Here is a 72089-nt window from a genome sequence, read left to right on the forward strand (position 1 = left end):
CTCAAAAGATGGTGCCCTAACCTCGGGCTGAGTTGGAGCTACCGGCTGCATTGGTACAATCTCTGGAACCTGGTCAACCTGAACCCGCTGCTCTGGAGTACCGGCGACGAGAGTCTGTGCTCCTCCCCCGGCCTGAGATGTGGCAGGAGCAAGTGGAATCAAACTAGCCTGAGCTAAGGTGCTGAACATGCTCAGAAACTGGGGTAGAGTCTCCTGGAAGGCTGGTGCAGGAACAAGTGCCTCAGGTGTGTGCCCTCCAGCTGGAGCTACTGGGGGCTCCTCTGTAGCAGCTCGGTTACTCTGGCTGCATCACGTGGACGTCATCGGCCTCTACCGCGGCCCCGGCCTCTCGCGGCTCTAGTAGGGGGCACGGATGCCTGGTCATCAAATCTATTTGTACGTGTCCTCACCATCTGTGAGAGAATAGAATACAAAAGTTTAGAATTTTTGAAGTCAGCAATTTTTGCACGACAAGGAATCAAAGTAGTGAAATTTTCCTAATAGTTCCATAGCCTCCCGAAGATAAGTACAGACGTCTCCGTACCGATCCGTGAGACTCTAATAAATCGGATTGTGACTCACGACAACTATGAACCTAGAGCTCCGATATCAACTTGTCACGGCCTAATTTTCCCTCCGTATGACGTCGTGACGGCACCTAGTCTCTATGACTAGGTAAGTCTAACATTTGCGGAATAATAAAATGAAAACATGAATAAAACAACTAACTGTTCAAAATACAAAGTAATCCCAAAATCCGGAACATCGTAAGTCACAAGCTACAGAAGGAAACTAGTATCTCTATACACCAGAGTCTAATAACAGAAGTAAGGAAGGTAAATGACATAGGAGGGAATAGAGAGGGACTCCGAGGTCTGCAGACGCGGCACATATACCTCAAAGTCTCCGTACAACAGCAAGCACTTTCAGCTAATAGCGGGTCTAATAAGAAGTATTTGAATCTGCACACAAAATATATGCAGAAGAGTAGCATGAGTACACCACAATCGGTACACAGTAAGTGTCAAGCCTAACCTCGGTAGAGTAGTGATGAGGTCAGGTCCGGACCCTACTAGAATATGATAATAAAGCAAGGCAAAAATGAAATATCATAGTAAAATAAAGACTGAAATTTAACAAGAAAGAATTTATAGAAGGTAACAACTCAATACACATAAATACAACAGGGGATCTCCCGAGATACCGTCCCATAGTCCCAAACGTTAATGTGCAGGGGGATCTCCCGAAATACCGTTCCGTAATCCCAAAGTAAATATGCAAGATAGGGGGATCTCCCGGAATACCGTTCAGTAGTCCCACGGTAAATATGCAGTAGAGGAGGATCTCCCGGGCATTTCCTCACCTGCAGAGCCTGGGCTCGCACCTGCTCGCCCGCTGGTGCAAAAATGTGGGCGCACCTGCGAAAACGACTAACCTTGGCTGCCTCCGCTTCTGCGACCACTGGTTCGCATATGCACTATCGCAGGTGCGGAGAAACCATCGTACCTGCGACCTCTGCTGATCTCCACCCCTTCCGCACCCGCGCTCAACCTTCCGCACATGCGGCTAATACCCTCGCAGGTGCGATCATACCAGCAAAAGACCAAACTTTAGAAATTTGTCAACTTCCATTCCAAGTCTGTTAACCACCCGAAACTCACCCGAGGCCTCCGGGACCTCAACCAAACATATCAACCAATCCTAAAATACCATACGAACTTAGTCGAGCCCTCAAACCACATCAAACAACGCTAAAATCACAAATCATCCTCCGATTCAAACTTAAAGAACTTGAAACTTCTAAATTCGACAACCGATATCGAAACCAACCAAACCACGTCCGATTGACCCCAAATTTTGTACACACGTCATATTCAATATTACGAACCTACTCCAACTTCCAAAATCGGAATGTGACCCCGATATCAAAAAGTCCACTACCGGTCAAAAATCTCTAAAAATTCGACTTTCGTCATTTCAAGCCCAAATAAGCTACGGACCTCCAAAACACAATACAGACACGCCCCTAAGTCCAAAAATATCTAACGGAGCTAACGAAATCGACGGAATTCTATTCCAGAGTCGTCTTCACACAGTTCCGATTACGATCCAAATCCTAAGGCTTAAACCTCCATTTAGGGACTAAGTGTCCCAAAATATTCCAAAAACCAAAATGAAACCTCCCGGCAAGTCACAATAGCAGAAATAGATATGGGAGAAGAAGTAAATAGGGGATTGGGGCTATTACTCTCAAAACGATCGGACGAGTCGTTATAATTATTTTATTATTTTACCAATTTGTATATATAGATTTTAATTCTTCTTTCCTTTATATGCAGGGGCTGATTGATTCAATCTCATGAGTTATTCCTGAGGCCCACCACAGATTCTGTGTAAGACACATATAAGCAAACTGGTGCAAGAGATGAGGGTCTGGGGAATACAAGAAATATCTTTGGTGGGCAGCTTGGAGTACATATGAAGAGGACTTCCAAGATCAGTTAAAGAATATGAGTGAAGTGGATGATGATGGTAAGGATGCTGTTGAAGATCTGTTAAAGTATCCACCTACTTGCTAGAGCAGGAAATTCTTTGATACTACCTGCAAGAACCAGTCAGTGGATAATAACCTGACTGAGTCCTTCAATGCATGGATATTGCAGTCAGACACAAGCCAATTATAAAGATGTTAGAGGAGATGAGAATCAAGGTTATGGATATGTTGACTGATAATAAAGCTGAAGTGGTGGGGTGGGGAAGTGAATACAGTCCAAGACTATAAATTTGTATAATCAATTCATGAGGATTGCACAAAAGTGTCATGTGAATGGCAGTGCTGACCAAGGTTATGAAGTGATAGAAGGTAATGCTAGGCACATTGTGAATCTGGGGGCAAAACAATGCACTTGTAGGACATGGGACCTTTGTGGAATCCCATGTCCTCATGTAATCTGTGCCCTGTTGTACAAAAAGGTTGACCCTTTAAGTGAGATTCACTAGTACCTTTACAAATAGGCATATCTACAAACTTATTCTCATAAGTTACAACCTGTAAGAGGAGAAAAGTTCTGGAAGATAGACCCCTCGCAGAATATGGAATGACATGAGTTTGTAAGAATGGCTGGCAGGCCAAAAGTAAAAAGAACAAGAGAGATAAATGAGTCCCTTAATAGGCAAGGAAAATGGTCTCAGTCCAGGGAAGGGAGAGTAATGACATGTAATAGCTGTGGAGAACCTGGACATAATGCTAGGAGATGTGCCAAGGTAATATATCTTTTGAACAATAAATTTAAGCTTCTATTTTATTCTACCTTGTTCTAACATATAATTATGTATTCTGATAATAGCACTCTAAAGGAAAACAACCAATGGGTGGCAAAATAGAAACAAAAACAAAGAACTTTGGTTGATGAACCTGATGATGAACAACCTATATCCCCAGCTGCTGCAGATATCCCAACTGAAGATGACTTCCATTTATCAGCACCCCAGCCAAGTCAAAACAGTTAAGCTAGTGAATCAAGCAACTTTGTATTTATGCAAACCCCTGCAATTCAAAGGCAGCTTCCAACTAGCAATAAATGTCTAGATGTTGAGATCCCTAACTTTGAACCTGAGCATGACATAACTATAAGACCAAAGAGTATCTTATAAGCAAGGACAAGACTCCAGCTGAGGCAGCAAAGTGTACCAGTTGCAACCATGCAAATTGGATTTGTTGGTGATTCAAGCGGTGTAAGTCAACCATCGAAGCTTACTTTCTTAGCAAAAGGCATAACATGGCTGGAAAATTCTGCCATCACTGAAAATCAGTTAAACAAACAAAGGTTGACCAAGTTGCAAGCAAGAAAGGGTAGTGGTAAGGAGTAGAAGTGATGGAAATTTGCTTCTAGTGAACTTTTATGATGTAAATTTTTTGGAAGTGTTGTAATTATTGCCATGACAATAAACTTTATATTTTGGTTGTGGTTCTTTGGTTGTGACAGTTGGTTGCCATATTATAACTAGGTGTTGATATCTTTTTGGGGTTATAATATGATATTCAGTTGTCTTATTAAACGCACTTTATGAATGTTGATAGTTGGTACATTATGAATCAAGGTGAATATTTGTTGATGAATGTTCAGTTCATTGTTGTCCATTTTGTTCCCTTTTTAATTTCAGTTTTTCAGTTATCCATTTTTACGATTGGAATGTAAGTTTTTCATTTTTACATTTGCTGCTGTCTTTTATGTCAAATGAATTGGATTGAAAGGAATTAAATGACTTAGTTATTCAACATGCCATTTAGAAGAATCAAATATGCATAACATATACTAGTAAGGGAAAGCAACAAATACTACTACACCAACATCATCATATACTAAGGGCAAAAACTGACCAATAAATACTACTACACCAACATCATCAAATCTGCAAAATATGGCTGGAAAGCAACAAATACTACTATAGCAACAAATACTACTACAATATGGCTTAATTGACCTAAAAGTCAACCATACATATATAACTCAAATTCAGCAACCTTGTATTTGCAAAAAAGTCACTTCATCATCGAGGCTGCAAAAAAACAAGAAATAGTCCCCAAGAAATCATAAGCAGCATCCTTGTCTTTGCAAGTTTATCTTCCAACTTGATGACTTTATTCACTTCATATTGGTATATAATCTTCATGGCAATTACTTCTTCCTTCAATTTGTCCCTTTCCATTTTAATCTCATCCATCGACGATGTTACATCTTTAATATTAGTCCAATTACTTTGCGGGAAAATTTCATCTTCACATTCCCAAAATCCACATGAAGTAGGCTGTCAAACATAATTCAAAAAGATTATTTAGCTAATCATTACAAAACTCTAAACTTGTAGATTTCATAATTACAGTAAACTTAAAAAAAGAAGAAGAGAAAACTGAAATTAAACAACCTTAGGCCTTGGACATTTGTAGAATTTTCTTCCGGGGTTATATGGAGTAGACAAAGTGAAGTGGTTGGCTATAATGCCACATCGACACCTAATCTGTGATGAACAACTACCTTGCGATATTTATCAACCAAAGATACGTCGAGAATAAAGAAAAGAGAAGTATTGGGAAGATTTAAGTCGAACCCTAAGTTCTTAGCAATGGAATATCTTTTGGGGGAGAAGAAGAAGACGTTGGGTTACAGGTCAAAATTTTGGGAGTGAAATTAGGTCAATCTAATTTGGGAGTCGAATTTGGGCTTTCAACTTAATGGAAAGCTGACTTGGCAGTTGACGTGGAAAAAAAGGATTGGGTCAGCTGCCACATTGACCATCCGTTAGGATTAGGGGCAATTACATCAACTTTGTTAATGGTATGGTAGGTTTTGGACGTAAAGTAAAATAGAGGACAAACGTGAGCAATAATGACATTTTTCCCTTTATTTTGTTGGTGGATACTATTAGTTAAGCTCCTGAAATTCTATGATTTCCATTTTATGCACAACTTATGTGGTTTGTCTTCATTTTTTTTTCCTTTCTATTTTCTACCACATTTTTAAAACTAAATTTTAGAGTCGTCTTTTTCATCAATATAATTCTGTTCTTTCAATAGTTATCCCAAAGGGGATAACCTAGTAGCCAAGAAATAGAAATTTGATAACAATATTAGGGGTCATTTGGTTGGGAAACAAATTGCTCCATGATTAATTATCTTACCATTCCACAAGAATAAAAGTAACATTACAATTCAGGCATAACTAATTTTGAAATTAATTATACTGTAAATTTATTTAGTTGAATTAATTATTCTTTATCCCTTATACAAAATGAGTCTTAGAGTTTTACCGCAAAGTATATACCTAATAGCCCTTCCATTTAAATTTTGATATCAATTAAAGTGTTATCCTCAAATGATCTCATCATAAAAAAAATGAACGGTTATAATAAAGCATTTCTTCAAATGCATTTCAACGCAATAATTTTTAGCAGTTGACAACATTTATAACGTCAGCGGACAGTAAAATCAATTCCAAAAGTGAACATCTCGGGCTCGACACGCCAACTTTCAACAACGTAAACATCTGGCAATTTACAAATATTTGGCACAACCTGTTTGCTTCTTTGTCGTTGTACCTTCTTTATATTCCCTTTTGGGGTCTTTCCTTCTTTCCTTTGTTCTTTTGGCGATCCCCATCCTAAATTAATGGCGTCTTCCAGTTCCGGCAACTCCGTTCCTGCCGCCGGTAACCCCTTTTTACTACATAGCAATTCAAATTCGAATTTCATTTTCTTTTGGCTTTCGATTTATTAATTTTTCTTTAAATTTAAATTGGTGTTTTGTTTATAGAGGCAGTTCAAGTTCTGGTATCTTCATTGGCGGATGATTCTCCTATTGTACGTGAAGCATCAATGGCTGCTCTCAAGGACATCACTTCCTTGTATGTCTCTTTCGTATAGATTGGAGCCATGATTTCAATGTTATGGGTTCTAAATTTTAGAACAATTACTTAAAGTGCTAATAACTGGGTTCTAAATTTAATATTTGTTCATATTTAATTAACCTTTTAACACAAAAACAATGTTTGAGCAAAAGCTACCAGGTTCGTATTAGGCCTTGTAGCTCCGCCTTTTGTGTGTATGTGTGTGTGTTTGCCTTGCTTGATTGTTGCCTATGTATATATATTACTACCTCTGTTTCAATTTATGTATCTTAGTTTGGATGGGCAGGAAGTTTAAGAAAATAAGGAAGCCTTTTGAAATTTGTGTCTTAAACTAAAAATGTGTATAATGTACCAAACTGCTCTTCGAATCTTATGGTCTTAATCATGCAATGTAAGATGTTAGAGTTGAAGAGTTACTAAATATAGAAAGTCGCAATCTTTTTGAAATAGACTAAAAAGGAAAGTAAGACACATAAGCTGAAATGGAGGGAGTAATATTTATGTGTGTGCGTATGTGTATTTTGCCTTGCTTGAAAGGTTTCAAGAACTTGTTTTTAACTGTTCTGGGTTTACTTTTGAGTTTATTATTTTTTGTTCTTTCAGAAACCCACTTTTGGTTCTTGATTGTTGCCTAACAGTATCGAGAGGTGGACGACGGGTACTGTTCTGAAACTATGGTTTTTGCTTGTTCATTAATTTGATATTATATGAACAATTGGGTTTGCGTGTAGTGTTCTTAATTTGGGATTTTATGAAATTTCTCAGAGGTTTGGGAATATAGCTGGTTTATTTCAAGTGATGTCAGTGGCAATTCAGGCTCTGGATAAGGGAGATATTGATCCTAATTATCTGGCAAAGTTGGCCAAGATTGCCACTTCTGAGGTGATCTCAACCAAGGTAAAGGAAACCCCACTATATTACTCCCTCCGTCCTGATTTATGTGAGGGAGTTCGTCTGGGCACAAATTTTTTAAAAAAGAAAAAAAGACTTTTGAAACTTGTGGTATAAACAAGCTACAGACATTTCTATAGCTTTATATCTTTTTATCAAAAAGGGTAATATGGGAAGTTTAAATTAAATTGTTTCTGAATGACTAAAAAGGAAAGAGTGTCACATAAATCGAGATAGAGAGAGTACTAAATTTATGCTACAAATTGATATAACATTTCGGGCAGTAGCTATGTTACCATGCTCACAAACCAATTGTGGATCCATAATTTTAAGTTTTGTTTTTGAAATGGGTGCAAAATTAGCATACATATGTATTTCCTTTTTTAAATTCAAACTATTTATATAGAGGCTGAGTAGAAAGAGGTGGGTTTGGACGAACCTGCTGTTGGACCCTTGCATCCGTTTGTCACTAACCAATGTCCTAGGAATCAAAATGTGGCAGTTTAGAGTTGGAGATTGATTATTTGGTATACCGTCAAGTTATAATGTTACAACATGGGAATATCGGATGTGATGTTTTGTACACTGGTTTGTTTGTTTCCGAGGATTGGCTGGATTTGTAATGATAATAAGTACTAGTTTCCTGTTTCCTTATTGTGGATTTATTGGTTTTGTCCACCATGATTTAGATTGGTGTGGTAGTCGGTACTTTGTTCATGTTGTTGGTGTGGGAATCAGTACTTTGTTATTTGCATAATGGGAGTCAACTTTACTTCCTTTATGTCCTGCGCAATGCTGGTAGTATTCATATTACTGTAACAGCTAGTTCGATCTCATGATAGGAACTTAACGCTGACTGGCAAAGAGCTGCAGCAGGTGTACTTGTATCAATTGGTTCACATATGCCTGATCTGGTGAGTGTCTGCCTTTTTTCCCCCCTTATGAAAATAGATTTTAGAAGAGGGAATGTAATCTGTGCTTTCTAATTTATATCTTCTTTTGTTTGGTTAGTTTCTAAGTTACATCTTCTTTCAGTTGTTTTTGTAAACATATCTTTTATCATTCCTGTTTCTTATTTGTATGACTGTCAATAGCATCTCTGAAAGTATTGAGAAATTGTGAGCCTTGTGGAGGAGTTGATTTTGTCATAGCTTGCAAGCAGTAAGTTGAGGAATTTTCAGTTTAACTACCAAAAAGGTGTCATGAAGCTCCTGAATTGCTCAATGCTTTTCATATTAGCTCTGTTGAGTTATGTGCATCACCTCGTGTTAAAGTTTAATGTGTTAAGAGAGGGGTCACTTTTTTAATTATTTTAGATCTACAACTTGGCCTATCACGTCCAGACCTGATTCCTTTTGTTGAGCTAAACGTGTGAAAATATTTTGTGATGGGTGGCGATGAAACTCGAACGTAGTACCTCTATGTACTTTAATACCATGGAGAGTTGTAGAACCACTTCATCTAAAAGTTTAAAATGTTAGAGATGGGATACTTCCATTTATACATAAAGGGGATTACAAAAAAACAGTCCTAAGGTTTTGGGTAGGATGCTCAACTTCTTTCACAAGCTCGAGTGACATAACTGGATATAGATATGTAATTTACCCCCCTATATAAAGAAAATGAATCACACTATTATAGTTGGATGGAAATTGGGAGGGGATGAACCATTCTAAATGGAAAAAGAGCAAAGTGCATAATTTGGATAGCGACAGGCTTTCCATGAACATAAGTCGGTAGCAGTTGGTTTGTTTAGATAAGTAGCTGAAGACTATTGCTGTAACGACTCCACGTAAGTGGATTTATTTGATGGTTGAACTAGTTTGCTCTTATAGTGATATCATGGGTTGACTTTGACTAGAGGAAATAAATGGGGAGGCTGTGACCAGACTACATATATTTTCATTTGCAAAACTATTTTTCAAAAATCTCATAATTGGAGTTTTCCAGACCCCACTTGTGATTTTACACTTTTTTTTTTTTTTTTGTTGTTGTCATAATTGGAGTTTTGCATGTTTGTTCCTTTATGGTAACTAAAACATTGAATCGCTTACAATCGATGAGACCATATGAAGTTCCTTTCTGGCTGGTTCATTACACTTGGCAATCATAAAAAATCCAACTGTCATTTGTTTATGCATTACTCTCTGAGTAGACTGCTGTGGTAGAAGTTATTTTTCTTTAGCTGGGGAGTGTTTTGTTCTTTTCATCACAAGATGATATATACTAGGTTGTACATTCTGTGGTAATTGAAAATTCAAAGATGAATGCTTCTTTTCCTTGATAGATAATTGTGTGTCCAACACTCTTTCTTTCTTCTTGGTCTTTGATACTCTGAAGCTTCCCCATTCTTGGTTTTTAATTCATCAATTATCCGTGGCAGATGATGGAAGAAATATTCCTCCATCTCTCAGGGTCAAATTCAGCTCTTCCAGCCATGGTTCAAATTCTTGCAGACTTTGCATCATCTGATGGTTCGTTTTCGATTTGTTTGCAAATACTTTGTGGGTCGCTTTAACGTTATTACTCAAATTACTTATCTGATCTATGTCTACAATATTTGAAGCTTTGCAGTTTACTCCTCACCTTAAGGGTGTACTGGCACAAGTGGTGCCCATTCTTGGAAATGTGAGGGACATACACCGGCCTATATTTGCAAATGGTAATAGACCTCAGAACTTTTTATGCTCTAACAGATCAAAAAGAGCTTTCTCTTGCTCATTATTAGCAAAATAATCCTTCTAAAAAGATTAGCAAAATATGTCATTCTCCTAACAGAAGAAATAGGAGAATTTACTACGCGGAAGCTATAACTTCTAAATTTTCAGTTTGGGAATACATCTGGTTGAAGATTATTTTTATGTAAATTGTTAGTCATTCCTTTTGTCATTGAAGTTGGTAAAGTTTGCTTGGCTGGCAATTCCTGAAGAGAAGGAACAGTATGAGCCAGTGATGGCGCCGATGGGGACGAGAGAGAGTTGTCTTTTCTTTAATTTTTTCTGATGACATTCTCCTAATTGCAATTGTCTGAGATTGTGGTAGCCATGAGATAACACCTATGTGCTCTGAGAAGGTGGAGCCTACAAAAGGTGAGGCGCTAAGGGGAAAGGGAGTGAAGCTGGACTGAAAATGGCTCTTGATGAAGAAAGGGTTCGTAGAAAAAGGGGATAACAGCTATCCCTTTAATCTGTTGACAAACAATTTGTGAGCCATTGATGGGATTGGGGGTTCTTCCGGTTTCTTTGGTTTCTGTAGAGGAGACTACAAATTTAAGGGGGTTTCTTTCTATGTTGGTTGGACTCTCCGAAAATGTCGCCAGGTGAGTGTCGAATCCTCCAAAAGTAGTGTGTATTTTTGGAGGATTCGACACGGGTGCAGCAGTACTTTGGAGAGTCCGTGCAACATAGTTTTCTTTTGATTTTCTGTAGTGGAGACTAAAAAATTTAGGTGGGCAGTGGCAAAGAAAATCTGTAGAAAATTTGTGATGGCATGAGAGGCTAACATTGGGGAGAGAATTTTCTTTGGATTTGCTCCATTCAAGGATGTTCTTTACTGTGTTTACCAACATTCTTTTTTTTTGGTTGCTTCGTTTTTTATGAGCATGAAAATATTTTTATATTGCCCAACACTAGACTGGATGCATGCAATGGGAGTCGAACTAGTTACCTGCTCTAATACCAGTTTTTAGGTCCAAGGTGTTGACCTCTAAGCCAGTAGTTTGGGCTGTTAAATACCGCTATCGAATACTCCCTCCGTTTCATTTTGGGGCAAAATTTGAATTGGCACGCATTTAAGAAAGAAAGGAAGACCTCTAAAACTGTAGTCTAAAACAAGCCATAAATATTTGTGTGGCTACAAAAGCTTCTCATTACGGGTAAAATGGGAAGTATGAGTTAAATTGTTTCCAAATTTAGAAAGCTGCCATTCTTTTTGAAACAAACTAAAAAGGAAATGTTGCCACATAAATTGGAACAAAGGGAGTATAGTTTTATGATTGCGAAATCAATCTGTGAGGTTTGCACCACTTTTTCCTTTTAAAAAGGTTTATTCATAAAGCAAGAGGAAAGTAATGGCACAGTGTTGTGAAAACTGCCCCTAAATATTTTTTGAGTAAAAGCCATAAACATTGTTCTTCTCTACATTTGAAATTCTTGTGTGTAGCTTCTGTTCATCTCAAAGTTCACATCAGTGCACATGATTGGTAAAGAGGGATATAACTCACGAACTCAGTTTATCCATGAGAAAAGTTGTTCTAGTAAAATGTTTTGCTTTATGATTAGACTTTACTGCTCAAGTATTTCCTTTGTTTTCGTTGAAGGGTCTAAAGTTTTTATTTTTTCCAGCATTCAAATATTGGTGCCAATCTTGTTGGCAGTGCAGTATCGACTTCCCTTTGTCTTCAGTTCTAGATGCTGATATCATGTGAGACCAATTTGCTGCTTCTGGTTGGTTTTGATTTTCTTCAAGGATTTTCATTTAGCTGTTCATTATGATTTAAATGTGTCAATTGTGCAGGTCTTTCTTGAATTCGGCATTTGAACTATTATTGAGAGTTTGGGCAATTTCACGGGATCTGAAGGTTTGCCTATTCAGTTCCTCTTAGTACTTTTTAAAGAATGTTCTCTTTTTTTTTTGAGGGGGTTGGAGGGGCTTTGGGGGGGGGGGTAACCCAGAAATTTCCATGGCGAATGGAACACGGTTTGAAGCTCAATGGATAATGAGCCCACCCCTCTACTCTTCTCCACTTAAATACCAGGCTATTATCTGCAGCAAGCTTCGAATATGTGACGTGCACCTAACCTCTACTAATCACGAGTTGTGCTCTTATCACTAGACCTAAAAGAATGTTCTCTTTATGTGTGGTTAGCTGCCTTCATCCATATTTTTCTTTTTTTTACTTGTTAGAAGTATAGCTAAGTTCCTTCTAAAAAAAATTTAAACCTTCTAAATTCTACGTAAGTTTCATCGTGATGGCAGATCAAGTGTTATGACCATCTTCGCTTCCATTTTAAAGCACTTTTAGCTGAGGTCAATTTCTTTTGTTTGAGGAAAACTACCTTCCTTGTTAGGTGAATTTTCTGAATTTTGCGAAAACCTTGGTGCTAACTTTTTAGTAAATACCAACAGAGGGCTAATATCAATAAGGACTTTAAGGTATGTTCTTGTATTTTCATGGAGATGACTGTAGTCAAAGTCAACATTCAGTGCGGTGCAATAAATGTATCACCCTCCATTTTTTTTGAGTTGGATTGATATACATTTATGTATTTACTATTGTGTATTTTACAAATATAAATAAGTGTATCTCATATTTTATCAATAAATCGATAGCATTTCAATTCAATAAAAGTAAATATTATCTCCCAAAGTTTCTCCTTTCGTTCCAATTTGAAACATGGTGTCGAAGCCACTATGACATTGGTAATGTGAAATAAGGGGAGAAAGGTAGTCTCAAAAGTCATCTCATCGAGATATTGTGACAGTTCCAGAAGGGCGAGAATGCTTAGAAGAAGAGGGAGAGGAGGACCAAGGTGAAAATGCTAAGGGATGATTGGGGGAGAAGAGACAGTGGAGAATAGTTAATCTTTGGCAGTTGCGTATAAGGAGAAATGGGTAATGGAATGAGTGGGAGGACAAACTCTGGGGTTCGGGTAATTGTCAGGGGTTTTCCCATGAGGGTTTTTAGGATTAAATCATAAAGTGCTTACAGATAGTAAACAAAGAGCTAGTAGAGCAAGTGTGATGAAATGATGGCAAGAGGGAGGGTAGGAAGAGAGTAGGTGGAAGAAAGAAGATAACGAGAAGATTGTGGTGTATGAGATGAAATGAGAAATGAAGGTGAAGCAGGGGCAGAATGGGTGAAGGGGTTGAAGGGAACAGAATAAACATTATTCCTGGATGCTAAGATCTTTTTGTGATAAGGTAATAAATTTTCTTTTGTTAAGGTGGTGTAACAAGTTGAATTCGTGAGTGGCCATTTTCACCTTGTGCCGCAAATGCACTGTGGATGAAGTTCAGAGGCCATGGGATATTGAAGGCAGCTTGCCTGATGGTCGTCTTTAATTTAATTTCCTTCCATTTCATGCTTTTGTACAAGTTTGATGTAAAATCACATTGAAACTAGTCGAACAATTAATAGCTAAGGGTGCTTCATCTCAGCATGTAATATATAGCTGCTTTCAGCCTTTCACTTATTAATATATTCAAGAAATTTATATTAATAAGTGAAAGCAGCTATATATTACTGAGATGAAGCACACTTACTAATATATTCAAGAAATTTATGTTAGATACCAGCTCTGTTTTTTGGGTGCTGAAGAATATAATTGTTGCCTTCTTGAAAAAATATATTCAAGAAGTTTCACACTCCTTTTTTCTTTCCTTCCATTCCATACATTACATTTATTGCTCATTTTGAATTGGCAAGGGGAGAGGAAGTTTTGTTTCCTGACATACTATTTTCTCAGGTTCGCTTATCTTCTGTGGAAGCATTAGGGCAGATGGTTGGTCTTATTACTAGAACGCAGCTGAAGGCAGCTTTGCCAAGACTTATTCCAACTATATTGGAACTGTAAGACATACGATAGACTGCTATGTTTTGAGAAAATCTATAATTGCAAATGACGTGAATACCTCTGATATCAAATGGCCAGCTCCTTGCTTGTGCTAATTCTCTATTTTCTAGTTAGAAATGCGAGTGACAATCTTTCTGTGGAGCAATTGTTTCTTGTATCTTCTTGGGCATTGTGGGCTCTGTAATAGCGAAAGCTTACAATTTTTCAGGTACAAGAGGGATCACGATGTGGCCTTTGTAGCAACTTGTAGCCTCCATAATGTATTAAACGCCTCATTACTGTCAGAAAGTGGTCCACCATTACTTGATCTTGAGGTAGGAAACACGTCATGTTGCTGTTTAAGTTGATATTCTTTCTTGCACACCTTGTAATTTGTACTTATGGTACGTCCTGTAGAATAGCTTGCTATTCTGCTAATTCTTCTCTAATTACTGCTAATTTCCTGTGATAACTTGTCTTGCCATGGATTAAGGAATTGGAATCAGTTACTAGAAGACTTAATCTTGGTAAAGTCATCGTGCCTGGTCATTATTAATTGTAAACAGTATGCTGTATGTTAGAGGCACCTCTTAGTCAGTTTTCGTATAACTTTTACAAAGGCAATCGTTTGTTTCTTGCAGACATACTAACCTTGCTCCTCACTCGCTCAACATCACCTTTATGGTGGCCCTTTCGCTGGGTTCCTTTCCCTCAATTCTTGTTTTAGTCTCTATAAGAAACTCTCCCTACTTTGTCTCCCGTTCTACTCATGTGAATCTTAATCGGTAGAGCTTTGCAAATTTTTTAACTCCATTACCTTTTTTATTTTTATCTTCGTCAAACCCCTCATCTCCTTTTCAACAAATCACCTTTTGCCATTGTTGTTCTATCTCAGATAAAGTTATATCGCTATCTCCTCAAATCCTTGAAGAGACATTCGGACTCTGATGTTCCCCCACAACACAAAGTCTCTGTTTCTTTTTTAAATTTTCTATAGCACTACCACCTTAGTGCTATAAATCAATAAAATCTTACCTTGTAAAAAAAAAAAAAAAAAAAAAGGGAAAAAGAAGGCAGTCACAATTTGGACCACATACATGATCCAGTTGTTTGCTTTGTCAGCAGTCAGCACTTCCACTTTGAACAACATCAACTGGTGACTTGCCATTACTGCTGCTCAGATTGCCTCCTCTCAAGTCTGTTATTCCAATGGCATGTGTCACCTTCTTCTGGTCCAACCTGGAAATTTCCCCCTTTCCCCTTCCTCAACAACAACAACAACAACAGCGACATACCCAGTGTATTCCCACAAGTGAGGGTAGTATGTAGGCAGACCTTACCCCTACCTTGTGAAGGTAGAGTGGCTGTTTCCGGTAAACCCTCGGCTCTAGAAAAGTATAATCACAGCATTAATGACAAAGAACTACGGAAGAGAAGCAATAACAACCAGAAAAAATAATAGAACCGGAGCTTCCTTTTTCCATTCCTCCTTGTGTTTAAAAGAGTCATCCTTCAACTTCCTATGAACAAAGAGGCCACCCCTCCATCATCACCAGTTTCCTGTTCAGTTCCAATCTCTCTCTCTCTCTCTCTCTCTCTCTCTCTCTCTCTCTCTCTCTCTCTCTCTCTCTCTCTCTCTCGAGCAACTTGCGTCACAGGGCAGGACATCGGTATTGATATTGTATCCGGATATATCAAAATATACACAGCCTTATAAAAAAATCAAAACATATACGTTACTTGGAAGAATAGAAATATACTTGTGTTGTCAAACTGGGCGCCTAGCACTCTAATGGAAGAATTCGGAAGGTAGTCAGGAAGGAGGATAGACAAGTAGTTTAGGTTGATCTAGAACATGTCCGCATACATTTTTATTTGTTGTTTGGAAAGAGAAATGACAGATGTGCACTCTTAAATACAAGTGTTGTATCTATTAGCTATTCTGCAAAATGAAAAGATGTATACAAGGTAACCATGCTACTCGAACTCCTCAACTCCTTAGAGGAACTTTATGCCGTGGTGCTACTATTGATGATTGCTAAAATCTGACTTATCGAAAGAATATAGAAATGTTTGATAACCAAGTTCATGTGACATAACTTGTTAACCACCTTACTTATTTCACCCTTACGCCTTTACCACATGGAAAAAAGGTCTGAAGAAAAGGGCATAGAATTCAGTCCAAGGGGTTTATCTTTGACCAAAGTGCAGGCAAATATTCCTTATGTGGTCCTTTGACCAAAAAAACTTTGTTGAACCCACTCATTTTATTAATGGTAACTTGAGGTTCTATTCTATGTTCTTCTGGATATAGTCTGCCTCAAATTGTATTTCTGTTGGGATGCCGCTTGTAACTTATCTTGAGAGCCGTTTAGGTTTCACCCATTAGAGTGATGTATGACTGATGTTATATGCAATCATTTCATTGTTTACATGTTGCTAGATCATTTCCATTTGTAGCATCATTCTGATAAAGAGAGGTAGCTGACTATCTGTAATGTGTGCAGGATCTTACTGTCATATTATCAACACTTCTTCCTGTGGTTTGTAGAAGCAATGACAAAAAAGAGCATTCAGATTTCTCAGTTGGGCTGAAGGTCTTGTTTTATTGATTCATTTATTCATTTTTTTCGTTAAGAGTGAAATCAATTGATTTACCAGCTCATGGTCTTTTCATGCTGGAAATAGTTTAGATTTTATTAACAAAAGGGGAAAATGAGTCAGATTCTAGGAATCCCATTCAATCATCTACACGGGGATTTTCTTTGCCCTTCAAAAATATTCAAGAGATAACAAAATGTCCTTAATTCATGACCAGTGAATTTTCCTCCTTAAAAATCTCTTCTGTTGTTTCTTGCCATACTGTCCAAAAAATGGCACGTGGAAGGATCTCCCTAACCTTAACTGATTGTCCTCCTCGTTCTCCTTCTCCAACTTTTAAGGTTCTCCCGCTCCAGCTTCTAAAGGAGATCACATTACTTTTCGGCATCTCCCATTTAACACACATCAGACTAGATGAAAAATTACACAATTTTGAAGAAAGATCAGTACAAGAGTAGATGTGCAACCTGTATGACCTTCTCCAGACTATGCATGAAGCACCAACACACATTTTTCCTCTCTCCTATGATTTTCAGTAGTGAGAATCACACTACTAGCAGCTGGCCACTAAGAAAAGGGAACTTTTTCGGTGCCGTTATTTTGCAGATAGCTACCTGTGTGAGGGAAGCCTTTGGATTCTCTCTTCAACAGAGCATTGTAGAAAGATCTTACATTAAAAAAAGTCCGATGATACTCCTTCCACTCCCAGGTTGCATTGTGGCCTTAGTCTGTTCATCCACACGTCTGAATAGATAGTTTGGGTACTTGCGTGCTGTCCTTTTGAAGAAGATTGCTGCTATTATTTCCTCAATTTGGAAGAAAGAAGCTCTGTTGATAATAAAGTGGTAATGTACGGCCTGTAAAAAATGAAACTTTCTGGGTGTCTTGGTAAAGACATCTAAAGCTTTAGAATATCGAGAGGCTAACAACACTGACCACCCTAAATACCATTCTTAAAATTAATAGCTTCTCTGAAGGTAGTATAGAGTTGATTTTCTTTCTTCCCCAAGTCCTTGGCCATATTAACATACCAGGGCTTTCTTGTTGCCATGTGACAAAGATCTGCTTCATCTCTTAAAATTGTTCTAATGTATCTTCACGGTGTTATATTTGACTAATATATAGTTCTTTTGGTTTTATGCGAATGGCAGACTTATAATGAAGTTCAGCATTGTTTCCTAACAATTGGTTTGGTGTACCCGGCGGATCTGTTTGTCTTCCTTCTCAATGTGGGTATTTTCTCTTTCATGCATTCCAATGCGTGAACTGTTTTTGTGATATTATGCTCAGTGTATCACCTACCAAGGAGGCAATTGAAAGGAAATCAAAAGTTTGCAATAGGGAATAAAACAACCTTTTTTCATTTTCCTCTTCTTGATTTTGAACTCTAGAATTCAACCCTTTCTTTAAAAAAATGAAATGGCGAACTTAGTTGTGAGACAGTGAGACTTGATTATTTACTAAGTAATTCTTCCACTAAATGTTGTGTATTTGCTCTTTGCCGCTGCCAGAAATGCAAGCTGAAAGAAGAACCACAGGCTGTTGGTGCACTTTGTGTATTAAAGCATTTGTTACCCAGGTTTTTTTTCCACCTTAATTTGTAAATGTTAATTTTATCTTCTCTTTCCCCATGTGACTGTCATCAGCTACTTTTATAGATTGTCCGAGGCTTGGCATAATAAGAGGCCTTTACTAATTGAAGTTGTGAAGCTGTTATTGGATGAGCTTAATTTAGGGGTCTGTAAGGCTCTTGCAGAGGTATTTAATATTTGCAAGTTTGCCTTAGTGACCAATTTATGCAGACACTTACTCTACTTATAGATTCTATGTGATTATGTTGCTGGCTTTGTAGCTAATTGTGGTTATGGCTTCCCACTGTTACTTGGTTGGTCCTTCTGGAGAGTTGTTCATTGAATATCTTGTTCGCCATTCTGCAATGTTTGGTTTGCACAGAGATGATACTGAGAGATCCAGGGAATTGAACTCGTCAAATGATGGTTATTACCCTTTTGTGTACAAGAAAACGGAGGTATGCATCCTTTGTAAAATATTCTGGAACTTGCAATGAGTGGTCTGTTCCTTGTCTCTGTTTCAACATTGCTACCAATTTCATTTCTTATTCATGGTTATGTTTCGTTGCTTGCCCTTCTCTTCATGTGTGATCGAGAGAGGAGTGCTCCCTATGGCTTTTTTTAGGGTGGGGAGGGGGGGAGGGTTGGAGAGTTCAGTCATTATCTTTGTGGTCTGATGAGGTAGTTCCTATTCCCCATCAATGGGGAATTTTCAACTTGAAATGACTCCCATATGTTTCAATTAGTGTGTCAGAATTTCTTTCCGTCGAATGCCATACCTGTTGCACAGACTTAGTCCTTTATATTCTAAACTATAAGATGCTTGAGTTCTCTCAGACGAAGATGGAGGTTGGTACACTGTCAGAATTGAGGGCAATCTGTGAAACGGGTCTTCTTCTAATAACTGTTACTGTCCCTGAGATGGAGGTATGGGAGTTTCCCTCCTTTGTTAAGAAATTTCAGTTTTGCACCCTTGTTTGAACAAATTTTAGTTATTTACTTTTTACCCCCTCTTCTTATGCTTATTATCATTTGTGGGACTAACTGAATTCAGTTTGTGCTGATTGTAGCATGTTTTATGGCCATTTTTGTTGAAGATGATCATCCCACGAGTTTACACGGGTGCGGTTGCCACGGTATGAGATATTTTCTGTCTACTTTTGACTTTCCCTTTTTGACATGGTTCACTACCTGTTTTTCCTGCTGAAAATTTCTTCTCTTTAAGTCAAGCTTACATGCTCTATTTGCTATCGATAATGGGTCTCACATCTACTTTTTATATCATAATAACTCCTTCAAGTACCTTCTATGTAGGTCTGCAAATGCATATCAGAATTGTGCAGGCGTAGATCTTCTCAAAGTGGTGCAGGGGTTTTGGAATGTAAAGCTCGTGCTGATATTCCGCATCCTGAGGTAATCAACTTTAGTTTCACTGAGCAGCGGAGAATTTGTATATTAATGTATATAGCTACCTAACCTCATTTTTGGTCTCTTAGGAGCTTTTTGCACGCCTGGTTGTACTTCTCCATAATCCTCTGGCTAGGGAGCAGTTGGCAACCCAGATTCTAACCGTAAGTCCTGTGTATCTTAGACTATAATAATTGTTGTAGTTTTCAAAATGTTTCTCTTGGGTATTAATTAAGGTATATTATTGATGGTAAAAGAACAAAAGCTGAATATTAGGAGTAATCAATGGGCCCCTCAGGCTTTGATTCAATGGTAAGAGCACAATGCGTGATGTCTGGGTTAGGCAAACATCATCACGAGGTCTTGTACTGTGTGCCATTTGGTCTTCGAGGATTCCTCGCATATTAAAAAAGAAAAAAACAAGGAGTTTACATCAATGGACTTTAGAGGCGTATATTCTTTTGACACAATCCATCCACTCATATGTGCATGTGTGAATCTTATTTGTGCTTCAAAAATACGAAAGATATGACAGAATCTGATTGAAGGTCTACTCCTTCCGTCGAAAGCCCTAATGATCCTGTCCCTCCAAACAGTCTGCATCATGGCTTGCAGTGTAACATCCCATGATCTTCTCTGATCTCTCCTTATAAATTTTTACCGTCCAACATTAAAGAGGCTCCTTTTGGACAGCATTATTCAGCTAAATCCAGACGACTTGATTTGGGTTATTTCATCTTGGGTTGGTCTTTCTAGAAAGTTGTTTGGAGCTGTTAACTCAATGATGAAGCAATCAGTTTGAGAATACACTTGCTTCTCATTGGTTGTGTAAGGGTTTCCAAAGGGGTTTGTAATGTCTTGGGCCACTCCACCTATTGCCTTAAGGTTTTGGGCTGAATGCTCTGATTCTTTCACATGGTATGAGAGTCAAACTAAGTTCGTTTTCATGACCGTTTCTCTCTCTGTCTATTCTATCACTTTGGGCTTGTCTCATTTATCTCTCAATTTATCATCCAAGCCATAAATTTGCTTTAGGATACTCCATCCTGTTGAGCCTACTCTCCCTTTCTACTCTAGGCCCCCTCTTGAGCCAGCTCCCTCTCCCTCCCTCCCTCCCTCTCTCTCTCTCTCTCTCTCTCTCTCTCTCTCTCTCTCTCTCTCTCTCTCTCTCTCCCCCTTCAAATCTACCTTCAGGCTTCTTAAAAAAAGGAGAAATATGAAAAAAAGAAGTCTTATGTCCATGCATAAACCCTAGAATTGGGTTACATGTGTGGAAGGGTGTTAGAGAATACACTTGTCCTTTATTGGTTGTGTAAAGGATGTTTTAATGTCTTGGGACACTCCACCCATTGTCCTAAGATTTTCGGTTGGATGCTCAATTTTTTTTACACAATCTATTATTAAAATTAAAAGGCTAATGACGAGAAGTAGTGTATAGGAAAGTTTGTTACCATCCACGACCTGAAAGAAAGTTTACGAGGAAAAAGGTGCTATATATTTACCGATTATCGTCCTTAATAATTGAAACTGTACTTGCTGACTATTACAGGATGTGTGATTAAAGTTAGTGAATTGACTTTGGATGTCAATTGGTTGAAGAAGAATTTTTGAATAGTTATCCAGTGGTATAGAAGGGGTGCTTTAGATGTATGTGAGTCTTACCTGTTTGGAGGGATTATTGTCATGTTCTGAGTAGTAGTCTGTTGCTGTGGTTTTCGAACAAGGCAACAAAGTGGAAGAAACACTTCTAGGACTCTGCAAATGGAGTTCTGAGACTGACAATTCTCCAAACTTGTGTTTTTTTCTGTGGACAGCAGTGACTCACTTGCATGACTTTCCATCTTTGATTTTGTAGAGCGAATTTTGTACTTCACGCAGAGACTACTATTTTTTTTGGGTAGAATGTAAATGATTTCTTATTCACTAAGTTTTTGGGGTGTGGATGCTGAAGTAAAGATTACACGGTGCCATATAAACCTGCTATGAGTGGCTACTCTGTGGTTTTTAGTGTGCTTGGATTGGATGGCATTGCTCAGATCTTTTATGACATATTCATGCTCAAAGTGTGAGGCTAAAAGAGTAGTTTTCTTGCTTTCATTCTAGAATAGAAGTTTAGCATTATTTCATGAAAATAATTTGGCCCATCAGCATGTAGCCACATACTTGGTGCTAGAGGTGGGAGATTAGCCAGTTTCATTACAGCTGAGTTCTTAGTTAACTTGATAATTATGTGTCAAGCTTATGGAAAGGCCATTGTTTGTCGTGTCTGGTATGCCCCTCTGCCAATATTTGAATAGTAGATGGCATCTGTCTTTCTTTTTCCAATGCACTTACCAAAAGTTCAGGATGAAGCACATTCCACTTGTAGAACAAATTTATCTACATGTCGAATTCGCTTCATCCTGAACTTTTTGACCTAATTTATGTACATGTCGAATGTGCTTCATCCTGAACTTTCTGACCTATTCCCCAATGATCTGTCTTGTCGACATCAAGATGAAAATTTTAAGTACTTTTTTTCTTGAAACGGTAAAGGACTGAAGGTATTATTGAAAAGGTACCAAGATGGTATAGAAAAGCACAGAACTCTAGAAAGACCCGGAGAAATTTCTATGTACCTTTGTTTTCGTCATCCACTTGCGCCTCTAAAAGAAATTCTTATGGTTATTGGAATGAACAGAGTAAGTGAGACGTGGCTTTTGTATTGGGTATTTTGGAAGTAGGACATTTAAACTTGGATAACATTGTGATTTAGATGCCAAAGCAGTTGGTCATAGGTATGATGAACTGCTTGAGAGAGTCAAAGTAGACTAATGTCATTCAGGCTCTATATTCTTATAGTGATTTTACAGATTCCTGAAGCAACCTACATGGGGGGGGGGGGGGTATTATTAGATTATTAGGAAACCTAAGTAGATATCATAAAAATTTTTTCTCCCGGAAATCCTTTTTTTTCACTTGACTGTCTTCTATCGTCACATAGAAGGCATTCACTCCACCAATTTGAACTGTAGAAATATTATATAGTTTTCATATATTTATAAGCATATAAAATTCCTCTAAATGCAAAGGGTGTAAGGAAGGCAGGGGAGAAGAACTTCTGCATGATAAGTCTTCAGCATCCGGAATAGTTTCTATGACTTCTTCATGGCCTTTTCATAAATTCATCCCACTATTATGTCAATGATTCTTAGGCTATCTGGATGTATTCTTTTTAGTTGTCTCCTTTTGCTGTTAACTCCTAAATGATAGTGACCCTCATTTTATTCTGACAAAGTGATGTTCCCCTTTTTCTGCATCAGTTTATCGGGAAGGGTCCTCTATTTGTATATGAAGGTCAAATGAATCTGAAATCTAATAATAATTTGATTTGTCGTTTTGACACGTTTCACTTTTGTTTTTTCAGGTCTTGTGTTATCTGGCGCCGCTCTTTCCAAAGAACGTTAACTTGTTTTGGCAAGATGAGGTATAAAATAGATTCAATATGTTAACAAAGAGACTTTCTACTTTTGCAATTTTTTTACTGGTTTTATGCATTGAAATTATTCGCTATATGAACAACCCGACAATTGAAGGTTGATGTTGAAGGTCTAATTATTTTACTAATTAGCTAAAATTGAATTATCACTATAAATATTTTGATAACTATTAGCTACATTATTAAGGTGCCTAGTATATTTCAACCTAAATTATGGGGTTATAGTGTATGTTTCATCATTCATGGTTTGATCATCTTATTTATATTGGAACTTCTAAAAGTAACACTTTTTAATTTGAACTTACTGCTACCACATTTTGGCTAAGTTATCATTTTCTAGTTTGTTTACCCCTCACAAGACTAAACTATTGGCGTACTTTCGAGAGTTGAGACCAGATCTTTGAAGTTCCTCGACTGATGTCTTGCGACTAGGTTCATTTTAGGATTTGCTTTGACTTATTTTTCCAGTTAAATTAGCAGATGTTGAGAGCAGTTTACGCAATTCATTCCTTATCTGCTTTCTCTGCCTTTGCCTACTCTCCACACTGTCGCTTCACTCTTCTTTCTAAGCCCCTATCAACCATCGCATCACACTGCCGCTCCACCTTTTACAGCCCCCATAACCCCTTTCATGGAGGTGGACGGAATAGGTTCGGGTAAAATGGGTAGTGGAGGGGTAGTCGACAACAGCACATAGGCTTGCAGGGAAAGGTGCAACAAGGGTGCATGGAAGGGGGAAGGTATAGTGTAGGAGCTACGGGAGGGTTAGAGCGTGAGGCAAAGGGGCAAAGAGAAGGTAGGCAAAATGCCATGAACTTATATTGCTAACATGTCCTAAAATTTATATTGGTTTTAGCAAAAGGTAAATAAACGGAAAAGAAAAATGATAGTTCGGGACGAAAGGGGACACTAAAATGCAGATCTGAACTCTAGAATTTGTAATATAAATAGGATAGAAACTCTGTTTATTCCAAAGAAATATTGGATACTTTGCTTTTGTATTTAGTTCGGAGACAAGTTTCGTCTCTGTCTTAATGGGCTATCTTGTTTGCTAAGTTCTAGATTCCGAAGATGAAGGCATACGTGAGTGATACAGAAGACTTAAAGCAGGATCCTTCATATCAAGAGTCTTGGGATGACATGATTATCAATGTAAGCATTAGTAACTTTATCCACATGTTTGAAACATTGAAATTTGTGTCCTCTATCTTTATGATCAAATTATTGTTCAAGACTAGATAGATCAACGTGTAGGGGATTTGTTGATCCTTGATATGTTGCTTTATATTATAAATAACATTGCCGCAGAGAATAAGCATGAAAAAACTACAAAAAAGCAATGAGTAATTTTCACTACTTGGAACAATAAACATTTCTCAATCTCTGAAAGCATGTCGTCTCTGTAGGAAACAATGACTTATCAGCTCCCGATTATGCGAGTTCTTTGATTGCATCTCATGTTTTAACTTTTTTTTAGCTGTAAAAAGGGTAATTTCATTAATAACTCAGCACTAAGATGGTGCATCTCATGTTTAACTTTCAGCAACTTGAAGTAAGTGTCACCCTGCCTCTATGTATTGGACCTAAATTTGTCTATCGACAGTTTATTGCAGAATCTTTGGATGTAATTCAGGATGTTGACTGGATTATATCACTTGGAAATGCATTTGAAAAGCAATATGAACTTTATAGTCCTGATGACGAGCACTCTGCATTGCTTCATCGGTAATGTCAGCTATCTTCAATTTGATAACATCACCTGGAACTGCAAATTCTTTTTATTCTACTCTTACTACTCTCACTTAATTTGCTTATTTGTGTTATGTACGCTGTTGTGCATGCCTAATTAATGAAAGTCTACGATTAAATCAATTTTTCTTAATCTCACTTGGCTAATTCAACATATGGATTGTCATAAAAGCTGCATATCTTGTCTTTATCAAAAAGCTGGATATCTTATCTTGGAAGTCTTTTAATTTATTTTATTTTCTTAAAAGCATAGTGATTAGATTTGCTTGGTTTATTAACACTCAAAAAAGATTTCCTTTGTTTATTTGTTTTTGACAGAAGTCTAACAATTGTAACTAACTCCAGATATCAAACACTTATTTTCTGGGGAATAAAGAATTTTATTATTGATGTAGGAAGAATTCCAATTATTTGTCAGAGAGACTTTTTATTAGAATAATTTGGTACACTACATCGCAGGCCCTTGAAGTCTGCTTAGTAAGGATCAAGGAGACCCTCCACCTCTTTTCTTCATTCTTCTTCAGTTTGAGAGTTACTAATCGTTCTTTATTCTCATATAGCACTTTTTCTTTTTTACTTGTTGCCATTGAATCTTTAACTCCGCAGATCCTGACTACAAATTTTGCAAACCAACCTGCACATTATGCTGGCCTTGTTTAGTCTGCAGCTGATGCTTCGATGCTTGATGATTTTAATCGCTCATTATTCTTGTCTGCTCGACCATTTTTCAAATGAAATGAGAGGAAGAGAAACCCCTGAATTGTGAAAATGATATCGTCAAATGTGGAAAAGGTTCCTGATTTTTCTGCATTGCGTGCCCGTGGAAATAAGCTTTTGTTGGGATAGAGCATAATTGAAAATACACTTAATATTTGCTAATTGTTGTTGTTGATAAATAAAGTTATTGTATTGATTCCAAAAAGGTGATGCAACCCAGTGTACAGGTATATACAATTGATAGTTTTAGGACAATGTATTATTGTCTGCATAGCGAGTAGTCATCTGTTTTAATAGGAATCCCAGAGGTGCTTTAACTTTCAAGAAACAAAAAGACCCATCAAAGTTGTATAAGGGGAATTCCTGCCCTACAAAAACTCTCCAATTTCTTTCTTTGTAGATTGTTCGCAATAGTGCACTAGGGTCACAGACTAACAGTCCTGCTCTATTTTCTTCTTCTAGTTCTTTTGATCTTCCACGTAGGAATCAATTCATCAGTATCTTAATAGTTACCAATTATTGACTTTCTAATCCCTAAGGATGGGACATAACTACCTTCAATAGCCATATCTCATTGAAATAGGTGCAAATAGAAAAGGAAGACCTTATAGCTTTAAATTACCACCTCCCTCCCCCTGGGGGGGGGGGGGTTGACAATAGCCATGACATGGTTAATTTTAAGATATTTTACTTGTTGAATTTTTTTGTTCGGTCTAGGATGGGTTGTCTTCGTGACTAATTGCAGGCTCATCCTAGCTTTCTTCCTCGATTCTTTTGGAGGGTTTTTTGAATTCCCAAATCTCACCTTCTACCAGCTCCTCTTCACTCTAAACTGAATAAAGGCTTTTAATTTTGAGGCCATAAAACTATTTGAGCCTCTTTGAAAAATATGTTTCCTTCATCAGCATTGAAGACCCAAAAAAAAAGGAAGAATCTCTAGAAGAGAAAATTATCAGCTTTATGGTTGAGGTACCGCATATTGCTCTTCTCACAGAACAACCATTAAAATGTGCAAGTTAAACTTCCTCGCTGCTCACTGTTCAGTTACGCTTTAAGTGCAATTGTCGATTAAATAGCTTCCTGCCTCTGCAATAGTACAGAATTATGTGGTTTGATGCTTAGCCAGCAATTTCCATCCTTTGTAAGAAAGATTTTTTTGAAACCTCGTCATTTCTTTTCAGGTGTCTTGGAATTTTGCTGCAGAAGGTTCATGACAGAGCCTATGTTCACGCTAAGATTTATCTGATGTACAAACAAGCTAATATTACGATTCCAACAAATAGACTTGGCTTAGCAAAAGCCATGGGATTGGTAATTAATTTGAAATCAGACAATTGCTTTTCCTAGTTGGCAAATTTGTTAGAAATAGAATCCTAATGGACTTTGAGTCATTGGAGTTATCTTGCTTACAGTGTGCTGATTCAATGTTGCATAGGTGGCTGCATCACACCTAGACACAGTTCTGGATAAGTTGAAAGACATCCTCGACAATGTTGGGAAAAGTATCTTCCAAAGGTGATGTTTGAGCCATGAATTAATTGAGTTCTTTGCATCTTCTTGTCGTCTGAAGTTTCTTTAGACTTGGTAATTCAGATAAAGTAATTATTTTATTAATGTGGCAGGAAAGTTCCTGTTAACAAGTAGTACTTTAGACTTGGTAACTAAGTTCATTAACTTGAAGGCTGGAATTTCGTAACCTTTATCATTTGGAACTTTCTAACTGTGTGGGTACTTTGAGAATTGGATTAGATGTGATTGGTCTTATGGACTTAATTAGGATTTCTGTCTCAATCCAATTATCAAAGTTATCTATGTTACAAATATCTTAAGTAATAACTTCAAATAAAGCCTAGTTGCATATGGTAATTGTTATTTAGTATTGTTTTGCTTATTTCATTGTTTTATACATGCTTTTATGTTATGTGCTATAAAATAAAATTTTCCATGCAAAAGTAGGATCATAAAACACTTGATTCCCCCCAATTCTCATCTAACTATTTCCCTAGTAGAAACTGGTTCATGATGTCTGTCCGATGCTTCGGGTTTCAGGTTGTAAGATGTTACCAACTACGGTAAACTAGGAAATCAAAATAAATGAACTGACATGTCCATCTAACTTAAAAGAATAGAAAACGGAAAAAAGTAGCAGCATGGCAACCCTATAAAAAGTATATCATCCTCCTTATAATTAAGAAGTTGGAACAGCTTCTGCCGTGTCATGCAATTCTCTTAGAGAGTAACAACTCATTTAGTGTCAGTTTGGTAATAGATAGCAACAGTCACTTTGACATACGAGTTTGTGGCAACTGTGTACTACAATTCTTATTTTCTCGGTACTGCATCTAGAGTATTGTAAGCATTGTGAAGATTTGATTGCTGCAGAATTCTATCATTTTTCTCGGATAGAGGTAAAATGGAAGAATCTGATGATATCCATGCTGCTTTGGCGCTAATGTATGGATATGCTGCAAAATATGCTCCCTCAACTGTTATTGAAGCCAGAATAGATGCGCTAGTGGTATGTAATACTCGTTTCCCCAAATCCTCTATTTTCATCCTTTATTAGAATATGAACTTTTTGATCTTTTGGGTTCCATGTATTATAAGCCTATTCTTGTCAATAGGTGCAAGTTTTTTTCTTAAGTTCATTTTTTAGCGCATTGCATAATCAGCTCTGGAATATAATTTTTCGAACTATATGGCTGCTGTATTCCTTACAGGGGACTAATATGCTGTCACGACTTCTTCATGTCCGCCATCCTACAGCTAAGCAGGCTGTCATCACAGCGATTGATTTATTAGGTTTGTATGGATACCAATTTTGCTGCGGTGATGGAATATGTTTTCCATATCAACAACTTTTCAGTTTCTTATATATATACTAGCTTGCGTGCAGTGCACGTGGTTGTAAAACTTAGAACAATGAATAGATATTGGGTCATCTTACCCAAAAGTTTGATAACACCAGGTATTATATTAAAATAAATTAGTGTCAAAGTGTTAAGATATAAAATATTGGAAGTATGTTTTGAGTTCTGTTCTGTTATCATAGATTTCATTTTGTTCACCTTCTATTAATATACTTTATTTTAAAAAACAAGTTGTAAAATAGTTTTAACAATTGAAAAAAATGAAGTTGTAAAACCTAGTTTTATTTTTCCCAGTAAGAAATGAGGAAGGCTTAAATAATTCTATTTATGCTTACAAAATTAACTTCAAAATTTATTTGCTTATTCTTGATTAAGTTTTTTCCTTTATTCAACGTTAGTTTTCTAAAATGAAATGCAAAAGTAGTTTTGTTGCATATATCACAAATTTAAAATATATGATAAATCAATTCTTTTATTAAAAAGTAAATTAGGCAACTTCATTCTGGTGTTTCTTTCTGTTTGTGTATATTCTTTTTCTAATTGTGGCACTGATTACTGGATAGTGAAAAGTGTTTCTTTTTCTCTAAACGCCGGTTGACCTGAAAATTTAAGTTGCTAGAGAGGGGGCATTTGTATTTATTTATTTATTAGGTTTGCAACATAGTTTCTCACATTGATAACATCTGATAAGTTCCCTTCTTTAGTTAGACTATGAAGTCTTAAATATGAGGGTGAAATGATGCCGGGTAGCATTCTCTCTCTCTCTCTCTCTCTCTCTCTCTCTCTCTCTCTCTCTCTCTCTCCACATGATTCTTTAGCATTTACCATTGCTAGAGTCTGTCACATCCACTAGATTATAAGTCCTATACGGGAGTGAATATTGGGCCATTAAGGGCCAATACATCCACTAGATGAGTGTTGCAAAGATAAATGCAGCTGAAAGTGGTGTTTATGTGTGTATCATTGTGCTTTAGGTCAAGCAGTGATAAATGCAGCTGAAAGCGGTATATCATTCCCCCTGAAAAGAAGAGACCAGTTACTTGATTATATATTAACATTAATGGGCAGCGATGAGGAAGATGGATTTTCTGAATCCAACACTGAGCATCTGCGCACTCAGGTTTGTGTATTGCCTATGATTTCTCTGCTCAATGCCATTTCATATCTTCATCAGGATTAATAGTTTGTTTGGCCAAGCTTTTTTCTTGGCCAAAAGTGCTTTTTTTTTTTTGGGTGTCAAAAGTGCTTTTTTCCCCCCCAAAGTTAAGGTGTTTGGCCAAGCTATTTGAAGGAAAAAAAGTGCTTTTGAGTAGAAGCAGAAGCAGTTTCTGAGAAGGAAAAAAAAGTAGCTTCTCCCCCGAAGCACTTTTTTGAAAAGTACTTTTGAGAAAAATACACTTAGAAGCACTTTTTAAAAGCTTGGCCAAACACTAATTGGCAATTGCTGCTCAAAAGTGCTATTCAAATTGATTAGCCAAACACAAACTGAGTTTCACCAAAAGTACGTTTTTGAAAAGCACTTTTGAAAAAAGCACTTTTCAAATTAAGCAAATTTTAGAAGCTTGGCCAAACATGCTATAAACCACTTTTATGATATCAAGAGATCGCATTGATGTAATAAAACCAGACACCAAGATGGTGAATAGAATGTAAATTACTCTAATTTCCTCTTCTTGTTTTGGAAATTGGTTTTTGAATTGCAGTCGTTTGCTTTAAGTGCCTGCACTACTCTGGTTTCCGTAGAGCCAAAACTGACTACTGAAACAAGAAACCTTGTTATGAAGGTGATAGTGTTGAGCTTCTTCATCAGTGGGGTGGTCTTGGTTTGTTTGTCCTCTTAACATCTTTTTTCACTTGGCAGGCCACAGTTGGATTTTTTGGCTTGCCTAATGAGCCTGCTGATGTTATCGACCCCCTTATTGGCAACCTGATTACTCTTCTATGTACAATACTCATTACAAGGTACTTCCTCTCTGGTTAACTTGTCTTTTTCTTTTTTAAATAGTTTGTTAAATTAAGCTATATTCTTAATGTGTAGCAGCAGCTTAATGTATTTTCAAGCCAATCAGATTAATTCATGGTGCATATTCAATAAACGAAACTAGCTATAGTTGAATTACCCCAAGAAAGTAACTGTTCTTACGAAATGTTGCAAAAGTCATAAAAATGATTCTGAAGTCTAATTTAGCCAATGCATTGAGCTATTGACAAATAAAGAATTACGGGGCTGTTTCTAAAGGCAAAAAAGTGAATCATGCACAACGTACATAAATTTATTTTCGTTGTCTGTGCTGAAGACAATGACGTGCATGTGGGCGCTCACGCATACATATCCTCGATAATATACTTGGCAACAGTACTTTATGAGATTAAAGTTACAACTTTTTGATGGTTGATATTTTTGATACGCGTGATGACCGTCCGATATTTGACTAGTACAATCTAATTGATCCAATTAATAGAATATGGTATACCGGTCATACAATTAAGATATGTTTGTATGTTCAGAGAGGCCATACTGAATCCGAGTTCTGATCCCTGCCACTTTGTAGCCTATGTGTAGGTCTCTATCTGCTTAGAGATTACACATGCTAAATCTGTTGTATCCTGAAAGCTGCACAATTGATGGGTTTTTTCACCCTCCAGTCTCTGGGGAATGGGGAAGGTTGCCACAGCAATGTTTCTACCTGCTACCTTGACATTTTTGTCAAAGGAGTACTACAGTTTCTTTTTGTTATAGCCAAAATTGAATCCTGCAGCTTTATTGTGAAATAAAACTGGTTTTCTTAGCTTATGGTGCTTTGGTTAGCCATGAGATTCTGGAAATTTGGCAAAAATTGGTGTGAAGCTTAGGTGAGGCAAAAATTCTCTTGTTCCTAGTGGAATGCAGATATTTCTTATGAGCTTGATACACATAATTGAAGAAATCTACATCCTATGCTTCTTTGTCATTTACGTGTAAAGTTCCTTTAAGCCCAGATCTTAAATACATCCTCTGTCTCAATTTATGTAATGCGCTTTTCTTTTTAGTCTCTTCCAAAAAGAATGATATCTTTCTATATTTAGAAACAGTTTAACTTTAAACTTCTCATTTTACCCTAGTGATGATTTAAAGCCACAAACTTGTTTTAGACCATAAGTTTCAAAAGTCTTTCTTTCTTTCTTAATTAAACTCCGTTCTCAGTCAAAGTGCATCACATAAAATGAGACAGAGGGAGTACTTTTTAGGATATCAGAATCATGAGTATATGTTCCCAGAATGAAAAATGGCTTGAGGCTTTGGGAAAGGACAAACTTGCTGGTCGTGTCTGTCAAGTTGTCTAAACTGCCCATCAGTATTTTAAAATCTAACAACTTTTCAGTTTCGATTGAAAATTGTGCTCATCAAAATGCAGAAGAATGTTTGGAAAACTTTTAGAAAGCAGAGCTGCATGCTGTTATTCTGTAGACTGAGACGTGTATAAAACTGCTTGGCAATAACTCCAGTAGCGGCAGATTAGATGAGAAGATTTATCCATGATTATGTCTCTGTGTGTGAAACTTTCTTGCTGTGCTTGGATGTCTTCTTGGTACAGGAGGACATGAATGTATGCATTAATTGCAGTCAAGTAGACCGCAGGCCATGCATTATGATTGTTGTTTTTCTCTCAACTGATGTTTCTGTTGCTTTCTTGTAATTAGTGGAGAGGATGGAAGAAGTCGAGCAGAGCAATTATTGCACATATTGAGAAAGGTTGATCTGTATGTTTCCTCTTCTTTGGACTACCAGAGGAAAAGAGGGTGTCTTGCAGCTCATGAGCTACTTTTCAAGTTTCGGATGATCTGTATCAGTGGATACTGTGCACTAGGATGTCGGGGAACTTGCACCCACAGAGAGAAAACTGACCGTGCTTTACATCACACCTTATCTAATTTGCCTTGTAAGTGCCTTTCTTTTGCATAGATTTCATACTAGATTTTTTCTACAGACCTAATACTTTTTCCTTGATACCAGCTGCATTTGCTTTACCAAGCCGTGATGCTTTGCGCTTGGGAGAGCGTACAATGATGTATCTTCCGCGATCTGTAGATACAAGTTCTGAAGTCCGAAAAGTTTCTGTTCAGGAAAGCTTCGATCTATTCCAACGAATCTAAGTGGCCTATGTGATTAGCATGCCGATTTTTTCTTCTTCTGTTCTTCGTTTCTTTGCATCTAACAGATTTGATGGTTTTCTTATGGCAGATCCTTCATCTATATTTCAGTATATCTCTATCACTTCCAAGGCCTGCAAATTCTAGTTTCACCAATGACATTGAATCATCCTATAGTGCTTTGTCTTCCCTTGAGGATGTTATAGCTATTCTACGGAGTGTGAGTTTTCCCGAATGCTTCCCTTTTTCTTCTTCTTCTTTGTAAATCTTTGCTTGCTGAAAAAATAGTAAAATGAGAGAACGATGTGATACCTAAGTATTTAATGAGAGCGCGCTGTAATACCTTAGTATTTTTATTTCACTTTGCGTCTTCAGTATATAAACCTTTTTACTTCTGAACTCATTCATATTTCCAGGATGCTTCAATTGATCCGTCAGAGGTGTTTAACAGGGTTGTTTCATCTGTTTGCATCTTGCTGACAAAGGATGAGGTATCATTTAGCTTGTTATAAAGTGCTGGCCAGTTACGCATTCTCTGTAGCCTCATGTTATTCCAATATGTACAGCTTGCTGCAGCTTTGCATGGTTGCTCGGGTGCTATATGTGACAAGATCAAGCAATCTGCAGAAGGTGCAATCCAAGCAGTTAATGAGTTTGTTACAAAGAGAGGGAATACGCTGAATGAGACAGATATTGCAAGGTATTCTCAGCCAAACCAATCTTAAACTAGCGTTGATACTGACTGAAGTAGTTATTCAACTTTTCTTCCAAGGATTGACAAGGTTTCTGTTTAACTTTGGTTTATATTTTTATGCCAACAGAACAACACAATCATTGCTCTCAGCGGTAATTCATGTGACAGAGAAGTATTTACGTCAGGAAGCTCTTGGTGCTGTATCTTTGAGGCAATTTCTTTTTAACCACTGAAGCAGAATATGTTTACAAGTTATGGCTAGATTATCAACGTTTTCTGGTTTCCTTATTAGCAACTGCCCTATGTTTTGGTTGCATTTTTTAGTGTTATATGTGTTGGTTGCCATCAATCTTTTCCTTAATTGTGAGAAGATATGTTCCCTTGCGGAGAACACAAGCTCAAGAATTGTTTTCAACGAAGTTTTAGCTGCTGCAAGAAAGGACATAGCCACAAAAGATATATCTAGATTACGGGGTGGGTGGCCAATACAGGATGCCTTCCATGTGAGTATCCTAATCTGTTGTCTGGTGGCATGTTTTCGTTCTTCAGATCTGCCTTGATGTATAGTAGAATTAATCTGCATCGCGCCATAGAAAATAGTTGAAGCATCAGCGATCAAGAAATGAACTGGGTATCAAATCGGAGGAACTATAAGTAAAGGACACGAAAAGGGAGGAAATACTCAACAGAATGTAAGTAAATAAAACTGAACATGAAGGACTAGTTACAAGACAGCCACATAGAAGTATGAAAAATATTGTCTTCTCATACATCAACTTTTATGTTCTTGAAAAATTCAAGCACATTGACATACTCTGCATGACTAAGTAAACTGCAACTCGTTGAATCAGGTACTGAGGCTGGTTTTTATTGAGGTTCTCATGAATAAATGGAGGATCATTATTTCCATCCTTTAGCATATCCCTGGAACTAGTTTGGGATTAAGGCAGTTATTTGATTATTAACTATTTGCGCAGGAGCTGCTAGAATTGGCATTGCGATAGTCCTTGAATTGGTTCTTCTCATTGACAAATAGGTGATCAGTTTTGTAAAAGTCAGTGTAAGAACAAGAAAATAATCTGATGTGTGAGATTTCAAGAGGTGCTAAAGATCTTCACATGGCTTGATAAAGTTACATCACTCAATGAGGCTCCAATATTTTACTATTCCTCTACCTAAAGAACATCCAAAAGACGAGTCATAGATTCAGAACCTCATGTTTAATCTGGCAAGACAGTAGACAGAAGACCTTTATTGAACTGTGTATGTGAGATAAGTAAGTATAGCATCTTATGTTGCTCCCTCATTTCATTTAGCAAAGCTTATGTGGCTGGATAATTATTAAAGGATTTTAGGTTATTTTAGCCAAATGTATGATCATAACCAACGAGTATAATTTACATAGCTGGTCCTTAGGAATTCCGACTGGTAAAGGTCGTGAACAAGGGTCTAAATGAATCACCGTCTTCAAATATGGTATTTTCTACCGTAGCACCATGAATAGCACATTCAAAATGAATCAGTATGTTCTTATGTGTGGCCATTTACTCTCTTTTATCTGGTGATACATGTTCGTGTTAGATAGTTATGTGTAAATAGTCCTAGTCCCATATGTAGTAGGAGTAGAATATGTCCTAGTCCCATAAGTAGTAGGAGTAGAATATGTATTATATATAGTGCTCATTGTATCATTGTCAAAATAGATTTTTCTCCCGTGCATTCTCACATGCTATCGGAGCTTCAGTGAGAAATTTATCGTTGTGCGTCATTCCAGCGACATCCGGGAAGAAAGATCTCATCGCCGTGTAATTTTCCGGCAACTTCGTCTTGTTCCCAGGGTTCATCACTGCTACTGTGGTACTGTGCATATACCACCATCAGATCCAAAACTCTTGTGCGACCAAACCCCAGAAATTCCAGTCCCAGCGGAACATAAAGTCAGTGCGTCTTTTCGATTGACGACTCAAGATTGATTTGCGTTATCTCCTCATTGGTAAGTGTTATGCGAAAACCAATACTACCATCTTGTTCGAAAAAGTCAGGTGACAAAACCTTAGTCAATCGCTCCGGCAGAAAGTCACTCACGTGCCTCCACGCGCCGCCAGAACTAGGGTTCTGGCGAGCTACAGTAATTTTTCCGGGGCGTGTGAGCCATTCCAGCCACTTTTTGACAAAACTTCTTCAGGGCAACTTACTCGTCCCGTGATTCCGAGCCTACGCATATAAATTACATCAAATTCTGACAACTACTTTTTTTCCGGCGTGAACAATGCACCTTTTCCGGTGTGAACAATGATTTTCTGATGTGAACAGTAATTTCCAGAAAAGTTTCTGTTTTCTGGTGGTGTTTTAAAACCTATTTTGTAGTGTGGAATTCGGCTTAGTCTCATTATTTTCAAATTCAAATTTTTCCTGTGACTTTTCGGCAAACTTCTGTTTATCAGCAACCACCTGGTTTTGTTGCTCAAGAGGAGTGTAGTGGCCTTGCATGTCGAATGATTAGCTTGCAGATATTTTCACCAAGCCCCTCACTGGTCCTCATATTAGTTACATATGTAACAAGCTCGGTACATATGATTTGTATACACCGGTTTGAGGGGGAGTGTTAGATTTATGTATAAATAGTCCTAGTCCCATATGTAGTAGGAGTAGAATATGTATTATATATAGGGCTCATTGTATCATTGTTAAAATAGATTTTTATCCCTTGCATTCTCACAGTTCGTACCTAAAAGGCTAAGATATTACAGAATATTTGAAGTGTTAACTGGGGTGAATTACTTTTAGAGGGAACTCCACACCTTGGAGCTTTCACCTTTTTAGAAATGTATTGTTTTATAGTGTTTTGAGATGTACTCTTCCTAGCTCATGTTGCTTTTGATAAGAAATGGACCTTGGGCCTTACTCAACCTCAAAAGCTAGCTCAAGAGCTGAGGTTCACCCAAAACCATATAAAGAGACCTTCCCATCCCTCTATAGCCGATGCAGGACATAATATGGGGGTCGGGTAAACCAAGAATTGGATGGGTCGTGTTCGATATCATGATAAGAAATGGAACTTGAACCTAAATTAATCCCAAAAGCTAGCTCATGAGGTGAGGATTGCCCAACACCATATAAAGAGACCTTCCCATCCCTCTACAGTCAATGTGGGACAAGCTGAACAACTTCAAAATTCTTCTTTTCCTAGCTTATATGTCATTGGGGAAATCTGAGATCCTCAATGATGTCAAACCTTTTGTTGGTAACAGCAACGAGGAGAACCTATGCCATGAAAGAAAGAAGGAATGCTAGAATAGGGGACAACAAAATCATCTTGGTTTTGCCCATATAACCTAAAATCTAAATGTTTAACATGATCATGCTTTACAAGAAACTTTATCATATGCTCCTTGTCAAAAAGAAACTTTAATATATGCTATATTAACCAACTTATTTCTTTTCTTCATCGGTGTTCTAGTTTTATTTATCTGAGTTGAATTGCCACTAATTGCCAATTTATATTTGTCTTGAATAGGTGTTCTCACAGCATTCAGTACTTTCATTCACGTTTCTGGACCATGTTATGTCTGTCATCAATCAGTTGCCTCCTCTTGGAGGGGATCTGGATCACGATGAAAGTTCTGAGCATGCAGTTGATAGTATTGTAGAAGATAATATTGCAAGAGCAGCTATTGTTGCGCTTACTGCTTTTTTCAGGTATTGTTTCCAATTGCATTGTCTTTTTCCTTTTCTTTCCTGTTGAATTTGTTGCCCTATCATTTTTGCTCTTCCAATTCATCAGGGGTGGTGGTAAAGTTGGTAAAAAAGCAGTTGAGCAAAGTTATGCTTCTGTTCTTGCAACACTTACGCTTCACCTGGGCAGTTGTCATGGCTTAGCTAGGACTGGTGAACTAGAACCACTGCGGTAGTGTTCCAGAAAACTCACTTTTTATATATGGTTATCAAAAGATTTCAAAAGCATGTTATTTGTTGTACCTATTACAGTTACCTCACCTGTTCCCTACTCTATCTAGTGCTCTACTGGCTGCATTTCAAGCATTCTGTGAATGTGTTGGTGATCTGGAAATGGGAAAGGTGAAGATTTTTCAGACTACACTTCTGGAAATCTTCTTAAATAATTGACCTTTTTATGGATGGTTTTGATGATAAGGATTCTGTCCTGTGATCAGATTCTTGCGCGAGATGGAGAGCAAAGTGAAAATGAGAAGTGGATCAACCTTATAAGAGATCTGTCTGGCTGCATTTCTATAAAAAGACCAAAAGAGGTAGGATATCCTGCACAAACACTGCCTCTTGCTTCCTTTGTCCATTATTTGCTACTTCTATCTTCCTGTCTCCCTCTGCGCATTACTTTGTCAAGATTATGGATGCTATAATGATACTTACGAAAATAGAAAAAACTTGCTGGGATGACAATATACCCACATTTTAATATTTGTTTACCCTTTCTTTCCTATTTTTCCTCTTCTGTCCCATTCCTTTTTCCTATCACTTTTGTTTTTGTTTCTTTTGTCAAGGTGCATTGCTCTAGAAAATTTTTTAAAGTGAGAAAATTACTTTTTTTAGGATCAAGTAATTTGTGGATGTGGAAATAAATTGTTGAGTTTTTTTTTTTTTGAGATGGTAACAGATCCAATATATTAATAAATCATCAGCACAAAATTTGTACTGGAACCAAGATTACATCAAGAAGAGCTAAGACAAAAACAAAAATTAAACTTCCTTGTTCTTCATACAAGGAGCCTAAGACTTCTATGATTGAATCCTGTCCATCTATATATTCTGCTTTACACCAAAAACTAAAAAGTAGAATGCAATTCATTTTGATCTTCTGTACAGGGCTACTTATATCTTCAAAACACCTTGCATTCCTCTCCTTCCAAATTGTCCATGGCTGCTGGGACAATTTTCCATCTATCTTTGTTAGGTGTAGACCAACCCCCCCGGTTCCAGCTAGACAAAAGTTCATAGGTTCTTCCTGGCATTGTCCATCGGATACCCCTGATGTTAATGAACAACTCCCACAGCTGTCTTGCCACTCTACAATGTAGAAACAGATGTCTCTGCATCTTGGCCACACAAATAACATCTAGAACAGATTGGTAACCCTCTTTTCATGAGGTTTTCTTGAGTGAGTACTGCTTCTTTAGCCACCAACCAAGTAAAGCATGCCCCTTTATATGGTATTTTGACTTTCCAGATATGCTTCCAGGGCCATAGGCTGAGTTGAGATCCTACCCGATTCAGATTTTTATAAGCTGATCCTACTGAAAACCTCCCGCTGCTATGTTTCTGCCATACTAGAGTGTCTTCCCCCTCTTGTAATCCTCTGCATTGTTCCAAAGTATTGTAAAATTCTGTTATTGTAGTTAGTTCCCAGTCTTGTAACAATCTTCTATTATTCCCCTCTTGTTGAGTTTGGAAGGAAAACTAACAATTTCTAATTCGTCTACAGCCTTGAAGAAGTTACCTGGTCAGGAGAGATTTCTACCCTTATTTAACCCTTTTCAAAAGCATGTTTAAGTTCCAGAGATCCCCTCGTCATCTTGTTAATTCTGTCGTCATAAATTTTGGTTGAGACTGGTGCAAAGAGATGGAAATAAACTGAAATCAGATGGAAATATACTTGTGTAGTTTTACAGTTTACATTCCTACAACCCAGATCAGTGAGAACTTCCTTTATATCTGTGCATCTAGAGTTTGTCATTACTATTGATCCTTTTAATAAACTGAAAACCATGCAATGCCACTAGAAACTGTTGGCTTTGTGAAAAAAGCCAAGTGAAAAGCTGATAGGAACTTGGTAACATGGAGACTAAGAGAAAAAAGGAACTTTCCCGAGAAGATGAAGAGATGGAAGGGTGAAACAAGTAATAATAACTGCAAAGATTCTAAATAAGAAAGAATCCTAAAATATAAAGGACCTAACATCAAAATTCTAAAGGACCATGTGAATGACGACAAAAAAGTACTATCGATTCATTTTGAGAAATGACAAAATGGTCCCTTATGTTGGGGGTAGGTTTAAAATATTTCCTTAGATATACTCCTGAGCAGTTTTGAGCAGTTTTAGTCCTGTAAGTTTGCCAAAAGTTTTATCACTTTTGGTCTCCGTCAAATATTTAACAAACTCTGGCAGTTAGATTTAACGGGAACTATGAACAAAAAAAGGTTTAACCAAAAACACCGGAAAAATCCCGTCAAACCCTAGAAACTGCAACACCAAAAGCTACACTAGACACCAGAAATAGACCAAAACTAGCAGAAACTGCACCTCAACCAATGGCAACAGATACCAGAAAGAGACTTAAATTAGCCAAAACTGCACCTCCAATGTGAGTTGTCGTTAATTTTTTTACTTTCACAGTTTATATTATATCTAGTAACTGGAGTTTGTTAAATATTTAATGGAGACCAAACATGCTTACATTTGACAAACTTAAAGGCCCAAAACTGCTCAAGGTAATATTTAGGGGACTACTTTAGACCTATCCCCAAAAGATAAGGGACCATTTTGTCATGTTCTTGGTTCATTTACTAGTATTTACACGTATAAAAAATGAAAGTGAATGAGAAAGAACCCTAAAATGTAAAGGACCTTAACATCATAGCCAGATGATGCTCTATGAGAATATCCAGATTTCATCTTAAGCTGTTGTCCATCTAACTCATGCCTCCATATCGGGCCCTAAAGCTCAACGAGACGGCCAGATTTCTTGTTATGTAAAGTGTGCTTGTAGATATTTAGTTCCTCGATTAAATTTGTGTGATAAATTTGAAAATCTCACTAGGAGTATTTTATCAGGTTCCAGACATATGTTTGATACTGAGCAAAGCACTGGATCGATCTTTAAGATTTCAAAGAGAATCAGCTGCTGCGGCTTTGTCGGAATTCTTACGCCATAGGTATATGAAGTTTCTGAACTGCTCTATTAATTATTTGATGATGTTTGAAGTTGGATTCGAAATTTAACAAAGTTATGAAACGTGTGGGGCACATCTGAGCTTGCTAGTTGAGTTAGGGGCAACTTGTGTACATCCGTTCTCCCTACTCAATTGATGAATCACAATGAACTATGTTGAAAGCACCCTGCATGTGCTGGTAAAAACAAGTAAATAGAAAGCTTTGTAAGCTTACAGCCTTCAAGAGTGTTAAGTGATAGTTTACACTGTGATAGTAATGTTTATATTGATGTTCTCAAATCCTACTCTTCTCCTAAGCTTCCTAAGGCGTGGATGCAAATTTATGCAGTGACGGCTTTGGTCCCCTATTAGAGCAGATGGTGCAAGCACTTTGCCGGCATGTATCGGATGCTTCTCCTACTGTTAGGCGCCTTTGTCTAAGAGGGCTTGTCCAGGTATTCCTGGACATATAGTGTTCATTTTTCTTTTTCTTTTCTCTGGGCCATGAGGAGGGATGTTTTCTCGAGGAGTTTTCCTGGATGGTGTTTTTTCCCCCTTTTTTGACTTTATCAGTAAGGAGTCACTCTGTCAGTTTGATTTCATTGGTTAAATAATATCATGGCATCACTTCGGAGATACTCCTTTAGTTAATATTTTTCTTCCCTCTGTTTTTCCCTTTGCTTTGACTACATACATGTTTAATTCTTCTCCCAAAAGAACATGAAATGTTTAAGATGAACTAGTAAAACACCACCGTAATCATTGCTGGACGACTTCTTTCACTTTTCTCGGGTTGATGCTCATTTCGCATGCTGGTCTTGCAGATGCCATCTATCCATGTTCTCCAGTATACTACCCAAATCCTAGGGGTGATATTAGCTTTGCTCGATGATTCAGATGAGTCGGTTCAATTAACTGCAGTCTCATGTTTGCTGATGGTAAAACTTGCTCCGTCTTTGTTATCTTCTTTTGTTTTACTTTCAAATGTTCTTGCTGATATTCCATGATGTAGGTTCTTGAGTCTTCATCCAGGGATGCTGTAGAACCTGTTCTCTTGAACCTTTCCATACGGCTTCGAAATCTGCAAGTAAGTTGATTGACTATCAGAATTTACCTCTCTTCAACTTTGGATTTTCTGGTGCCATTCTAATAGCTTGAAACATGTTGAATTACTATTAGTCCGGTTGTGTCACATTCTAAATTATTAATAACAGGGTGCCATTGTGTTAGAAAGAATTTTACATCATGACAGTGTCTAACACAACTCTGTTTGGACATCCTAGGGTGATGTGTGTTTTGCTTTGATCACAATATTTTGCATTATTTGTCAGCTTTCAAGACATCTCTCATGATACAAGTTGTACTTTTTTATATTTTGCCCCTTGTTAAGTTTATGTGCAAGTTTTTTACGTATGTGAGTGACACCAATATAATGTACTGTGCTGTTGTTGCCACTATTGTGGTCTAGGTTCTATAAGAGCTGAAGTAATTTAGTTTTGCACGAACTTAATGGTAGGTTTTATAATTTGTCTCTGAATACTGGTGCATATCATTGTGTTATCATCCCTTGGGAAAGAAGCACATTGTTTCATCATTATCTTCTAAACTGTGGATAACTAGAAATATTAGCAAGTCCATGTTGAGATGGTCATAATGTACAGTTCTAATTGCTATCTAATGAAAGGTGTGCATGAATGAGAAGATCCGAGCCAATGCGTATGCTGCATTTGGAGCACTGAGCACCTATGGAACTGGGCCTCAACGAGACTCTTTTCTTGAGCAGGTATCTTGTTTCTCATCAACCATTTGTCACCACCTATATTTGATTTAATATTTTTCTCTTTAATACATAGTTTTTAGATATTCTTCTGAATTTCATCAATTTTGATTGCATCATAAGGTCCTATATCCAACATCACAAGTCAAGAATGTCTCAGACTTTGATGTTTTGTTTGTGTTGGCTTTATCATATTTCGCTGAGCGCGTATAAAGGAGTTTATTGTCCAAAACTTCATATTCAACTGTTCTTCTTCATCAAATGAACAATGTTTATTTTATTGACGATACAATTCATTTGTTAGAGGAAAAATAAGGGGCAACTAAACTTGGTAGTTATGTAGCTGAATTGGCCAAGTCAATCATGCTGCCATTTCTTTATAAAAATGCCTTCACTTTCCAGTAATAGCTGCTCTTTATGTATATTTATTGAATCATGAAATTCCTAGATGTATTTCTATTTTATGCTGGATCTCTTTGACTTTTAATACCTTTAATCTATTGCCTTAGGCTGGGATTGCCCATTAGTGGATATGTCTGATGTTTTGCCCAATGTGGAGCCGTTATAAAGAAATACTGTTACTAGCAATGCTGTGATAAACTTTTTCCCTTAGAGATATTCTACCACTTTACATTTTTCTTGAGCTTGAGTTAAACTTGTTTCTCTGAGGAGCATAATCTAGGCTACTCATTGCTGTTAATGGGTCTGTTAATTTCAGTGTTATCACTCATCATGGCATCATTTGTTTGGATGACATCATTTTTACTTTTCCCCCCGAGGCCTCAGTCAGCAGTGAAAATATTTTGTTTTACGATCCACATTTCTTGATCAGTTCACCGTTAATCTGAAGGATCTCATGCTTCTTTCTTCTGCTATCCATCATTAGACTTTACTTGGTTAAAAAAGGGTAATGAATGTATCCTTCTATCCGCATCCTCTTGGTCACACATTATTTATGAATGGGCTATATGATTTAACTGAGCTTACATTTCTGTTAGAGGTATGCTGAGTAAAAATATGTTAATTTTCACTTCACCATTTGGATAATCAATTTCTTGTCTGTTTCCTTCCTTTCATTGAACTTTATCAAGAAATGATCTTCACTTTTTTTACTCGTCAGGTCCATGCTGCTTTCCCACGGATGGTTCTACATCTTCATGAGGATGATCTTAGTGTGAGACAAGCTTGCCGAGTAAGTTTAAACTGCTAGCTTGTCTTTTTTACGTTGTTCAGGATGCGAAATGAGTTAACTTTTCAACATGCCAGAGCACTTTGAAATGCGTTGCTCCCTTGATGGAAATTGATGGAATAAATGCTCTTTTGAACACTCATTGGTTTAGTTCGGACCACCGGTATGTATCCATTGATTTGAGTAGTCCTTAATGGTTATTTATAAGAAATGGTATTAAGTTCCCTTTATTTTTAGAAGCGACTATGAAGACTTTCTCCGAGAGCTTGCAAGGCAACTAACTCAACATCTTGCTGCCCGAGTTGATACGTACATGGCATCAATAATACAGGTCCATGTTGTTCCTTTTTTAATCTTTCATTAAGAGAAGAACTATTGAATATATACTTGTCCTTGTGTTGAAAATGCCATTAAGTTTAGCTCTATGATGACTTGGTACAAGAAAAAAATTGTGATCTCCTACCATTCAAAGGTAAATGCAGCTTCCTTTCCTAAAAGGATGGTAGGTTTCTTATATCAAATTCTACTAAATACTTTCTTAAACCGTCTTTGTTGCCTGATCCATTATTATGTCTTTACTTGTTGCCTGATATATACACCGTAGTCGAATCAACCTGAAACAAGTAAAATTGCCAAAGACGAAGTTGTGAAATTTTGGGATGAATGTTTTCTCATTTCATGCTAAAATAGCTGTCAAATTTTGATGTTCATGCAGTGTGCTTGATTCGTCCATGCAGTAACATATAATGGGAAGCAAAAGATGAGGTTGTCTATGTAAAACCAAGCTAGAGAATGGCAAAATAAGAAGATTTAGCATGTATTGCAAGCCATAATGTTGTTGTCATAGAGATATACCATTTTTGGCATATCTGAGTAACAAATAAAAAATTAAAGATGAATAAATTCCCTTTAATATGTCTCCTACAAATTTTACTCTAATGTGCCTAGGGATTGACTGCAATTCTCCTAGAAGGGTTTGACTGGGGGAGAAAGGTGAAATTAACTAAGTTAATAATCTTGAAGCTTCCTTCTGTGATTCTGTCTATCTATTGAATACTCTTAAGGCTGCATAAGCCGATGCTTATTGATTGAAAGTGAGAAAACTTACAAGTTGCTCCTGTCTCAGAGATGAGTGAAGCTATGCATCTGTTGACAGTGGATGCTGCAGTTGCATTTTAATTCTAGCATGATTAGTTATGTTGCTGATAATATGAAACTATTTAAGACATTTTCTGAGGAAAAAACTTGATATATTGGTGTAAGAAAGTTTATGGGATTGACGTAAGGGCTGTGATAGATTTATTTCGGGGGGGGGGGGGGGGGCTTTTCTCTCTTTATTGATGTACTTGCTAATAGGACTCGACTTGAGTACCGTGTCACAAGAATAGCTGAAAACTGTGAGACCAAGTAAATTTTATAGCCTTTTCTAAAGTTAAACTGGAGATGAATTGCTTTCTATAGCCTCATCTAAACTCAGAAAACAACTTGGTAAAACATTTCTGGTGTACAGGCATTTGATGCTCCTTGGCCAGTTGTCCAGGCAAATGCTGTTTATTTATGTAGCAGCGTGCTTTCTCTCTCCGACGACAAGCACATATCAGCCCTCTTCTACAATCAGGTCATTTCATGTCACCCTTTCCATGTCTGATTGTAATAAAGGATCCTTATATGTTCTAATTTTTTTTTGGGATCTGCATTCTTTTAGGTTTTCGGGATGCTAGTTGGCAAAATGAGTCGTTCAACGGATGCAATTGTTAGAGCAACTTGTTCTTCAGCCCTAGGCTTGTTGCTCAAATCATCCAATGCAAGCTCTTGGAAGGACGTTCGACTTGATCGAGTTGATTCATCGCATAGGGGCCATGAACCAGAATCTGCTAGGAGATTATGAATATTAATTAGCGTAACCTACAGCATCTACATGAAAGCAGGAAACTCTCACGTTAAATCTTCCCGTTTCAAGAGCTCTTATGGTGGTTCAAAGTGTATAGTTTTCGACAATATTTTTTGTTGTTGTCTCTATGCCTCTATTCTTTTTGTGTATATTAGGGTTGTATAAAAGGTTTGGCTTTTTGTTGTATCTGTGTAAAATAGTGTGCCCGTGTTTGTACATCCTTGTAAAGTGATTCTCTCTAACATCTCATGTTAACATTTAATTCTATTTATGTAAAAGCTTGAGTCCAACCGCTAATTGGCAATTCTGGAACTAGAGACAATTCGGCAAAGTTACTTGTCCGAGCAATGTTTTTGGAAGCCACCAACTTATGTGCTGTTTCTTGTTCAATTGCTCTACCTTTATCTTTGTCGAGCATCTTTTATGTTTGGATTTAATTTATATGCATTGATAGCAGGAAGAATATTTACAGTATCTGTGTATTTTAATCGGTCATAGCAAATTATTTACTGCACTTTTTTGATTTACCGAATTATGACTATTATAGATATTACTTGTTGCTGGTCCAAGTAATATCATTAACGTGGGACTACGGAGAGGTAGAGGTAGGTCAAAGAAGAGGTGGGGAGAGGTTATTAGGCAAGACATGGCACAACTTCAGCTGACCGAGGACATGACCCTTGATAAGAAAGTATGGAGATCGAGGATTAGAGTAGTAGAGTAGGCAGTCTAGAGTGTTCATAACAGTAGGATTGGCACGTAGTCTCGCTTTCTGTTGGTAGTAGGTTTTTATGACTAGCCGTTTTCTTTCATTGTTGATCACCTTACTATCTTGTTTTTATTCTGCTTTTATATGGCTTTTTGGTACTGTCTTTTCTTGTCTATATTTTTATTAATGTGGTGCTTATGCTTTCCTGAGCCGAGAGTCTATTGGAAATAACCTCTCTATCCTCACAAGGTAGGGGTAAGGTCTGCGTACGCACTACCCTCCCCAGACCTCACGATGTAGGATAATACTGGGTATGTTGTTGTTGTACTTGTTGCTAGTCATTTTAATCTGATGGGGTAAAAGAGTACTTATGTTGCATACCCTGGCCGTCTTGATAGAAGGAAGAATTAAATTAAACTCTTTCTTAGCCTTTTATTTCTGGTGGATGCTGGTGTAACAAGCGTGAATATTTATCCTGTGGTGTAATATTATCAAATATTTGTGAACTATTTGTCTTTGCAGTAAAATGCTTTTAACCTTTTTCAGATACCTTCTTTATAGGAAGGTAACAGAGCCAGATAGTTGTGCTATATAAAGGGGCGAATTTCAGACTTTTTTCAATTAATTTTACAACCATTTTGGAGACTTGGGAGCTCGGTATCTCATTAAAGTTCCAATCCTGTAAGCATATGTCAAATTTATTTTATTTAAAAGCTGAAACAGGTCTATTGTTTAATAGCCAGTGCAAGGGATGTCTTCTGGTTTGGTGCACAAAACATGTCGAAATAAAGAACGAATTTGGCACATCCCTTTTTATGATTATTTGCCTGGTGTACAAAACATGTCGAAAATTGACAGAACTATGTTCACCTTTTTTCTATATAAGTTTCCTCCTTTTTGTACTTGAAGGAAGAAGGCAGATGTAGGGATATTTATCAGATATATTGACATATATAGCATCGTGGGAGATTGAGATATAGTATTACATTTATGTTGCATAGAATCCAATTATTTTTAAGTGACCATCTAACTAAGCACATAGGAAAACCTTCAATGATTTACCATTCAGGCGCTTCTAATCGGAAAAGATTAAATACAAGCAGAATGTGATGACCCAAAATGTCATCTTTAAATTTAATAAGTAATTTTGTGTTCTAAGCACATTTATCATTCCTCGACTTGCGTGCGCAGTCCGTATAATTTTCCGGAAAGTTTTTATGTGAAAAAAGGGATTAAAATGTGAAATAGAGTTTTAAAACTCAACTGAGTTGACTTTGGTCAATATTTTGAGCAAACGGACTCAGATCAGTGTTTTGACACTTCCGGTAGGTCCGTATCGTGATTTGGGATTTGGGCGTATACCCGAAATCGAATTCCGAGGTCCCTAACCCGAGATATAGAATTTTGATGAAAAATTAAAAGCTTGAAAGCTTAATGATTTTTAAGAAATTACTGATGTTGGATTTATTGACCCGGGTCTGTATTTTGGTTCCGGAGTCCGGTATTGGTCCACTATAATATTTATGACTTGTCTGCCGAATTTTGTGAGAATCGGAGTTGATTTGACGTGATTCAGACGTCCGGTTGTGAAAATATAAGTTTTAAAGTTTTCTTGAAAACTTCCTTTGATTTAATGTCCGGTATGGGTTGGTGGGGATGTGGAATAAAAAATTACTCATTTTGTTGAATGGAAGAAAATACTTTTTTTAAGTTATGAAAAGAAAATACTCAGTTGTTGAAATGAAAGAAAATACTTTTCGAAATCATGAAAAGAGAGTATTCGTTTTGTTGAAATGAAAGAAAATATCTTTTCTATATCATGAAAAGAAAGTGCTCGTTTTGTTGAAATGAAAGAAAAATATTTTTTTACATCATGAAAAGAAAGTACTAGTTTTGTTGAAAAAAAATATTTTTTCTATTTCAGGAAAAGAAAATACTTAGTTTGTTGAAATGTAAGAAAATACTTTTTCTATATCATGAAAAGAAAATACTCGTTTTAAATACTTTTTTTATATCATGAAAAGAAAATACTAGTTTTGTTGAAATGAAAGAAATATTTTTTTTACATCATGAAAAAAGTACTCGTTTTGTTGAAATGAAAGAAAATACTTATTCTACATTATGAAAAAAAGTACTCGTTTTGTTGAAATGAAAGAAAATACTTTTTCTACATTATGAAAAAAAGTACTCGTTTTGTTGAAATGAAAGAAAATACTTTTTCTACATCATGAAAAGAATATACTCATTTTCTTGAAATAAAAAAAGTACTCTATTTACAACATTAAAAGAAAGTACTCTTATAAATATATCTATTTAGGGTGGGTGGTGGGCGAGGTTGGGGTGGGTGAGGCGTGGTAGGTGGTTGGGGGTGGGTGAGGTAGGGGTGGTTTGGGGGTGAGATGGTTGAGCGTGGGTTGGTGGGGATGTGGAATAGAGTGAAGAAGGTTGAAAAAGAGTTTTGGAAAATGTTTTTCCTTCTTTTGATAGAGAAAATATTTTGAGTTCATGAGAAAAATATTTTCTAAAACATTTAAGTCAACCAAACATTAAAAAATTAGAAAATATTTTTCCAAAAGTCAGATATAAGACTATCCCATCTGAATATCACAAGCAAATGTATAAAAAGTGCACGTATCAATTAATTAAAGATTAAATATTCTTATTTAGATATTATTACAAGCATTAAGGTCAGAATTACTAATGATTGTGGGAGCAAAAATACGTTGTACTTTTTTTTGGGTAAATGACCAAAAGTAAGTATTAACCCATATTTATATTGTTTTTACTGGCGATGTCGTGACTGTGTTTCCTATTTATGTCATTGTGATGTGAATTGCCCCTGTCTTGACTGGTTTCAAGGAGTTTTCCATCATTTCATACATGCAACACAAATCGTATGCTTCAAATGCGTTGCGTTCGTTAAATGCGATTTATAAGTTGCATTCACAAATCGTGATTTATGAAATAGCATTGGTTAATTTAGGACTGAGCCTTATTCGTTCAAAAAACTCAACTCTGCCGTTCTTCAAACCGGGCTTTGTCGAGGCTTACTTTTATTTATTTATTTATTTATTTGTTCAGCTCGAACTCGGCCTAATTCACAATTGGTAAGTTGTACTCCGATTGGGAAGGATGCATATTTATATTTTTCCTTGTTGCGTATTATGGAGCTAGATATGAATAAGTTTTATTGTGTTGCAGATGGATTTTTGGCTAATTACAATAATAGAACTTGGCCTGCTTGTTGTTCTGGTCCCCATTTTGGATAAGAAAGAGGTAGATTCCGACCGCCATTTTCATCGGAAATTGGTCGAAAATCAATTATTTCCGTCGGAAATGAAGTGGTAGGAATATAGATGGTCGCAAAATAATTTCGACCAAAACAATCGCAAAGAAGAAAAAACTAGGTGACCGGATAAATTTAACTTTTGCGGCCGATTGGTCGGTAACTTTGTGACCGAATCTGTCTCATATTAAAATTAAATATTAATATTTTTTTGACAATTTCCGACCGACTTGGTCGGTACATTTAATAATTAATTTAAATTAAATTCATCATTTCTAACCAAATCGGTCGAAAATATTCACTACTAGAAATTCGGCAAAAACCGACCAAGGTCGACCGACCAACTTTGGTCGGTCAAAAAATCGACCAAAAAACCGACCAACGTTGGTCGGTTTTTTAAAATATTTTTTTTTAATTTTTTTTTTACGAAACCGACCAACTTTGATCGGTTTTCTTTGGCGCAAAAATGCGGGAAACTATTTTTGAGTCCCGCGAAATTTATGTTTCAAGAAACCGACCAACTTTGGTCGGTTTTTCAATTAAAATAAATAAAAATTAATATTAAAAAACCGACCAAAATTTGTCAGTTAATTCGGCCGGTCATTTAAAAAAACCAACCAACTTTGGTCGGTAATTTTACTTTTTAATAAAACCGACCAACTTTGGTCGGTTATTTTCGTGCGAAAATACAATTAAAGAGTATAAATCAAATAAAAGACAGTCTTAAAATAAAATGTACCAATGGTCTAGTGGTAGAATAGTATCCTGCCACAGTACAGGCCCCGGTTCGATTCCCAGATGGTGAATTTTTTTATTACACAAATAAAATACCGACCAACTTTGGTCGGAAAAAACCGCGGTTTTTTTGCAATATTCTTTTTTTGAATTTAATTGACCGACCAAAGTTGGTCGGTAATTTCCGACCAACTTTGGTCGGTATGCCTTTACGACCACAAAAATACCGTCCACACGTAAATGGTCGCGCTTTGGTCGGTTTTGGCCATTACCGACCAACGTTGGTCGGTTTTTTTGTCAGTTTTTACCGAATTTCTAGTAGTGATTAAAATTAAATTAATAAATATTTAAATTTTCCAACCACATCAATCGTAAATCTGGAAATTTTTAGTTAAGTTTTCCGATTAAAGTAGTCAGAATCTGAAAATTTTTAACAGAATACTACTGCATTTTAAGCTATACCACCTGCAATTCAAAACCAATCATTCAACCTAATATGTGTCACAATTGCTCAAGCAATTGAACACAAAATATCAAATATCAAACTACGAAACTATACAACACTTTCAAACAAGTGTAAACACATCTATTAAAACACATTAAAGTATAAAAACTTCAACCAAATGATATTCAAGTCTAAAACAGATAATCCAAGTGTAAAACGAACCAAGTCGAAACCAATAAAGTCTAAATATCACATTACATTCAAAATTACTACCGATCCTCATCGGTTTCAGTCTTCTCATTGTGTTATTTTCCATGGTTTGCCATGAATGTCCGCATCATACTTATTGTTTCTTGAGCATTATTCCATTGTTGAGACGATTCATTGATTTGCGTCCGCATTGTCTCAATTTCTTCGGGTGAAGTAGAAGCACCACTAAATAATGCGGCTCGACGACGACTGCACTTCAAGTTCGTAGACTCTACCTTTATTTATTTTCATGAGAAATAAAAAAAAATATTTAAATGAGCAAGAGAAGAAATATACAACTTGTGCAAAATAATATTAAAACGAAGTCTTATCTAAAAAATTACTAAAATATTCTATACCTTTATTTACTCCACTGGCTTCCTGTGTCCATATCGAAGTCATATCTTCGGGTGTTGGCTGAGAATCGGGCTGAGTTTGTTGCCACTCCTCCATTTTTCTGTGATACCTTCTGAAATGTTGTTGACAAACATTATATAAAGGAATTAATCTTAACCAAGAATAAAGGTAGTATTGTTAGAATTTTACATATGTCTCCGATGCACGCGGTTCAACCCATGCTTTTCTTGTACCATTCTTCTTCTTCTTCTTCTTCTTCTATGTCTCCTCAAAAACAGTAGCATGAGACACATTTTTCCATGTGCCTTTTCCTTTCAAAATCAAAAATGTGAGTTTATTACTTGAATCTCATATAAGTAAAGTTAAGTAAAATTTTATAAATAAATTATCAATCTCAATCGATGGGCCGCAAAACTGATTGAACCTCCGGTGTGCAACGAACCACCCTTACTGGAGGCTCTGTTTGCCTTCGCCTTTTCACTCCCCTCCTTCCATTCTTTGGTATTCCACTTCGCCAATAGTTGAGACCAAACATCTTCACTCAACCACCTGCTCCCACCTTTTCGAGCAACAAAATGAGTATCTTTAATCTTTTTTTGAGCTCTCTTCTCGAAATTTTCATTCACCTGATTTTCACGCTGAGGCTGGCATGTACACTTAGTCTGCAGTTAAAATAAATATTAGACGAACACAATAAATATTATATAAATTATATTTATTCGCACCTGCATTATATGTAAAATAAATATTCGTTAAATATATATAGATCTTTATTCTAATAATTAAAAATTAAAGAATTACTTACCCGTCCCCATGAGGTACGATAAACAATCGATGCATATGATCGTACTCTACAGTCCTACCAGCATACTCTCTCCGTGAAGGAGCAACTGAAGCAGTACTAGTAGACGACATGTCTATATGAGTTTATTACTTGAATCTCATATAAGTAAAGCTAAGTAAAATTTTATAAATAAATCATCAATCTCAATCGATGGGCCGCAAAACTGATTGAACCTGTCACGACCCAAAATTCCACCACAGGCGTCGTGATGATACTTAGTCTCTAAGACTACGTAAGCCAAGTACAATTACATTTCAAGCCATTTTTTTGAATTCAATACAGGTGCCAAAAAAACCAACAACGGAAACAAATATGAAAAACCTCCCAAGACTGGTAATACTGAGTCACAAACTCTAACTGAATACATAAAATGATCTCAAGGATCGAATACTCTATACTGTTTGACTAATAATTAATAGTACAATAAAATGGAAAGACTCCAAGGAATTGCGACGACCAAGCAATTCTACCTTGAATCCTTGCGATATCACTAACTCTGTCCGAGTCCGATAGCTCCAATACCTGGATCTGCACAAAAATGTGCAGAAGTATAGTATGAGTACACCACGGTCGGTATTCAGTAAGTATCAAGACTAGCCTCAATGGAGTAGAAACGAGGTACAGTCAAGACGCTCACTAGTCTAATAACCTGTGCAATATGATATACAAAATAATAGGAAATAAATAACAATAAGGGCAACACAAATCAACCAGTAATATTCACAGCAGGGCAACAAGAACACCATTAATATCGCTCAACAATTAATAAATACAAGTACACCCAATTAAATCAAGTCTTTCAAATAAAATTATATCTTTCACATATAATTCTATCAATAAATCTCTTTCAAATATAATTTCCTCAAATAAATATCCTTCAAATATAATTCTTTCAATAAATCTCTTTCAAATATAATTTTCTCAAATAAGTAACTTTCAAATATAATCCTTTCAAATAATACTTTTTGAATAAAAATCCTTCCAAATAAATATTTTTGAATATAATTCTTTCAATTAAAAGTCACCATGTGACACCTAATTTCATAATCATAAAAATACGGGTCTCAACCCATTTTCATATTTTTTTTTCGTAAACACGGGTCTCAACCCACTTTCATATTTTCACAGCACTTTGTGCCCATAATTAAATTATCATATTTTCCCGGCACCTCGTGCCCACTTTTCATATCATAGTTGCACGGACAGTTCACGTGCCAATAATAAAATCATCATATTTTTCCCGACAACTGGTGCCCACGTTTCATATCCGTTGCGGCGTACAACCTGATCCCATATAACATTACCCGCCCGACAATGGCCACATGCTCATAATTTCAACATAAATCAGGCTATTATCAAGTTTTTCAAAACAATAAGAAAAATCACACAAGATATAAAAATAAACACAAGAAATACCCCAACATCACATGAAAATTACCAACACAATTACTCCACATCATCACATATCATCCCTAATAATAACCACCCTTATCTCTCCTATAGCCACCCTTATCACTCCTATAATAGCCTCCCTTATCCCTCCGCCCTGACAATATCAATAGCCACCCTTATCGCTCCTATAGCCACCCTTATCTCTTCTATAGCCACCCTTATCGCTCCACTCGGATAATATTCCAACACATAACAACAGTGAAATGCCTCCCTTATGCCCACATAATATCAACACTGAAATGCCACCCTTATATCCTCAAAATAATAACTCAATTAACACAATAATTTACACGGAATAATATCACAGCAACGTAATAAAATCAATTCATATCACAATTTGCCCAATGGCCACAACCAATTCCAAGGATATAACAAAATCAATTAATTTCACAACAAATATCCCAAGGCTCCACACAATGTATATAAAACTTCAAAAATAATCAATAGAGATAGAAAATAATCAGCATAGGGCAACACCTTCATTAATCCAAATTTTGATAATTATATTAACACTTCTTCTTAAGCTTGCTTAATTAATTATTTGCATAGGAAAAATCCATAATGAAATTAAATTCCAAGAAATATCAAACCGTCAAATTCACGGAATTCACATAAATATACTAGTAATAATTACATCAAATTTTCATATAAAAACAAATTCAATAAATGTGATTTGAGGCATGGCAAATAGATGATTAAATAAATGCCAACAATTATCTAATTTACTACACAATATACCCAAGACTTTAACTAAATAAATTTTGCACATATAAGCCCGAGTACGTACTCGTCACCACGCGTACACACCTTTTCACATTTCAAAAATGACACATAAGACTCGATGCCTAAGGGGTAATTCCTCCACTCAAGGTTAGGCAAGATACTTACCTTTTTGAAGTTATGCCGATATTTCAAAATCGCCTTCTTGCTTGAATTGACCTCCGGACCGCTCAAATATATCCAAATTAATTGTATAATTTCATTAAGATTCACCGGAAATAATTTCGGATAATAAAACGTCGACTTAGAAATTTATCCTAAAAAGTCAACAAAAGTCAACCAAGGCCCGCCTCTCGGAACTCGACATAATTTTTATGAAATCCGAACACCCATTTCGATACGAGTTCAACCATACCAATTTTATCCCATTCCGATAACAAATCGTCCGCTAAATCTGGAATTTTCGTTTTTGGAAATGTTTTCAAAAATCTTGATTTCTTCCATTTAAATCCGAATTAAACGATGAATATAATCATAGATTCATGAAATATAATCACTTTAGAATATAGAACACTTACCCCAGTCGAAGTCGTGAAGAAATCCTCAAAATCGCCCAAACATCGAGCTCCAAAAATCCTAATCGAAAATGAAGAAATGACAGATTTTCAATCCTTAAGTTTCTGCCGTGGTTCGCATTTCCGGACAAAAACTTCGCATTTGTGAATGAATAGTACCTCCCATGAACAATGTTTTTGAAATTGCGATAAATGGTTCACAATTGTGAATGAACAGTATTTTTGCAATTACCATAAATGGTTCGCAATTGAGAATGAACAGTATTTTCGCAATTGCCATAAATGGGTCGCAATTACGAATGAACAGTACTTCACACCAGCAAACTCAAACTTCTCCTAAATGATCCGAAACCACCCTGTAACTCATCCGGAACCTCCCGGACACAAACCATATATGAATTTCAATCATAAAATATGCTACGGACCTGCTCACGCACTCAAAACACTGAAAAGAGGTCGTCTTGACCCGATATTGATCATGGTCAAACTCCCAAATTTCTAAACTTTACTATCTCTCAACCAATGATCCAAAAATACACCCAAGCCCTCCGGGACCCGTCAGATCATACCAACAAGTCCTAAAACATCATACGAACTTAGTCAAAATTTTAAATTATATCAAACAATGCTAGAACTACGAATCATACCCTAATTCATGCTTAATGAAACTAAGAAATTCCAACTTCTACATTAAATGCCGAAACCTATCAAATCACGTCCGATTGAACTCAAAATTTGTACACAAATCATAAATGACATAACAGACCTATACAAATTTTCAGAACTGGATTCCGACCCCGATATCAAAAAGTCAACTCCTCGGTCAAACTTCCCAAAAAATTTAATTTTCGCCATTTCAAGCCAAATTCCACTACGGACTTCCAAATAATTTTTCCGGACACGCTCCAAAATCCAAAATCACCATACAGAGCTATTGGAATCATCAAAACTCCATTCCGGGCTCGTTTACACATAAGTCGACATTCGGTCACTATTTTAACTTAAGCTTTAAGCCTTGAAATTAAGTGTTCCAATTCAGTCCAAAACCTCACCGGACCCGAGCCAATCACCTCGACGAGTCACATAACAACCGTAAAGCATAAATTGAGCAGTAAGTGTGGAATCATGATTGTAATACTCAAAACGAACGGCCGGGTCGTTACATTCTCTCCCTCTTAAACATACGTTCGTCCTCGAACGTGCATAGAATTATTCTGATGACATTAAATTACCTAGTGCATTATTTCACACATACTCACAGGTGATTCTACGTCACTGTAAATTTAACAGGGGTCCGAAAACATCATCTCAGTGGAGATAATTTCTTTTATTCACACTTATAAGCTTTAAAGCCAATTCCTTACACTCTAATCAATTTTCAAATTCCTTACATCAACACACGGTATTAGACTCAACCGGCTGTAGTAACTCGTGCCTACGCACACATCATACGTATGCCCATAATCACATATCTGGTCATAATAGCTGTTTATAATTAACTTCAGCATCCTCAATTAATCTCATATTAACCAAAATTTCGTTTCAAAGTTTTACAACACTGACAACAACACGCGAGGCATGAAGACCTCATAATTATTTATCCGAATTAACGAGTCGCATTTATCGCCACCTGTGCACTCATCTTATAGGCTAACATTTGATATTTACAGCACGAATATGGCTAAATATGCACAGAAAAATATACAACAATTATCAAATAAGCCTAAAAGGCATGACTCCCTGTTAATACTATAGTATAAATTTAATTTCACAAAGGGAGAATTTAAACTCATAAAAGTTTTCACCACCAGGACCTCATCCTTATATAACTTCCACCATGGCTTGTAGCCCGATTTAAATATTTTTCAATATATAAAAATGCGAGGATCTCGTCCTCAACTTCGAATCACAAGTATTTTGCACATTGTGCCAACTGAAATTTTCAATTTCCTTTCTTTCTTCTTTTCAATATATTTCGTAAACAGTTTTTACAACACATAATGAACCCTCATCCCGGTAGGGCATATAATTCATAAAATTGAAATTAATTATTCCGAAATCACATCAAAACCCAATGTAGTGAGCAATAACAAGTCACGTTTGGACTTATAATCCTCAATGATGTACAAAAATAAAGATGATAGACACGGGCTAACATCATCAAACCTCCCAACATGGATAAACATGTAAGTGGGTCAAAACATTACGAAGCTTACCCATAAGCGGAGCATAACATGAGGACTCACCTCAATATTCAGAACCGAATAAAATTAAGGGAAAATACCCTTTTTATAACAAATCAGGATCATACCTGTAACGACACTCTCTGATGTAGTGGCCTCAGCCATACCATAGCAAATATATCAACGGGCTGAGCCTCCCCCTCTAGGGCGCCCTCTACCCGCTTGTCCTCCACCTCTAACTGGATGTGCACGTGGGGTAGTAACTGCAATGGGGCCCATAGTCCGAGTGTTCTGATGAAATCCACCCCTCCCAAATCTGGGACAATCTCTCATAATGTGCCTAATATCACCACACTCATAGCAACCCCTCTAAGGTCGCGACTGCTCGTACTGAGTCTGTGCAGGATAACTAGAATAACCACTATAAGAATCTCGTGTCGGTGGTGAACTATAAGAACTTACTGGAGCAGCCCGAGTAATCTGATGTGCGGACTGAGCTGTCCGACTGCTCGAGTCTCCGCCATAATGGGTCATAGTTGAAGAGTAAAATCCACTGAATCCTCCAGAGCTTCGAGACATTTTGGTCTCCTTAGACTCTCTTTCTTCACTTAGAACACCCTCATTCCTCTTTGCAATATCCACTAGTTGCTGAAATGGAGTATCAGTTTGCAACTCTCGAGCCATGCATATTTTAAGAACATAATTGAGCCCCTCAATGAATCTGCGGACTCACTCTCTAACTATAGGAACCAAGATAGGTGCATGACAGACTAATTCACAGAACCTGATAGCATATTCTGACACTGTCATAGTGCCCTGACGGAACCGTTCAAACTCTGTACGCCACGCATCTTAGAGAGTCTGGGGAATAAACTCTTTCAAAAATATTTCCGAAAATTGAGCCCAAGTTAGTGGTGTTGCATAGGCTGGTCTACCTTCTTCATAAACTTGCTACCGCTGATACGCTGCACTTGATAGCTGAAATATAGTAAAGACTACTCCGCTCACTTCCACAATACCCATGGAGCGGAGAATACTGTGACACTTTTCTAGAAATTCTTGGGCATCCTCTGAAGCTGTGCCACTAAAAGTAGGTGGGATATACCTTTTAAATCTCTCAAGTCTATTTTGTTCTTCTTTTGATGCCTTTGGCCTAACCTAAGACTGAACCAGAATAACGCGTTGTACCGGTACTACACCCGGAACCTGACCAATGTGAATTCATTGCTCTGGAATACAGGCGGTAGGAGTTTGAGTTACTCCACCAATATGTGAAATATTTGGTGCAACAGAGATCAATCCCGCCTGAGTTAATGTACCAAACATGCTCAGGAACTGTGCTAAAGTCTCCTGAATTCCGTGGGTAACAACAGGTGCTTCTGGTATCTATCCCCCAACTGGAGCTACTGGCGGTTCCTTAGCTTCTGCTCTGACAGGTGCTCTAGTCGCGGTACGTGCCCTTCCTCGGCCTCTACCTTGGCCTCGGCCTCTTTTGGCCCTAGCAGAATGCGCGGGTGCCTGGTCAGTTGACCCGGTAGCACGTGTCCTCACTCTCTGTGAGAGAATAGAGATACAAAGTCTCAGATTCCAAATTCAACAAATTCCGCAAGACAAGAATGAAAGAAGTGAAAATTTCCTAACAATTCTGTAGCCTCTCAAAGATAAGTACATACGTCTCCGTACCGATCCACAAGAGTCTACTAAAATCATTCGTAACTCGTAGAACCTATGAACCTAGAGCTCTGGTACCAACTTGTCACGACCCAAAATCCCACCACAGACGTCATGATGGCACTTAGTCTCTAAGACTAGGTAAGCCAAGTACAATTACATTTCAAGCCATTTTTTTTTGAATTCAATACAGGTGCCAAAAAAACCAACAGTGGAAACAAATATGAAAAACCTCCCAAGACTGGTAATACTGAGTCACGAACTCTAACTGAATTCATGAAATGATCTCAAGGATCGAATACTCTATACTGTTTGAATAATAATTAACAGTACAATAAAATGGAAAGACTCCAAGGAACTGTGACGACCAAGCAACTCTACCTTGAATCCTTGCGATATCACTAACTCTGTCCGAGTCCGATAGCTCCAATATCTGGCTCTGCACAAAAATGTGCAGAAGTGTAGTATGAGTACACCACAGTCGATTTTCAGTAAGTATCAAGACTAACCTCAGTGGAGTAGAAACGAGGTACAGTCAAGACGCTCACTAGTCTAATAACCTGTGAAATATGATATACAAAATAATAGGAAACAAATAACAATAAGGGCAACACAAATCAACCAGTGATATTCACAGCAGGGCAACAAGAACACCATTAATATCACTCAACAATTAATAAATATAAGTACACCTAATTAAATCAAGTCATTCAAATAAATATCTTTAACATATAATTCTATCAATAAATCGCTTTCAAATATAATTTCCACAAATAAATATCCTTCAAATATAATTCTTTCAATAAATCTCTTTCAAATATAATTTTCTCAAATATATATGTTTCAAATATAATCCTTTCAAATAATACTTTTTGAATAAAAATCCTTTCAAATAAATATTTTTGAATATAATTCTTTCAATTAAAAGTCACCATGTGACACCCTATTTCATAATCATAAAAATATGGGTCTCAGCCCATTTTCATATTTTTTTCGTAAACACGGGTCTCAGCCCACTTTCATATTTTCACTGCATTTCGTGCCCATAATTAAATCATCATATTTCCCCGACACCTCATGCCCACTTTACATATCATAGCTGCACGGACAGTTCACGTACCAATAATAAAATCATCATATTTTTTCCGGTACCTCGTTCCCATGTTTCATAACCGTTGCGGCAAACAACCCGATCCCATATAACATTACCTACTCGGCAATAGCCACAGACTCACAATAGGCACCCTTATCTCTCTTATAGCCACCCTTATCACTCCTATAATAGCCTCCCTTATCCCTCCGTCCTGACAATATCAATAGCCACCCTTATCTCTCCTATAGCCACCCTTATCACTCCTATATCCATCTTTATCGCTCCTATAGCCACCCTTATCTCTCCTATAGCCACCCTTATCGCTCCGCCCGGATAATATTCCAACATATAACAACAGTGAAATGCCTCCCTTATGCCCACATAATATCAACAGTGAAATGCCACCGTTATATTCTCAAAATAATAACTCAATTAACACAACAATTTACACGGAATATTATCACGACAACGTAACAAAATCAATTCATATCACAATTTACCCAATGGCCACAACCAATTTTAAGGATATAACAAAATTAATTAATTTCACAACAAATAGCCCAATGCTTCCCACAATGTATATAAAACCTCAAAAACAATCAACAGAGATAGAAAATAATCAGCATAGGGCAACACCTTCATTAATCCAAATTTTGATAATTATATTAATACTTTTTCTTAAGCTTTCTTAATTAATTATTTACATAGGAAAAATCCATAATGAAATTAAATTCCAAGAAATATCAAACCATCAAACTCACAGAATTCACATAAATATACCAGTAATAATCACATCAAATTTCATCTAAAAACAAATTCAATAAATGTGATTTGAGGCATGGAAAATAGATGATTAAATAAATGTCAACAATTATCTAATTTACTACATAATGTGCCCAAGACTTTAACTCAATAAATTTTGCACATATAAGCCAGAGTACGTACTCGTCACCACGCGTACACGACTTTTCACATTTCACAAATGGCACAAAAGACTTGATGCCTAAGGGGTAATTCCCCCATTCAAGGTTAGGCAAGATACTTACCTTTTTGCTTGGATTGACCTCCGGACCGCTCAAATCTATCCAAATTAATTGTATAACTTCATTAAGATTTATTAAAAATAATTTCGGATAATTAAACGTTGACTTAGAAATTTATCTTAATAAGTCAACAAAAGTCAACGCGGGGCCCGCCTCTCGGAACTCGATATAATTTTCACGAAATCCGAACACCCATTCTGATACGAGTTTAGCCATACCAATTTTATCCAATTCCGATAACAAATCATCTTCCAAATCTTGAATTTTTATTTTTGGAAGATTTTTCAAAAATCTTGATTTCTTCCATTTAAATCCGAATTAAACGATGAATATAATCATAGATTCATGAAATATAATCACTTTAGGATATAGAATACTTACCCCAGTTGAAGTCGTGAAGAAATCCTCAAAATCGCCCAAAAATCGAGCTTCAAAAATCCCAATCGAAAATGAAAAAATGACAGATTTTCAATCCTTAAGATTCTGCCGAGGTTCACATTTGCGGACAAAAACTTTGCATTTGCGAATGAACAGTACTTCCCATGAACAGTGTTTTCGCAATTGCGATAAATGGTTCGCAATTGCGAATGAATAGTGTTTTCCCAATTGCCATAAATGGTTCACAATTAAGGATGAACAGTGTTTTCGCAATTACCAAAAATGATTCGCAATTGTGAATGAATGATAAGTAGGGATTTTGACCGCTAATTTGCTCTCTTTTACTTGCGTTTTAGCTCAAAAATGCTTAAAGGTATTCCCGAAAACTAATAAAATGTGCTTTCGTGCAAGAATATTGGGAGACGAGCTAAAGAAGTGAAAATCAACTCAAAAAGGTGTTAGTTGGATAAAGACCAAAACAAGGCAAAAATCCTTACAGTGCGGACCACACAATACTATATGATGCCCCAAACATTGAAAAAGCCTTGTCAGATTAGCTTCATAGTATGCGGACCGCATAATTTTGGTGCGGCCGCAGAAGAGAGATTCAGAGAGTTAGAATTTTGGGCAAGCTGAAGAAATGCGGACTACACCATTATTGTGCGGCCGCAGGATGCCAAGTGCAGTCGCACTCACTATTATGCGGCCCGCAAAGGACCAGAATAAGAGAGCCTTGATTGAAGCTGTGCGGACCGCACTATTATTGTGCGGCCGTGAGATTTAAAGGTGCAGCCACATTCATAATTATGCGGTCCGTAGAAGAAGGTCCAAGTCCTAACCCAAGTCAAGTGTGCTGCCGCACTCATAAATGCGCGGACCGCACAATTAGATGTAGTGCAGCCGCATCCCACTTTTATGTGACCGCAGAAGGCCCAGTTGACCAGTCAAGATCAGAGTACGGAGCGCACTCAGCATTATGCGGCCGCACAACCTCCGCAGCGGCATTTTTGTCAGATATTTTCAGCTTAGTATAAATAGAACTTTTTGTCATTTTTAGGGTAAGTATTGTTTTTTGGGAGAGCACCTGAGCCATTTTTCTTTACTGTTTTGAGTAATATTGTACTAGATTAGCTTCTGAACATTATATTTTCTTCCCTAATCAATTATTATGCATTCTATCTTAATTTCTTCTTGTATATCTTCATTTTTCATGAGTAGCTAAATTTTTAGCTAGGATTGTGGCCCAACCGCAGTGTGGTTACTTAATGGGTATTTTATTTAGGAGTTGTTTGTGATTGGGTTAGTGATATTTTGCCTAGTTCTTGCTTGAATTCAAGAATTAATGGTTGCAAATATTGATTCACGCCTAATTGACTTAGTCTCTACTTGAGAAAGAGAGACTAAGTCTAGGAAAATTTGGCAAACAAGAAATTTGGGGCGAACTCAAGAAATTGATAGCCTAAAGGGTTGAATCTAGATATAGTAAGATCCTACTTGAGCATTTATCACTTGTATTGTGCAATACACATTTGGACTTGAGAAAGCCAAATTGGGCAAAATCACTCAAACTACCGAGAGGTATAGAGTGGGTAATTGCGTGTGATTGCTATATTACAACCCCGATCAATCAAATTTTCCCTAGAGTTTACAACCCATTAGGTAACCACCTAGGTGGAAGTCACGACCCTAGATCTTTTATCATTTGGAAAACAACCAAAACCAAAAATATTGTCTTTTAGTTTTATAATTGCAATCAATAGTTTAAAGTAGAAGTAGAAACAAGAAACAAGAATGTGGAAGTGTAATCTAAGGCATATCGTACAATTACACTAAGCATATACCTAATCCCAATTCTAAATCCCTGAGGATTCGACCCCGACTTGCGTTGGGTTTTATTATTGCTTCGACCGCCTCATTACCTATATTTGTGGTGTGAGTTTGGGCGACATCAATTTTTGGCGCCGTTGCCGGGGAGTTAAATGGATTTAGCTATATATCTAGGTTTTTGTGTGATTTGTCTTCTTTTCCTTCCGAGTCACTAATTTTGCTTTTGAATTGCTAATAGGTACGAGAATGGATCTTAACAACGAGCCCATTGGTAATTTGCCATTGGGGGAGGAAGTGGACGATGATCAAGGAGATAAGGTTCTTCCCGAACCTCAAGAAAATAGGCGAGGCCGACAGTCTCAAGATAATGTTCCCGTCCCTCCCCCACCTCAACCCAGAGCGGCAGTGCACCAGGTATTGCCGAACGAGGGTAATACAAGTGCTATAGTCCCGCCCCGCATTAAGGCGAGCAACTTCCAAATCATTAATGTGATGCTTACACTACTTGAGCAACGGGGATTGTTCACCAGGGCTCCAAATCAAAATGCTTACAAGCATCTCAAGGGGTTCGTCGATACTTGTTGGGGGAGCAAGCAAACCAATGTTACTGAGGATGCACTGAGGTTGAGGCTATTTTCTTTTTCTTTATGGGGAAAAGCATTGGACTGGCTAAAGGTATTTCCCAATCATACCATCCATACATGGGATGAGTTGGCCAAAAAATTCATTGCCAAATGCTTCTCTCCGGGGCACATGGCTACACTACGGGATGAAATTCTAGCGTTCAAGCAAGAGCCCAATGAGCCATTGCACGATATTTGGGAAAGATATCGTACCATGGTTAAAGAGTGCCCGGATAATGATATGACCGAAGCCATGATCCAACAAACCTTCTACAGGGGGATCAACACAACAAATCAATGTATGGTAAATCAATTCGCCGACGGGAACTTCATGAACACACCTTATGCCGAAGCTTGTGAAATTATGGATGAGATGGCGGATACCTCATCGGCATGGCAAAGTAGGGCCAATATTCCGCAAGGTGATCCCAATGCCATTCAGCTACCCAAGGAAATACATGATCATGGGCAAGCTATCGCAGAGTTAACAACCACAATGAACCAATTGGCAAAAGCTCAACTGCAACAAGTTCAAGGGCCGAAACAAGTGAATGCGATGGAAGGCGTAAATATGATGATGAAAAAGAGATGGCAAAAAGGTCAACAAGGGCAAAGCCGTTCGGAACAATTCATGCAAGATGATAGTGGGTATGACCAAGGTGATTCGTATAATGAGCAAGAAGAAGAAGTACAATACGTCAACAATTATCAAAGTCAAAGAAACAATGCTCAAAATCAACAACAATGGAGATCATAAGGAAATCAAGAAAATTGGAACAACCAAGGCAACCAAGGCAATTGGAGTGGTGGCAACAACAATCAAGGAAATTGGGGAAATAACAATAATCAAGGCAATTGGAATAATCAAGGAAACCAAGGCAATTGGGGTGGCAACAATCAAAGTAATTGGGTAGGTAATCAAGGATGGTGGAATAACAACAACAACCGGGGGTCGGGTTTTCAAAGGCCCCCGATGTTCCAACAACCAAGCAATCCACCTACATATCCTTCTCAAGTCCCAAGCTCTTCTAACAATGAGATGAGGCAGATTGAAAATTTGTTCAAACAAATGATGGAGAAAAATGCCGACTCTGATGTTCAATTAGCCTCCCACAACACTTCAATCCGCAATTTGGAGGTTCAACTTGGCCAAATCTCACAAGCATTGAACACTCTTCCTAAGGGGGCACTACCAAGTGATACGGTGGTGAACCCAAAGGGTGGGAATAATACGGGACATGCTATGGCCGTGACTACGAGAAGTGGAAAAGGTGGATATGCAACCACCTCAAATCAAAGAAGAATTGCGGACGATGATGTTGTGGTTCAAGAAGATGAAATTCCAAGCAATGTGGTTCAAGCTAATGGCGAAGTGAGAATTGATATTGATGAAAATGTGGCGGAGACGCAATAAGAGGTGAACCCATCTAGGGAGCACGTGATTGACATACCGGAACCGGTAGTGCCAAAGGCTAAGGCACCAATGCCAAGGCCTCCTCCTCCATACCCTCAATGTCTTGAAAAGAAAAATATTAAGAACCAATTTAAAAAGTTTATTCACATGATGAAGAGTTTGTCTATCAATGTACCAGTAGTTGGGGCGTTGGAAAAAATGCGCGGGTTATACAAAGTTCATGAAGGACTTGGTCACCAAGAAGAGGTCGATGAATTGTGAAACTATCAAGATGACACATCAAGTGAGTGCTATTGTGCACTCAATGGCTCCGAAATTGGAAGATCCAGGTGCTTTCACAATCCCTTGCACTATTGGGAGCGCCAACTTTGCCAAAGCTTTATGTGATTTGGGGGAAAGTATCAACTTGATGCCCTACTCTGTGTTCAAAACTTTGGGAATTGGGCAACCAAGACCCACATCTATGAGATTGCAAAAGGCAGATCGGACTATGAAGAGGCCATTGGGAATTATTAATGATGTATTAGTCCGTGTTGATAAGTTCATCCTTCCAGCAGACTTTGTGATCCTTGATTGTGAGGTTGACTACGAGGTGCCTATTATCTTGGGTAGACCTTTCCTTTCTACGGGGAAGGCTTTTATTGATTTGGAAGCCGGTGACCTCACTTTCCGGGTGGGTGACAAAAATGTGGTTTTTCATGTGTGCAAATCGATGAGGCAACCAAATAGCAATGAAGTTTGTTTATTCGTGGATTTAGTGACCGAAGTAATTATTGATGATGCTAGTGCCACAATGAATGTTGAGGATATTTTGGAAGCCGTATTGCTCAACCTTGATGATGATCAAGAGAAAGAAGGCAATGTGGAGTGTGTGAATTCATTGCAAGGGATGAGGTCGTACACTTATGATCCCCGTAAACTATCTTTGGATCTTGAAAACCGTAAGACTCCTCCAACAAAGCCCTCAATCGAGGAGCCTCCCACTTTGGAGTTAAAGCCATTTCCCCCGCATCTCAGGTATGAATTTCTTGGACCTTCTTTTACTTTACTGGTTATCCTTTCTTCTTGTTTGGCTAACATGCAGGTAGAGTCCACATTGGAGGTGCTACAAAGGAGGAAAAGAGCAATCGGATGGACCTTGGCGGATATCCGGGGCATAATCCCCGCCTTTTGCATGCACAAGATTTTATTGGAGTAGGGTACCAAACCCTCCGTTGAACATCAAAGGAGGCTAAATAAAGCAATACAAGAGGTGGTCAAGAAGGAGATCATAAAGTGGCTGAATGCCGGGGTTGTTTACCTCATTTCCCATAGCTCATGGACTTCTCTGGTGCAATGTGTCCCAAAGAAAGGGGGCATGGCTGTGATAATAAATGACAAGATTGAATTGATCCCCACAAGAACTATCACCGGGTGGAGAGTGTGCATGGACTATAGGAAGCTCAACAAAGTCACACGGAAAGATCATTTTCTGCTTCTATCTCTTGATCAAATATTTGATAGGTTGGCCGGACGTGCTTTTTATTGCTTCCTGGATGGATACTCCGGCTACAATCAGATTCTTATTGCTCCTGAGGACCAAGAGAAGACCACTTTCACTTGTCCATATGGTACCTTTGCATTCTCAAGGATTTCATTTGGGTTATGTAATGCACCAGCGATGTTTCAATGGTGTATGATGACTATTTTCACCGATATCGTGGAAGATATTCTTGAGGTCTTCATGGATGATTTCTCCATCGTTGGGATTTTTTTTTATGATTGCTTGAACAACTTGGACAAGGTATTGGCAAGATGTGAGGAAACTAACTTGGTTTTGAATTGGGAGAAATGTCACTTCATGGTCGAGGAAGGCATTGTGCTCGGTCACAAGATTTCAAAGTATGGTATTGAGGTTGATAAAGCCAAAATTGAAGTGATCTCCAAACTCCCTCCTCCTACATCTATGAAGGGAGTGAGGAGCTTCTTGGGTCATGCGAGGTTCTATCGCCGATTCATCAAAGAGTTTTCTAAAGTGGTGAACCCTTTGTGTAAACTTTTGGAGAAGGATGCCAAGTTCCATTTCAATGAAGATTGCATGAATAAATTCGAGTTTCTTAAGTTCAATTTGACTACTACTCCTATTATTATCGCACCGTATTGGAGCTTGTCGTTTGAGATCATGTGTGATGCAAGTGATGTGGCGGTTGGAGCAGTGTTGAGGCAACGTATCAACAAAATTGTCCATCCGGTCTATTATGCAAGCAAGACCATGAATAATGCCTAAGTCATCTACACAGTGACCGAAAAAGAGCTCCTTGCTATTGGCTTTGCTATGGAGAAGTTTCGCCCATACTTGATGGGTACAAAAGTGATTGTTCACATCGACCATGCGGTGCTTCGGTATTTGATGAGCAAGAAATATTCTAAGGCAAGGTTGATACGGTGGGTGCTTCTATTGCAAGAGTTTGATCTAGAGATTCAAGACCGAAAGGGTAGCGAGAATCAAGTGGCAGACCACTTGTCCCGATTGGAGGAGGAGGGGAGGCCACATGACGGCCTTGAGATCAATGATTCATTTTCCGACGAGCAACTCCTAGCCGTTTCAATGACCGGGATGCCATGGTTTACCGACTTAGCAAACTATCTTGTGAGTGGAATTGTACCGAATGAGTTCTCTTCAAACCAAAGGAAGAAGCTCAAACGGAATTGCCTTGACTATTATTGGGATGAGCCGTATCTTTTTCGAATATGTGCCGATGGTGTGATCTGACGATGTGTGCCGGAGGAAGAACAAATGGGTATTCTTGAGGCTTGCCACTCTTCACCGTATGGTGATCACCATGGTGGAGCAAGAACATCGGCAAAAGTTTTGAGTTGTGGATTCTATTGGCCTACTCTCTACAAGGATGCTAGTGAGCTTGTCAAGCGATGTGATGAATGCCAAAGGGCCTGTGGGATCTCAAAGAAGAATGAAATACTTCTCACCACCATTTTGGAGATAGATATCTTCGATGTGTGGGGTATTGATTTTATGGGTCCATTTGTTAGCTCTTGTGGGAACACCTACATTCTAGTTGTGGTGGATTATGTATCTAAATGGGTTGAGGCCATTGCTTTTCCCAACAATGAAGCAAGGAGTATGGTGGCATTCTTGAAAAAGAACATCTTCACGAGGTTTGGTACCCCAAGATCCATTATTAGTGATGGGGGTTCGCATTGTTTTCACAGGGCTTTTGTTACCTTACTCACAAAGTATGGTGTCACTCACAAAGTATAAATCCACTACCATCCTCAAGCAAGCAGACAAGTTGAAGTCTCCAACCAGGAGATAAAGAGTATTTTGTCAAAGACAGTCAATGGCAACCAGACGAATTGGTCAAGAAAACTTGATGATGCTCTTTGGGCTTATAGAACGGCCTACAAAACTCCGATCAGGATGTCTCCATACCGGTTAGTGTTCGGGAAGAAATGCCATCTTCTGGTAGAACTTGATCATACGGCCATGTGGGGTTTGAAGAAGTTGAACCTTGAATGAGATGTCACGGCAAATCTAAAGATGTCACAATTGAATGAGCTTGATGAATTCTGGTATCATGCCTACATAAGCTCGTCTATTTATAAGGAGAAGATGAAGTACCTCCATGACAAGTACATCCACAATAAGGAATTTAAAGAGGGTGATCTTGTGCTATTGTTCAATTCCCGGATATGGATGTTTCTGGGCAAGTTGAAGTCCAAATTGAGTGGACCCTTTGAAGTGGTGAATGTAACCCCCTTTGGTGCTCTAGATTTGAAAAATAAGAATGATGAGGTGTTTAGAGTCAATAGGCACAAGGTTAAACATTATATTGGCAAGGTTGATGATGGCCACATTGTGGCGGTTCTTCATTTCAAATGATTGGTAATCTACGTCGAGCCGCGACGTTAAATCAGGCACTTCTTGGGAGGCAACCCATGCATCTTTTTCTTTTTCTTGTTTTTCTTCTTTATTAGATAGCTTTGTTTTGTGCTAACTAGTTTTGAAGTGTATGCATGAATGGTTGAGCATTGCAGGGTCTGTGCAAGAAAAATTGGGTAAGTGTCACAGGAGTGCGGACCACACCAAAATTATGCGGACCGCACAATCACTCTGCGGCAGCATAATTCTGTGTGCGGTCGCACAACTGGATGATAAAAAATGCATGGTCTCTGAAGTTTGGCCTGTTAAATTTCATTAACAAATTATGGCCGCACACAAAATTGTGCGGTTTGCATAAATTTTGCGGACACACTTATTCTTGTGCGGACCGCAGAAAGTTTTCCTAGGTATAGGTAAGGAGTGCAGACCGCCTCAAAATTGTGCGGCCATACTCAGGTAAGTCCTGGGCCCGACGGGTCAACCTATAAATAGGGCTTTTCAAAACTTTTCTTACTTTACACTCTCTGAAAGCTCAAGCGCTAAGCAAGCACAGTGCATATCCCATTAGCTCTAAATCTTTCCTCATTTCATCAAGTTAGATTCTCACCCGCATCATTCACTACTGGTATGTTCAACCCATCTTAAATTTTTGTTCTTATTTTCTTTGATTAGTTTAGTTATTTTTAGGCCTATAAATATCAAATGTGCTTAATATGTGTTTCAAAATCATGTGGGTAGCATCGTATGTGTTAATTAGGGACTGGGTAGATCACTAAGCTTGTCAATTTGTGCAAACCATGTCTAAGTTGTGAAAACATTTCATGACCCTAGTTTACTGCCCGTGAAAATTCAAATTGTGTGGCCGCACAAATTTTTGTGCGGTCCGTAGTTCTTTAACTTAGGGCTTCTATGTGCTTGAATTGTGCTGACCGCACTCAAATATGCGCTCCGCAGTGAAATTGTACGGTCCGCAGCGAAATTGTGTGGTCCGCACTGATGAATTATTAGAGAGCCCAATATTCTGAACCTGGGGATGCGCGGCAGCACTCAAAATTGTGCGGTACGCACTTTTGGTTATGCGGACGCACTCACTTTTGTGCGGTCCGCACTGCCTCTTCTATTTTTCCACAACTGGCCTGCAACTGTCATGCATATATCTATGTCCTATGAACCTGAACTCTAACTGATTCTTATTGTTATGAATTGCAGACGATGGTTAGATCACGTGGTGGAGGAGATATATCAAAAGGGAGGGCATAACCCTCCCGAGGCCGAGGCCGCGACAAATGTAACCTGCCACTTGCCATTCAAAGGACCATATGCAAGACAAAAACCGCTAACAGAGTTTCTGAACCCTCCGAGACCAGTGAGTATCTCCCATCTGGGGAAGCCTCTGAGGGTAACTCCTTGCAAGAACAGCCGAAAGCCTAATCACAACAAGTCCCGGGTGGATTCCACTTGGTAGATGAGTCATCTTCCGCTGCTAGTTCTTCTGAAGGTTCGGAAGAGGGTAGCCCAGATTCTGAGCCCTCTTCCTCACATGCCCCGTCTACACTAATCAATGTTGATTCAGATGATGATGTCATTGTCTATGGTAGAGGGGGTGATGCTACAGTGGGCGATTTAGAGAGGTCAAGGAAAAAAGAGATGTGGGAATATAGATTTGTCAGCTTGACTGCCTTCAACAGATTTATAGAGTGGTGGCCCCAGAGATCGCTCACTCTTGAGCGACAATTATTGATGAAGGATTTGGAAAAGCACAACCCAAATGTCCTCAGACAGTTCTAGGAGAGAAAATGATGAAAATGGTTCACCCAAAGCGCGCTCGATGCAAATGAGGTTAAGATTGAGAATCACAAATGGCTTGACTGAACCACTTGATGACTGTTTAAGTCAACACAAGAGTTAAAAAGGTCACAACTAGAGCTATTTTATGCCAACAACTTTGTTTTTATCCATAAGGTTGGAGGTAAATGTGTTAGTACCAAGTGAATCATGCTTGAGACCCTTTTATTCATTACTACTATATTTGCCTAAACATAAAATAAAACGGACTCAATCCTTTAAGAAGGTTGTCACGCCATCCATCGTTGGGAAGAGCCACCCGGTTCATACAAAATCTTGCTTTGGAAAGAACTGTGGCATTAAGAAACCAAAGGCTTATTGATCACTCAAACATAAAAAGAAGCTAACAAATAAAAAAGAAACTACTAAAGTAAATAATAAGTTATGCTACTAAGAAAGACAAAGTAAAGAAGATACGAAATAAACTACGGAAAACAAGATAAATGAATATACAAACCGAAGTAAAATGAATATATACATAAGGGAGACTGAATATATACATCAAACGAATGGGAGAATATATACATAACAAAGAGAAAATAAAGATAAAGGATAAATAGTATGAGAGTTATTACAGGCCACATGTCAATGTCAATCAATCAAAATAGACCACCCCTCGAATAAAAACAAGCATTGTCCCCAATGCTTAACAAAAATAAGAATAGGGAAGCAGTGGCGGACCCGGGATTTTACGCAAGCGGGTTCAATTTAAAACGACGTTAACCAATACGATGGTTGTAATAAGCGGGATTTGTCCCCGCTTTTTTTTAGGGGTTAATAAAGATATCTTAAAATGAATAATAATTAAATAATAATAAAAAGATGTATGAATTCTGTTCTTCTATCAAAAAAATAGGGAATGAAACTTAAAACGTTTAACAAAAACTAATTACTTTAACTAAAAATGTTAACACTTACTTAGTTTTACATTTTTATTTAAACTTTAAAAAACATTCTATTTACCCAATTTATATTTTAGAGTTTTATTAAACTCTAATAAAAAAAAATAAAGTTATTAATTTACAAAAATAATAGAAAAACAAAAAATAAAGAGTTATAACTTAAAATAAACTAGTACAAACTATAAAAGAAGATAACTTATAAAGTGAACTAACAATTTAATTGTAACAAAAATAAACAATTTAGGATGACCTAGTTTAATATGAACTAACACATTACAAATAATTTCAAGATATGCACTTGCATATTTTAGCAAAAACTATTGTAAGATGTCATCTACTGAAGTTAAATAAACTGTAGATTAATTCTTATTGGATTTCATTAGGAGATCAAATATAAAATAAAATAGATATAAATTAGAAAATAGAGATAAAAGAAAATAAAAACAAACTAAAGGAATAAACTAGTGCACTTAAGGATGCACATAGGAACAAAACGAAAAGAGTGTCATCCCGTTTCGAACTCGGGACCCTTAAGTTAACCTTGAACCCGCTAGACCACTTCCTCCACCAGATGAACTTGTATGAAGTGGGTTCAAATAACTCATATATTCTCATTTTATAGAATTTAACTTGCGAAAAACATTAAAATTTTCAACGAAGCGGATTCATTTGAACCCGCTTGACCCTATGTGGGTCCGCTCCTGTAGGGAAGGGTAGAGAGTTGAGATAACTCCCTATGTGGTCTCAGTCTACATGGGATCCGCAATACCCTCTGTCTCCTCTAGTTGTATCTCATCATCCCCTAGCTGAGGGAAAACAGGGTTGTTGAGCATCTGGATTATTTCCTCATTCTTCCGACTGGCCGACTGCTATATGTGATGCCTCTAGTACTGCTGGTGCTGAAGGTGCTCCCTCCATAAGTAAGTCCAGTGGTAGATCTCCGGCAGATGCAATTTTGGCAACCACTTTCCTCAACTTGTCCACTGACCTCTTCTATGCCTGAGACTTCCGTATATTCTTTGTTTGCT

At 37.5% G+C, this 72089-nt stretch overlaps 1 protein-coding gene across 3 annotated transcripts; it reads left to right on the forward strand.

Moving 5' to 3' along the window:
* Positions 1-6012: 6012 nt before the first annotated feature.
* On the forward strand, positions 6013-45127 carry LOC104099029 (protein SHOOT GRAVITROPISM 6). 3 transcript variants are annotated; one of them, XM_070179722.1, is made up of 51 exons: positions 6017-6206; positions 6311-6401; positions 7008-7062; positions 7170-7301; positions 8138-8209; positions 9679-9769; positions 9862-9957; positions 11639-11717; positions 11811-11874; positions 13763-13866; positions 14079-14184; positions 16357-16446; positions 17602-17679; positions 17962-18029; positions 18109-18208; positions 18303-18479; positions 18859-18948; positions 19092-19157; positions 19336-19434; positions 19518-19592; positions 22835-22894; positions 23969-24058; positions 24510-24631; positions 26554-26683; positions 26808-26887; positions 27755-27890; positions 28093-28174; positions 29217-29362; positions 29946-30026; positions 30104-30204; positions 31924-32162; positions 32237-32343; positions 32462-32593; positions 32790-32864; positions 32940-33073; positions 33195-33267; positions 33439-33570; positions 36585-36766; positions 36852-36974; positions 37084-37144; positions 37240-37335; positions 39876-39976; positions 40323-40428; positions 40798-40911; positions 40986-41060; positions 41658-41756; positions 42871-42942; positions 43017-43102; positions 43177-43270; positions 44450-44557; positions 44645-45127. In XM_070179722.1, exons 1-51 carry the CDS (start codon positions 6167-6169, stop codon positions 44825-44827), a joined length of 5193 nt encoding a protein of 1730 aa, XP_070035823.1. In that variant the 5' UTR covers positions 6017-6166; the 3' UTR covers positions 44828-45127. The 3 variants fall into 3 exon arrangements, 2 of the variants coding, with proteins under 2 accessions (XP_070035823.1, XP_070035824.1); XM_070179723.1 differs by having other exon boundaries at positions 6020-6206; positions 9870-9957; XR_011409230.1 differs by lacking the exons at positions 43017-43102; positions 43177-43270; positions 44450-44557; positions 44645-45127 and having other exon boundaries at positions 6013-6206; positions 41006-41060.
* Positions 45128-72089: the final 26962 nt, after the last annotated feature.

This window comes from Nicotiana tomentosiformis, chromosome 7, assembly GCF_000390325.3.
Source record: "Nicotiana tomentosiformis chromosome 7, ASM39032v3, whole genome shotgun sequence".
Classification (NCBI taxonomy): Eukaryota; Viridiplantae; Streptophyta; class Magnoliopsida; order Solanales; family Solanaceae; genus Nicotiana; species Nicotiana tomentosiformis.

Excerpts from the sequence above, each read along its gene's own strand:
- LOC104099029 (XM_070179722.1), top strand. The coding sequence starts at position 6,167 with ATGGCGTCTTCCAGTTCCGGCAACTCCGTTCCTGCCGCCG. Across the intron at positions 19,158-19,335 it reads ACACGGGTGCGGTTGCCACG|GTCTGCAAATGCATATCAGA; the intron begins GTATGAGATATT and ends CCTTCTATGTAG. Across the intron at positions 36,975-37,083 it reads GGTGAACTAGAACCACTGCG|TGCTCTACTGGCTGCATTTC; the intron begins GTAGTGTTCCAG and ends TACTCTATCTAG.